The following is a 72,089-nucleotide window of genomic DNA, read 5'->3' as shown; positions in this document are numbered from 1 at the left end:
AGTCCCCTATCTGATTTAGGATTAGTAAAGATACATTCCCAATCTGTTGGTGGCCTCTTTGTCCTATTCACAGTGTCTTTTGCCTTACAGAAGCTTTACAATTTTATGAGTTCCCATTTGTTGATTCTCAATCTTACAGCACAAGCCACTGGTGTTCTCTTCAGGAATATTTCCCCTTTGCCCATATCTTAGATGCTTTCCCCCACTTTCTCCTCTATACATTTTAGTGTCAATGTTTTTTGGTGGCATTCCTTGATCCACTTAGACTTGAGCTTATTAAAAGTAGATAAGAATGGATCAATTTGCATTTTTCTACATGATAACCGCCAGTTGTGCCAGCACTATTTTTTAAAAATGCTGTCTTTTGCTGGCATATGCAATAGTGTCTGGGTTTGGTGGCTGATTATGGGAAGGATCCCCAGTTGGGTTAGTCTCTGGAGGTATGACAGCCAAATTTGCTGAAAGGACCCTGATATAGCTGTCTTGAGTGAGGCTATGCCAGTGCCTGGCAAATATAATAGTGGATGGTCACAGTCATCTATTGGTTGGAACAAATGGCCCCCAATGAAGGATCTAGAGAAAGTACCCAAGGAGCTGAAGGGGACTGCAATCGGAAAGGTGGAACAACAATATGAACTAACCAGTACCCCCAGATCTCATGTCTCTAGCTGCATATGTAGTAGATCACCTCGTTGGTCATCATTGGGAAGAGAGGCCCCTTAGTCTTGCAAAAATTATATGCCCTAGTACAGTGGAACACTAGAGCCAAGAAGTGGGAGTGGGTGGGTAGAGGAGCAGGGCGGGGTGAGGGTACATTGAACTTTTGGGATAACATTTGAAAAGTAAATAAAGAAAATATCTAATAAAAAAATTCTGTCCTTTTTCCACTGGATGGTTTTAGAACCTTTGACATAGATCAATTGACCATTGGTGTTTGGGCTCATTTAGGTCTACAATTCTATTCCATTGATCTACTTCTCTGTTGGAATTTTGATGGGGATTGCATTGAACGGGTAGATAGCTTTGGGCAAATTATTATATTAATTCTGCCAATCCATGAGCATGGGATATCTTTCTGTCTTCTGAGATCTTCTATGATTTCTTTCTTCAGATACTTGAAGTTCTTATCATACAGATCTTTTACTTCCTTAGTTAGAGTCACACCAAGGTAGTTTATATTATTTGTGACTATTGTGAAGGGTGTTGTTTCCCTAAATTCTTTCTCAGCCTGTTCATCCTTTGTGTAGAGAAAGGCCACTGATTTGTTTGAGTTATCTTATATCCTGCTATTGCCCTGAAGCCGCTTATCTGGTTTAGGAGTTCTCTGGTGGAATTTTTGGGGTTACTTATATATACTATCATATCATCTGCAAATAGTGATTTTTGACTTCTTCCTTTCCAATTTGTATCCCCTTCATCCCCTTTGTTGTCTAATTGCTGTGGCTAGAATTTCAAGTACTATATTGAATAGGTAGGGAAAAAGTGGCAGCCTTATCTAGCCTTGCACTGAAATGTAAGCTGTTGAGACCCAGGAGTGTTTGTACATTTTGCTCAGCTGCTCCAATATACTTTCCCATCAAAAAACTTTCTGCATGACACTCTGATTAAGAGTCTAGAGTGTTCCAGGAAATGAGGGCAAGCTCCACAGAGAAGTGTACAGGTAGCCAGGTACTGACCATCAGGTGGCATGGCTGTCCTAAAGGTTTGTCTTTTTCAGAGAGTCTTCAGATGACTCCGTGCAGTAGGGTTGGGAACCAGGCTCCAGTCTACTGAGCTCTAAACATCACTACATTAGTTCTAAACCCGCATTTCAAGAAAAGCAAAAGAGACCCATTAAAAAAATCGCTGGAATGTATGAATTCATAGATCTTGTGTACATCAGTGAGAATTTGAGCTTATGAAAGCCACCACAACCCCTTGTTAGCACTGTGGAATCTATAAGACTTGGAATCTCTTTTTCTATTACTAGAGTTAAACTAGGAGCTTAAAGTGTCTTAAGGAGGTGAGGAATTAACATGGAAGCATCATCATATATGCATGTTAAATTTGGTGAGTGGTTGTTAAGAACTGGAAGGTTAGGGTCTCTAGGTCCTTCTGCAGGCCACTATGTTTGGTTCAGGTTTCAGGCACCTGTACCGGTGGCATGAGATGGTGTAGTGACTGATGATACTGTCTGTGGGACCTGATCCCTCTTGCTTTATCTCTATGTGTCACAGTATATCTGGTCATGTAAGGAACATTAGCCACAAGTTCCAACAGGTTAGCATCAGTCGAGAAAGGTAGATAAAGGTATCTTAAGATACCTACACCTAGATATCTGAAGATATACCTGAATACCTGAGCACATGTTATGTGTATGTGTGTGTCGGTGTGTGTTTAAAGTCACTCCTCTATATATCAAATCCAACTTCCACAGATATGCACAGATACTTCACATGATGTATATATCTGGGTGAGACTTCCTGCTTTGCTTTTTGTCTTAGAGACTTTGACTGCTCTGAATAGACACACCAAAGAAACACTTTCAAATGTTGCCATAAGGACAACATTTGATTGTGGCTGGCTTACAGGCCATCAAGGCAGGAACATGGCAACATTCAGGCTGGCAACGTGCAGGAGGATCTCAGAGTTGTACAGCTTCATCTGAGGCTGCTAGCAGAATATTGACTTCCAGACAGGTTGGATGAGGGTCTTAAGGCCCACACCCAAAGTGACACACTTCCTTAAATTGCCACTCCCTGGACTGAACCTATACAAACCATCACACTTCCTATTTGGTGTCTTTTTTATTTAATGGTACTTACAGTATTTTTTTGTAGAGCTGACACACATATTCATTCAAGTCCAGACATATGATCTTGTCATGCTCTGCTTGTCAAATCCTAACATTTAGAATGTGGACATTGGTTTCTGTAGAAAGTTAGGTCATTGTGACAATGTAAAAATGAAGATAACCATGTTGCCTAACTCCCGTATGGCTGATGGCTTTGGTAGTGGTTCAGATCTAAATGGGCTGTGTTATAAAGTGATAGATTAGGATGCTTACAACAGCACAGGCCTTTCTCATTATCTATCAGGAGCCTGTGTGATGAAACCTTGACACTCCTACAGGCCAAAGCCAAGTTTTTTTGTTTTTTGTTTTTTGGTTTTTGCTTTTTCCAGACGAGGTTTCTCTCTATAGCCCTGGCTGTCCTGGAACTCACTTTGTAAACCAGGCTGGCCAAATCTGCCTGCCTCTGACTCCTGAGTGCCAAGTATTTCTTCCTTGCATTCTGTTACTTGGTTCTCAGAGTCTTGCTTGGGACAATAATCAAGCATTCACACAGAGAATTTGCTGTAAAAACTTTATTTGCATAGAAAGGAAGAGGGAGGTCTAGTGCATAACACCTGACAAATAACAGTCTTTTTTGAAATCTCAAGTCACATGACAAATATATTCTTCATGTTCCTAGTGCTAAGGGGCAACAGAGTTGGAAGGTGTGGCCTTGGTAAGTGCTGGCTCCAGAACAACAATTGTTGTTGTCCAAAACAACAATCTGTGAGTCTACAATCACAGATCAAGTCTGACTTCACATCTGGGGATACAGAGATCATATGAAGTACTTAGTACTTGGATCAGCAGGACAGAAGAGGTCTGGGCAAGATATGTGCTGGGTGAAATGGCTTCTCCACATTGATAATTACTGACAGCAGCATGAGCAATCAGGATCAATATAAATAAATAAGCATGGTAAGCATAAAACTAAAGACTAAGCCCCACTTGTCTTCATTTTTGTGAGCTTGCCATTACATAAATATCTAAACACACATCTCCATTTTCTAAAATATAATAGACATAATTAAATAGTCCAAGACTAGCCATTTAGATCTTGAAGAAAACACTAGCTACTAATTCTCTTTATTTATTTGTTCCCATGTTAGTTACAAACAAATCTTTGCAGAAAGAAATTGATCTGTATAGTTCTTGCTGTTCAATGAGGAAAATAAAGAAGTAATAAAGTTATCCCGTCCCGCGGGATTCAGTTATTCGTAGTTTCGAGGAGGACTGAAAACCTGGAAGGAAATGGGAGGAAGGGAAGGAGAGGCAGGAGACCAAGAAGATGGTACCTATCAAGGTCTCCTTTATTATGCTGCAGTGCCTTCTTTTAAAGCATACATCACAGGGAATAGGGGAGGGGTCGAGGGGGAAATTTACAAAGAACAAATCAGCAGGCATCTACTGACATGGGGGCTGAAGTCAGGTGCCAGGCAGCGGGCACTCTGCATCTTATCTCTAGAACATAGGTCCTCCTTGACAGCCTTAGGTGTCAGGCTGGGCTCAGGTGTAACTCATGTCCTTGAATGGCATGGAAGTTCAGGAAGAGATAGGGAAGAGGGGACTATAATTGAGCTTTTACAGATTCAGGTACCAGGAAGGGAATAGGAAGGAGGGAGTGATAACCAGCTCCTAGAAGGAGGACATTTGGCCTGTTAGGGAGATTGTGAAGGGCTCGCTTTCTCACAGGATGGTCTCTGACATCTCCCCCATCTGAATTAAATTTAATAAGGCCACACATAATTGAGGTGATCATATAATCTTTCTCATTCTTGAATGAGTGGGCATTACCATGGCTGGGGGGGACATTGACCCGATTCCTCCCATGGGTGCTGTCACTGACCCACACTTGTGGCTCTTGGTATCTTTTGGGGAGGGGAAGCAGAGCCTTAGAAAAATTCACTTGCAACTGAAACTAGATACCAACCTCCATCCAAACCGGGTTTGTCTCTCAGGTAACTCAGAAAAGGTCTATATGGACCTTCCCCTGCAATTCTTAGCTTGCACCTATGCTGGGCCCATTCCGGATTCATATTTATCAAGAACCAGCATGCACAGTTCTGAGTTCTGTGCAGCTCCCATAGGAGAATTGTCAACCTCAGACTCAGTAAGGCCTCTACAAGAATTATGCCAATTGTAACACCACAATTTGTGACTCTTAAGCTATATTAGGAGCTGGAGGTCAAGCTTCCTCATCCCTATTGTCTTCAAAGCCTGAGGAACCAAGGGGACCTCGCATTAGCAGCAAAGGTGGAAAATTGGAGACCAGTTGCTCTTTTTGCCTCAGTGGGAGGAGGATCCTCTTAGTCTGAGTCTTGGATATCCAGCTGATGGTAGTGGACTGCAACCGGGTTACTTAAAGCAGCTTCAATCTGTGACTTAACAAAACTGGTTAATTTTCTAAAGGCCCAGGGGCCAAGAGAAAAAGCAGCAAAATACCCATGAAAGATCCCGAAATGCTGGGAAGTAAGGTGGTGACTCAAGGAGAAGTAGAAAACCAATTTTTATACCAATATTCTTGTTTCTCTCTGTTGTGTTTTCTCTCTTCTAAACTAGCTCTAACTTTGTCTATGCTATCTTTTTTTTATGATATATATATTGGGTATTTATTTCATTTACATTTCCAATGCTATCCCAAAAGTCCCCCACATGCTCCCCCACCCACTCCCCTACCCACCCACTCCCATTTCTTGGCCCTGGCATTCCCCTGTACTGAGGCATATAAAGTTTGCAAGACCAATGGGCCTCTTTTTCCACTGATGGCCGACTAGGCCATCTTCTGATTCATATGCAGCTAGAGACATAAGGTCTGGGGGGTACTGGTTAGTTCATATTGTTGTTCCACCTATAGGATTGCAGATCCCTTCAGCTCCTTGGGTACTTTCTCTAGCTCCTCCATTGGGGGCCCTGTGAAACATCCAATAGCTGACTGTAAGCATACACTTCAGTGTTTGCCAGGCCCCGGCATAGTCTCACAAGAGACAGACATATCTGGGTCCTTTCAGCAAAATCTTGCTAGTGTATGCAATGGTGTCAGCATTTGGAAGCTGATTATGGGATGGATCCCCAGATATGGCAGTCTCCAGATGGTCCATCCTTTCGTCTCAGGTCCAAACTTTGTCTCTGTAACTACTTCCATCGTTGTTTTGTTCCCATTTCTAAGAAGGGGCAAAGTGTCCACATTTCATGCGTTTAGCAAATTGTATCTTATATCTTGGGTATCCTGAATTTCTGGGCTAGTAACCACTTATCAGTGAATACATATTTTGTGAGTTCTTTTGTGATTGGGTTACCTCACTCAGGATGATGCCCTCCAGGTCCATCCATTTGCCTAGGAATTTCATAAATTCAATCATTTTAATAGCTGAGTAGTACTCCATTGTGTAAATGTACCACATTTTCTGTATCCATTCCTCTGTTGAGGGTCATCTGAGTTCTTTCCAGCTTCTGGCTATTATAAATAAGACTGCTATGAACATAGTGGAGCATGTGTCCTTCATACCATTTGGGACATCTTCTGGATAGATGCCCATGAGTGGTATTGCTGGATCCTCCAGTAGTACTATGTCCAATTTTCGAAGGAACCACCAGACTGATTTCCAGAGTGGTTGTACAAGCTTGCAATCCCACCAACAATGGAGGAGTGTTCCTCTTTCTCCACATCTTTGCCACCATCTTCTGTCACCTGAATTTTTGATCTTAGCCATTCTGACTGGTGTGAGGTGGAATCTCAGGGTTGTTGTTATGTTACTGTTAAGAATATAAAAGGAATTAAAATAGAGTTGCTAAGGGAGCCACATTACTCTACCAGGATTCTAGGCCTCATCTTCATCCCAATCTCAGGAGACTGCAAGTGTCCATCACACTGGGCACCAGTACTGACATTCTTTTTGAAGATCAGAGCCTTCAGGGTTTCCAAAGGAGACAGACACAGCCTGGTCCTCTTCCCCTGGCTGCACCTCAGTATTAGTCTCTTCATCTGTTTTTTGGATAGGATCAGCCTGGACCTGGAAGGCCAGCAGGGCAAGGGAAGAGAGGAGGACAAGTGACTTCATGGCTGGGTGTCACCTGGGGGATTGGGGAGCAGGAGGCCAATGTGTGGAGTGTGATTAGTCAGCCCATATGTATATGGCAGAGAAGAGTCCACACTTAGAGAAGACATTCTTTGATGGGAACTGGTAGAGGCTGTTACCCTCAAGTTCCCCTTGATGTTCCTCTGTCCTCAAGGCTACCATCATCATGTTGCTTTGTGTGTTCAGTGACACCACCCCTCCCACTGATAATGATGAAGGGGCCTTGCTATCTTACCCTGTTTCCCATCTGCTTGAGTATTTACCTCTCAGTGGTTATGGAAGAAAGGAGTTGGGCACTGCCTAATTTAATAAGCTCATGGAACAAAGCATTTTTATGTTCTGGACTTGAAGCCTGTACTTCTCAGAAAGTCTGGATCAGACCTTGACCAGGTAGACTGGAGAGTTAGTTCTTTGCATGATTCAAGTATTATCAATCCTCCTCATGAGGGATAACTTTGTGAATCCCCTACTTGGGGCCATTATAGAGAAAGTAAGATGGCCTTATTGTGCCCCTAGTGAATTGAATTTAAGTGATAGTTTGTCTGATTGAAGCTAGAGTGAGTTGGTCTGTAGAAGCCAAAGTGGCAGCACACATCACACAAGAGTGCGGTCCAGGAGAGTCTCCATACTTGGGACCCTCAAGTCATGTGTCATTTCACATGTCTGAGATTCTGCAATGTTTTTACTTTCAGAAAATGAGTACTGATCTACAAGAGATGACATCCACAATGTAGAGAGAGTCATAAGCTAGTACCCAATCTTAAGAAGTGTCATCACATCATACATGACCTCTGTTTTCTATGAGTTTCATCCCCTTTCTCACAGTACATACACACCAAAAGGTACAGAACTTCCTGCTGTTCTCAGTCACTGTATGGAGTCACCCTGTCACAAGTGCCAGCTCACATTTATGTGTTAATTATTATTATTCATTTGTCAAAATATTTTTATATACAGTTTTGTACAATAGTTAGCTAAGCAGCGAGAATAGTATTTTACACACATATAAAATTTCACACACATACATATATATAGAGAGATAGATAGATATCTATTTATATCTAAATATATACATGTATAATGGGACATGAACTCTTGAATACATCTGTAAACTTTGATTTATGAGTTAAGAAGCACACCTTGCCAGTCATGGTGGAACATGTCTTTAATCCCAGCACTCAGGAGGCAGAGGCAGGCAGATTTCCGTGTTTGAGTCCAGCCTGGTCTACAAAGTGAGTTCCTCGACAGTCAGGGCTATACAGAGAAACCCTGTTTCAAAACACACACACACACACACACACACACACACACACACACACACAAAGGAAGCATACCTTATATTTCAGACACATTATTCTTTAATTTCTTTCTTCAGAGACTTGAAGTTCTTGTCATACAGATCTTTCACTTCCTTAGTTAGAGTCACACCAAGGTATTTTATATTATTTGTGACTATTGTTGAAGGGTGTTGTTTCCCTATTTCTGTCTCAGCCTGTTTATCCTTTGTGTAGAGAAAGGCCATTGACTTGTTTGAGTTAATTTTGTATCCACCTACTTCACTGAAACTGTTTATCAGGTTTTGGAGTTCTCTGGTGGAATTTTTAGGTTCACTTATATGTACTATCTTATCATCTGCAAATAGTGATATTTTGACTTCTTCCTTTCCAATGTGTATCCCCTGCATCTCCTTTTGTTGTCGAGTTGCTCTGGCTAGGACTTCAAATACTATATTGAATAGGTAGGGAGAAAGTGGGCAGCCTTGTCTAGTCCCTGATTTTAGTCTGATTGCTTCCATCTTCTCTCCATTTATTTTGATGTTGGCTACTGGTTTGCTGTAGATTGTTTTTATTACATTTAGGTATGGGCCTTGAATTCCTGATCGTTCCAAGTCTTTTATCATGAATGGGTGTTGGATTTTGTCAAATGCTTTCTCAGCATCTAACAGGATGATCATGTGGATTTTTTCTTTGAGTTTCTTTATATAGTGGATTTCATTGATGGATTTCCATATATTAAACCATCCCTGCATCCCTGGAATGAAGCCTACTTGGTCATGATAGATTATTGTTTTGATGTGTTCTAGGATTCCTTAGCGAGAATTTTATTGAGTATTTTTACATCAATATTCATAGGGGAATTGTTCTGAAGTTCTCTATCTTTGTTGGGTCTTTATGTGGTTTAGGTATCAGAGTAATTGTGGCTTCATAGAATGAATTGGGTAGAGTACCCTCTGTTTCTATTTTCTGGAATAGTTTGAGAAGAACTGGCATTAGATATTCCTTGAATATCTGATAGAACTCTGCACTAAAGCCATCTTGTCCTGTGCTTTTATTTTTGGTTAGGAGGCCATTAATGACTGCTTCACGTTCTTTAGGGGATATAAGAATTTTTAGGTCATTAATCTGATCTTGATTTAACTTTGGTACCTGGCATCTGTCTAGAAATTTGTCCATTTCATCCATGTTTTCCAGTTTTGTTGAGTATATCCTTTTGTAGAAGGATCTGATGGTATTTTGGATTTCTTCAGGATCTGTTGCTATGTCTCTCTTTTCATTTCTGATTTTGTTAATTAGGATGCTGTCCCTGTGCCCTCTAGTGAGTCTCTCTAAGGGTTTATCTATCTTGTTGATTTTCTCAAAGAACTAGCTCCTCGTTTGGTTGATTCTTTGAATAGTTCTTTTTGTTTCCACTTGGTTGATTTTGCCCTTGAGTTTGATTATTTCCTTTGGTCCTCTCCTCTTGGGTGAATATGCTTCCTTTTGTTCTAGAGCTTTTAGGTTTGTTGTCAAGCTGCTAGTATGTGCTCTCTCTTGTTTCTTTTTGGAGGCACTCAGAGCTATGAGTTTTCCTCTTAGGAATGCTTTCATTGTGTTCCATAATTTTGGTTATGTTGTGGCTTAATTTTCTTTAAACTCTAAAAAGTCTCTAATTTCTTTATTTCTTCCTTGACCAAGGTATCATTGAGAAGAGTGTAGTTCAGTTTCCATGTGAATGTTGGCTTTGTATTATTAATTTGTTATTGAAGATCAGTCTTAGTCCATGGTGATCTGATAGGATGTATGGGACAATTTCAATATATTTTTGTATCTGTTGAGGCCTGTTTTGTAACCAATTATATAGTCAATTTTGGAGAAGGTACCATGATATGCTGAGAAGAAGGTATATCCTTTTGTTTTAGCATAAAAGTTCTGTAGATATCTGTTAAATCCATTTGTTTCATAACTTCTGTTAGTTTCACTGTGTCTCTGTTTAGTTTATGTTTCCAGGATCTGTCCATTAAGAGAGTGGGGTGTTGAAGTCTCCCATTATTATTGTGTGATGTGAAATGTGTGCTTTGAACTGTACAAAAGTTTCCTTATTGAATGTGGCTGCCCTTGGTTTTGGAGCATAGATATTCAGAAATGAGAGTTCATCTTGGTACATTTTATCTTTGTTGAGTATCAAGTGCCTCTCCTTGTCTTTTTTGATAACTTTGGGTTGGAAGTCGATTTTATTCAATGTTAGAATCCCTACTCCATCTTGTTTCTTCAGATCATTTGCTTGGAAAATTGTTTCCCAGCCATTTCACTCTAAGGTAGTGTCTGTCTTTTTCCCTGAGATGGGTTTCCTGTAACCAGCAAAATATTGGGTCCTGTTTGTGTAGCGAGTCTGTTAGTCTATGTCTTTTTATTTGGGAATTGAGTCCAATGATATTAAGATATATTAAAGAAAAGTAATTTTTGCTTCCTGTTTTTTGTTGTTATAGTTGGGATTCTGTTCTTGTGGCTGTCTTCTTTTAGGTTCGTTGAAGGATTACTTTCTTGCCTTTTCTACTGTGTAGTTTCCATCATTTTATTGTTTTTTTTTTTTTTTTTCTGTTTTTCCTTTGAAGGGCTGGATTCGTGGAAAGATATTGGGTAAATTTATTTTTGTCATGGAATACTTTCATTTCTCCATCAATGGTAATTGAGAGTTTGGCTGGGTATAGTAGCCTGGGCTGGCATTTGTGTTCTCTTGGTGTCTACATAACATCTGCCCAGGATCTGTTGGCTTTCATAGTCTCTGGTGAAAAGTCTGGTGTAATTCTGATAGGCCTGCCTTTATATGTTACTTGACCTTTTTCCCTTACTGCTTTTAATATTCTATGTTTATTTAGTGCATTTGTTGTTCTGATTATTATGTGTCGGGAGGAATTTCTTTTCTGGTCCAGTCTATTTGGGGTTCTGTAGGCTTCTCGTATGTTCATGGGCATCTCTTTCTTTAGGTTTGAGAAGTTTTCTTCTATAATTTTGTTGAATATATTTGCTGGCCCTTTAAGTTGAAAATCTTCATTCTCATCTACTCCTATTATCCGTAGGTTTGGTCTTCTCATTGTGTCCTGGATTTCCTGGATGCTTTGAGTTAGGATGTTTTTGCATTTTGTATTTTCTTTGATTTTTGTGCTGATGTTCTCTATGGAATCTTCTGCACCTGAGATTCTCTCTTCCATCTCTTGTGTTATGTTGCTGATGCTTGCATCTGTGGTTCCAGATTTCTTTCCTAGGTTTTCTATCTCCAGCGTTGCCTCACTTTGGGATTTCTTTATTGTGTCTACTTCCCTTTTTAGGTCTTGGATTTTTTTTTTCCATTTTTTATTAGGTATTTAGCTCATTTACATTTCCAATGCTATACCAAAAGTCCCCCATACCCACCCACCCCCACTCCCCTACCCAACCACTTCCCCTTTTTGGCCCTGGCGTTCCCCTGTACTGGGGCATATAAAATTTGCGTGTCCAATGGGCCTCTCTTTCCAGTGATGGCCAACTAGGCCATCTTTTGATACATATGCAGCTAGAGTCAAGAGCTCCGGGGTACTGGTTAGTTCATAATGTTGTTCCACCTATAGGGTTGCAGATCCCTTTAGCTCCTTGGATACTTTCTCTAGCTCCTCCATTGGGAGCCCTGTGATCCATCCATTAGCTGACTCTGAGCATCCACTTCTCTGTTTGCTAGGCCCCGGCATAGTCTCACAATAGACAGCTACATCTGGGTCCTTTCGATAAAATCTTGCTAGTGTATGCAATGGTGTCAGCATTTGGATGCTGATTATGGGGTGGATCCCTGGATATGGCAGTCTCTACATGGTCCATTCTTTCATCTCAGTTCCAAACTTTGTCTCTGTAACTCCTTCCATGGGTGTTTTGTTCCCACTTCTAAGGAGGGGCATAGTGTCCACACTTCAGTCTTCATTTTTCTTGAGTTTCATGTGTTTAGGAAATTGTATCTTATATTTTGGGTATCCTAGGTTTTGGGCTAATATCCACTTATCAGTGAGTACATATTGTGTGAGTTCCTTTGTGAATGTGTTACCTCACTCAGGATGATGCCCTCCAGGTCCATCCATTTGCCTAGGAATTTCATAAATTCATTCTTTTTAATAGCTGAGTAGTACTCCATTGTGTAGATGTACCACATTTTCTGTATCCATTCCTCTGTTGAGGGGCATCTAGGTTCTTTCCAGCTTCTGGCTATTATAAATAAGGCTGCTATGAACATAGTGGAGCATGTGTCCTTCTTACCAGTTGGGGCATCTTCTGGATATATGCCCAGGAGAGGTATTGCTGGATCCTCCGGTAGTACTATGTCCAATTTTCTGAGGAACCGCCAGACTGATTTCCAGAGAGGTTGTACAAGCCTGCAATCCCACCAACAATGGAGGAGTGTTCCTCTTTCTCCACATCCACGCCAGCATCTGCTGTCACCTGAATTTTTGATCTTAGCCATTCTGATTGGTGTGAGGTGGAATCTCATGGTTGTTTTGAATTGCATTTCCCTAATGATTAAGGTTGTTGAACATTTTTTCAGGTGCTTCTGTGCCATTCAGTATTCCTCAGGTGAGAATTCTTTGTTCAGTTCTGAGCCCCATTTTTTAATGGGGTTATTTGATTTTCTGAAGTCCACCTTCTTAAGTTCTTTATATATGTTGGATATTAGTCCCCTATCTGATTTAGGATAGGTAAAGATCCTTTCCCAATCTGTTGGTGGTCTTTTTGTCTTATTGACGGTGTCTTTTGCCTTGCAGAAACTTTGGAGTTTAATTAGGTCCTATTTGTCAATTCTCGATCTTACAGCACAAGCCATTGCTGTTCTGTTCAGGAATTTTTCCCCTGTGCCCATATCTTCAAGGCTTTTCCCCACTTTCTCCTCTATAAGTTTCAGTGTCTCTGGTTTTATGTGAAGTTCATTGATCCACTTAGATTTGACCTTAGTACAAGGAGATAAGTATGGATCCATTCGCATTCTTCTACACGATAACAACCAGTTGTTCCAGCACCAATTGTTGAAAATGCTGTCTTTCTTCCACTGGATGGTTTTAGCTCCCTTGTCGAAGATCAAGTGACCATAGGTGTGTGGGTTCATTTCTGGGTCTTCAATTCTGTTCCATTGGTCTACTTGTCTGTCTCTATACCAGTACCATGCAGTTTTTATCACAATTGCTCTGTAGTAAAGCTTTAGGTCAGGCATGGTGATTCCACCAGAGGTTCTTTTATCCTTGAGAAGAGTTTTTGCTATTTTAGGTTTTTTGTTATTCCAGATGAATTTGCAGATTGCTCCTTCTAATTCATTGAAGAATTGAGTTGGAATTTTGATGGGGATTGCATTGAATCTGTAGTTTGCTTTTGGAAGGATAGCCATTTTTACAATGTTGATCCTGCCAATCCATGAGTATGGGTGATCTTTCCATCTTCTGAGATCTTCTTTAATTTCTTTCTTCAGAGACTTGAAGTTTTTATCATACAGATCTTTCACTTCCTTAGTTAGAGTCACGCCGAGATATTTTATATTATTTGTGACTATTGAGAAGGGTGTTGTTTCCCTAATTTCTTTCTCAGCCTGTTTATTCTTTGTGTAGAGAAAGGCCATTGACTTGTTTGAGTTAATTTTATATCCAGCTACTTCACTGAAGCTGTTTATCAGGTTTAGGAGTTCTCTGGTGGAATTTTTAGGGTCGCTTATATATACTATCATATCATCTGCAAAAAGTGATATTTTGACTTCCTCTTTTCCAATTTGTATCCCCTTGATCTCCTTTTGTTGTCAAATTGCTCTGGCTAGGACTTCAAGTACAATGTTGAAAAGGTAGGGAGAAAGTGGGCAGCCTTGTCTAGTCCCTGATTTTAGTGGGATTGCTTCAAGCTTCTCTCCATTTACTTTGATGTTGGCTACTGGTTTGCTGTAGATTGCTTTTATCATGTTTAGGTATGGGCCTTGAATTCCTGATCTTTCCAAGACTTTGATCATGAATGGGTGTTGGATCTTGTCAAATACTTTTTCTGCATCTAACGAGATGATCATGTGGTTTTTGTCTTTGAGTTTGTTTATATAATGGATTACATTGATGGATTTTCGTATATTAAACCATCCCTGCATACCTGGAATAAAACCTACTTGGTCAGGATGGATGATTGCTTTAATGTGTTCTTGGATTCGGTTAGCGAGAATTTTATTGAGGATTTTTGCATCGATATTCATAAGAGAAATTGGTCTGAAGTTCTCTATCTTTGTTGGATCTTTCTGTGGTTTAGGTATCAGAGTAATAGTGGCTTCATAAAATGAGTTGGGTAGAGTACCTTCTACTTCTATTTTGTTAAATAGTTTGTGCAGAACTGGAATTAGATCTTCTTTGAAGGTCTGATAGAACTCTGTACTAAACCCGTCTGGTCCTGGGCTTTTTTTGGCTGGGAGACTATTAATAACTGCTTCTATTTCTTTAGGTGATATGGGACTGTTTAGATGGTCAACTTGATCCTGATTCAACTTTGGTACCTGGTATCTGTCCACAAATTTGTCCATTTCATCCAGGTTTTCCAGTTTTGTTGAGTATAGCCTTTTGTAGAAGGATCTGATGGTGTTTTGGATTTCTTCAGGATCTGTTGTTATGTCTCCCTTTTCATTTCTGATTTTGTTAATTAGGATTTTGTCCCTGTGCCCTCTAGTGCTTCTAGCTAAGGTTTTATCTATTTTGTTGATTTTCTCAAAGAACCAACTCCTCGTTTGGTTAATTCTTTGAATAGTTCTTCTTGTTTCCACTTGGTTGATTTCACCCCTGAGTTTGATTATTTCCTGCCGTCTACTCCTCTTGGGTGAATTTGCTTCCTTTTTTCTAGAGCTTTTAGATGTGTTGTCAAGCTGCTAGTATGTGCTCTCTCATTTCTTCTTGGAGGCACTCAGAGCTATGAGTTTCCCTCTTAGAAATGCTTTCATTGTGTCCCATAGGCTTGGGTACGTTGTGGTTTCATTTTCATTAAAGTCTAAAGTCTTTAATTTCTTTCTTTATTCCTTCCTTGACCAAGGTATCATTGAGAAGAGTGTTGTTCAGTTTCCACGTGAATGTTGGCTTTCCATTATTTATGTTGTTATTGAAGATCAGTCTTAGGTCATGGTGGTCTGATAGGATACATGGGACAATTTCAATATTTTTGTATCTGTTGAGGCCTGTTTTGTGACCAATTATATGGTCAATTTTGGAGAAGGTCCCGTGAGGTGCTGAGAAGAAGGTATATCCTTTTGTTTTAGGATAAAATGTTCCGTAGATATCTGTCAGGTCCATTTGTTTCATAACTTCTGTTAGTTTCACTGTGTCCCTGTTTAGTTTCTGTTTCCACAATTTGTCCATTGATGAAAGTGGTGTGTTGAAGTCTCCCACTATTATTGTGTGAGGTGCAATGTGTGCTTTGAGATTTACTAAAGTTTGTTTAATGAATGTGGCTGCCCTTGCATTTGGAGCGTAGATATTCAGAATTGAGAGTTCCTCTTGGAGGATTTTACCTTTGATGAGTATGAAGTGTCCCTCCTTGTCTTTTTTGATAATTTTGGGTTTATAAGTCGATTTTATCCAATATTAGAATGGCTACTCCAGCTTGTTTCTTCAGACCATTTGCTTGGAAAATTGTTTTCCAGCCTTTCACTCTGAGGTAGTGTCTGTCTTTTTCCCTGAGATGGGTTTCCTGTAAGCAGCAGAATGTTGGGTCCTGTTTGTGTAGCCAGTCTGTTAGTCTATGTCTTTTTATTGGGGAATTGAGTCCATTGATATTAAGAGATATTAAGGAAAGTAATTGTTGCTTCTTTTTATTTTTGTTGTTAGGGTTGGCATTCTGTTCTTGTGGCTGTCTTCTTTTTGGTTTGTTGAGGGATTACTTTCTTGCTTGTTCTAGGGCATGATTTCCGTCCTTGTATTGCTTCTTTTCTGTTATTATCCTTTGAAGGGCTGGATTCGTGGAAAGATATTGTGTGAATTTGGTTTTGTCGTGGAATACTTTGGTTTCTCCATTTATGATAATTGAGAGTTTGGCCGGGTATAGTAGCCTGGGGTGTCATTTGTGTTCTCTTAGTGTCTGTATAACATCTGTCCAGGCTCTTCTGGCTTTCATAGTCTCTGGTGAAAAGTCTGGTGTAATTCTGATAGGCCTTCCTTTATATGTTACTTGACCTTTCTCCCTTACTGCTTTTAATATTCTATCTTTATTTACTGCATATGTTGTTCTGATTATTATGTGTTGGGAGGAATTTCTTTTCTGGTCCAGTCTATTTGGAGTTCTGTAGGCTTCTTGTATGATCATGGGCATTTCTTTCTTTATGTTTGGGAAGTTTTCTTCTATTATTTTGTTGAAGATATTTGCTGGTCCTTTAAGTTGAAAATCTTCATTTTCATCAATTCCTATTATCCGTAGGTTTGGTCTTCTCATTGTGTCCTGGATTTCCTGGATGTTTTGAGTTAGGATCCTTTTGCATTTTGTATTTTCTTTGACTGTTGTGTCGATGTTCTCTATGGAATCTTCTGCACCTGAGATTCTCTCTTCCAGTTCTTGTATTCTGTTGCTGATGCTCGCATCTATGGTTCCGGATCTCTTTCCTAGGGTTTCTATCTCCAGCGTTGCCTCACTTTGGGTTTTCTTTATTGTGTCTACTTCCCCTTTTAGTTCTAATACGGTTTTGTTCATTTCCATCACCTGTTTGGATGTGTTTTCCTGTTTTTCTTTAAGGACTTCTACCTGTTTGGTTGTGTTTTCCTGCTTTTCTTTAAGGGCCTGTAACTCTTTAGCAGTGCTCTCCTGTAATTCTTTAAGTGACTTATGAAAGTCCTTCTTGATGTCCTCTATCATCATCATGAGAAATGTTTTTAAATCTGGGTCTAGATTTTCGGTTGTGTTGGGGTGCCCAGGACTAGGTGGGGTGGGAGTGCTGCGTTCTGACGATGGTGAGTGGTCTTGATTTCTGTTAGTAGGATTCTTACATTTGCCTTTTGCCATCTGGTAATCTCTGAAGCTAGCTGTTATAGTTGTCACTGTTAAGAGCTTGCTCTTCAGGTGACTCTGTTAGCCTCTATAAGCAGACCTGGGAGGGTAGCTCTCTCCTTAGTTTCAGTGGGCAGAGTATTCTCTGCAGGCAAGCTCTCTTCTTGCAGGGAGGGTACCCAGATATCTGGTGTTCGAACCAGACTCCTGGCAGAAGTTGTGTTCCACTCACTAGTGGTCTTAGGATCCCGTGTGGAATCCTGTGTGAGCCCTTGCGGGTGTCAGGCGACTCCGCTGGCAAGGTACCCTGGGGCTCGAGTGAAGCGGAAGGGGCTTGTTCCCCAGGTCAGGCCCCGGGTAGCCTGCTTCCCTATTTCCCATGGTCTCAGGTTCTGTGCGATTGGATCGGGGCAGGCGCTGTGTTCCACTCACCAGAGGCTTAGGATCCCGTGGGGAATCCTGTGTGGGCCCGTGTGGGTGTCGGGCGAGTCCGCTGGCAAGGTACCCTCGGGCTCGAGTGGAGCGGAAGGGTTGGATGGTTTTATTCAATTCCATCACCTGTTTGGTCGTGTTTTCCTGCCATTCTTTAAGGGATTTTTATGCTTCCTCTTTAAGGTCTTCTACCTGTTTAGCAGTGTTCTCCTGTATTTCTTTTAGTGAGTTATTAAAGTCCTTCTTTATGTCCTCTACCATCATCATGAGATATGCTTTTAAATCAGGGACTATCTTTTCGGGTGTGTTGGGGTGGCCAGGACTGGGTGGGGTGGGAGTGCTGGGTTCTGATGATGTTGAGTGGTCTTGGTTTCTGTTAGTAAGATTCTTAAGTTTGCCTTTTGCCATCTGGTAATCTCTGGAGTTAGTTGTTGTAGTTGTCTCTGGCTAGATCTTGTTCCTAAGATGTTTATGTTAGCCTCCATCAGCAGACCTGGGAGACTAGCTCTCTCCTGCGTTTCAGTGTTTAGAGTACTCTCTGTAGGCAAGCTCTCCTCTTGCAGGGAAGGTGCCCAGATATCTGTTGTTCGAACTTGCTCCTGGCAGAAGTTGTGATCCACTCACAGAGGTCTTAAGATCCTGTGGAGGGTCCTGTGTATACCTTGTGTGTGTCCACAAAGTCCAAGCCCTAGGTAACCCGGTGCTGGCGTGAACCGGAAGGGTCTTGTGCCCCTGATCACGCTGGGTTTTTTGTTTCCCTAATTCCACATTTTAATTCTTATAGTTATACTAATAGCTATATATTCTTTATAATTCTCATAATAAAACTAAAACATTTACACATTAAGTTGAAAACAAAAATATAAAATCAATAAAACATGAATTACTTCTATTTACCACAAGAAATAACTGTTTTGCACAAATAAAAAAATGTTTTAAAGAAATAAAACTCAATTTGGTTTAATAACAAACAGCTGTTGCTTCTTAAGCTGTTTGAACACATTTTCTGTTTGTGTGTACCTTGGCTCTCCTGGAACTTGCACTGTAGACCAGTCTGGCCTAGAGCTCACAGATATCCAACTCTCTGTGTCTGAGTACTGAGATTAAAGGTGCACACCACCACCCTGTGGCCAGAATACATTTTCTTTAGCTTGTTACATATGCATCTTGCCACCTCTTGCTCTTAGGACATTAAGTGCAAGTCCTCCAACATTTTACAAGGTGAGAACCCTAATACTGACAAAGGTCAAACTGCCTTTGCTAAAGTCTGCAAGAATGGCTACACTCTTGCAAATTGCTTTTATGTTTAGAACAGGAACATTTTTTACTATTTGTTTGCTGTTAGACATATTGCTAATGAACTCCTGTAAGGTCCTCTTTCACAGTGTATGGTACAAAATTTTTATGACAGTGTCTGGGTAATGCAGACACTGTCATAAGTAGAGCAGACAGGACATTATGTGTACAATAGTTGCACACAATTTTCCCCACCTTTTGTAGCCTCATTGGTTTTATTTTCCAAGTCAGACTTTAATTTTGAATACTTAACACTATTGTTGATGTGCATTTCACTTTCGTCATGTTTACTAAGAAGATGTGACAGATAATGCCAATCTTTGCACCCATTCTCATTTCTCAGCTGATTTTTTCATTCCCCAAAGAGTCTGCAATATAGACAAAACACAGAGTCTTTCGAGGCTGAGAAGAGGAGCCAGGGTCTGGTGCCCTTTTCACCATTTGGAAGAATTCGGGTATAATATGTTTCTGAAAACTTCTTGCCTGCACTGTCTTTTGGAAAATTAAAATTTCTTATTTGAGGTGGATTGTTTTTGAAAAAGAAATTCACTTTGTTTCATATTCAAAATTCGGGGCCATGAACCTGGATTCAAAGAGGGTACAATGGACATATTAAACTCCTCTGAATTTTTATCTCCTAGTTGCTCTTTAAATGTATGAGGTATTACTGCCACAGAACAAGGTAAATTCACATTTTATTCCTCTGATGATGTATCTAGGCTAGTCTGCTGTGACTTTTATTATCTCTGAAGATTTTTCCTTTTTTTCGGGTATATCTCCTGTGGTTCCTGAAAGTGTAACTGATGATTCATGTAATCATTTTTCACTTTCTTCTCTGATAGCATTCTTTTATCTATTTTGTAAAAGCAGTATTTTTGATTTTGCTTCCATTATCTCTTTATATTCATCAGCACAATTCTGGCAGCAGAATCTCTTTTGCTGACCTGTTATCAGAATGCTGTGCCCAGTACTCTTGGGCATATACTTGCTACACTGTTCACAGCAGTTCATTATTAGACCATTCGTCAATCTGTATTCATTAAAGCAATTATTACTGCACCGTTTATGTGTTATACTGTTAACACTGATTTCATGGCGAACCTCTCCTAATTAATTACAGATTATACATCTGGACTTAGTAAAAACTTCTTTCCTAAGACTCTGGCAGTTTTCATAGGGAAATGGTGATGCATCCTTGTAAGGACTTGCTTGGTTCCACTGGAGGAACAATACTTGTGGTTCTCACAGGAGAATCTTTTTTACACATTACATTCTGTGTCCTTTGAGTCCACTTCTGGGAGAAAGAAGAAAGGCAGGTGGTTGAACAAAAGAGGTGAGCTGATCCTTTTCATTGATGAGCTGTCTGCCCCTTCTGTAAAGGATTTTTGCAGTTTGCACAAGTAATTTTATTAGCAGGTTTAGTAAGATGTTGTTGGTTTGACGGCTGGAAATTCTGTTTAGGAAGTGAGGGCACTGGTGATGAAGAATCCACCTTTTGTTGTTTCTGGTTATGAGGAAATGATGGTGACTGGGAGATATAAGAATCAGGATTGTGATGAACTGCAAATCTTCCATTCTGAAATGCATCTGTGACATCAATCCTACCAGGATTAAATGGTCCTACTGCAGCCTTGGTCTTGCTTCTTGATAGACTGGCAATGGGGAAATCCACATGTTTGGTACTATATTTATTTCCATTCAGTCCCCATTCAATAAAGTCGGTAGGATTTTTCTCCTCCCCTCTATTTGTGTCTGTGTCTCCTTCATCATCAACTACAATTGTTTCACATATATCTCCTTTCTGAGAAGTCAAATCTCTCCAAGAAGGGGAAATTGTGGAATCAGTTCCTCGTGGATTTTCATATTTTGAGGAAGCAAATACAAAGTTTCTTTTATTAGGTATTGCTGGAGCACATATTGGAGGATGTACTGATTCAATAAATACAACATTATCATCTTCCACATGTGTGTTTCTAGATTAACTGGCTAAAGAACTAGTTGGACCCCCACATGATTCCATATCTGTGAGATGAGCTTCCATGTCCAAGTCCAATGTACAGTCAACTAGTCTTCCCACTGATGAATTTTCTCCAAATAAACAATAGATCAACTAAACGACAGCAGTCCAAGCTCAATATGTTCTTTCCAGTTTCAGAATTATTAGTAGAGCACGCAGCTGAGTCGAAGAGTAAACACATCCTCGAAGCCAGAAAGGGATTCATATTTCTCCTTAGTTATAACACTCAAGTACCAATCCGAAGCAAAGCAGGAGAGGTTCAACAATTGGGTCCCATTTGCCGCAAGCACTTGATTAGGACCTAACTCCTCAGTAGCCCGAGATAGGCACCAGGTCAGCCATTAGAAACTGGCCCAAATAAGCCTAAAAGCTGCGACAGACCGACCAAAAGAGAAAATGCCACGGGGCTTAAGCGGACGCCCCTTAACACAGAAAACTTGGGGTCTCTGTTAAGGTGGGAGTTTGGCTCCCAGGCGGGAGGGCCAAAGGGCCCCTCCACAGTCTGCCCACAGGCTCACAGCACAGAAAGAAAAATACTCGAGTTAGGATCTTTTTGCATTTGCTTTTTTTTGATTGTTGTGTCCATGTTCCCTATGGAATCTTCGCCACCTGAGATTCTCTCTTCCATTTCTTGTATTCTGTTACTGATGCTCATATCTGTAGTTCCTGACTTCTTTCCTAGGGTTTCTATGTCCAGAGTTGTCTCCCTTTAGGTTTTCTTTATTGTTTCTACTTCCATTTTTAGATCCTGGATGGTTTTGTTCAATTCCATCACCTGTTTAGTAGTGTTTTCCTGTAACTCTCTAAGGGATTTTTGTGTTTCCTCTTTAAAGGCTTCTAGCTGTTTACCTGTGTTTTCCTGTATTTCTTAAAGTCCTCCATCATGATCATAAGAAGTGACTTTAGATCCATGTCTTGCTTTTCTGGTGTGATTGTGTATCCAGGACTTGCTACGGTGGGAGAGTTTGGTTCTGATAATGCCAAGTAACCTTGGTTTCTGTTGCTTCTGTTCATATGCTTGCCTCCTGCCATCTGATTATCTCAAGTATTTGCTGTCCTCAATATATCTGATTGGAGCCTTTCCTTCCTATAATCCCTGTTGATTCAGGACTCCTCGGAATCCAGCTTTCTCTGTGATCCTTTGATTGTGGGCTCCTGTGAACCTGAGATTCTGAGTGTGTCAGAGTCGTTTAAAGATTCCTCTTGGGACCCTGGGGGTGCCTGCCAACTCTAGGCCAAGGTGACCTGGTGCGGGTGCCAACTAGAAGGGACTCGTGCACTGGTCAGGCCGGTTTTCTGTTTTCCTAATGCTGTCTCAGGTCCTGGGTGATTGGATTGGAACAGAAGTTGTGTTCCACACACCAGTGGTCCTAAGATCTCATGGAGAGTCCTCTAGGGACCCTAGGGGTGTCCAAAGACTCCATGCCCAAGGTGACCCGGTGCTGGTGTCGACCAGAAGGGACTTGTGCCCTGGTGAGGTTTTCTTCTTCTCTAATGCTGTCTCAGGTCCCACGCTGTTGTATTGGAACAGAAGTTGTGTTTCACTCACCAGTAGTCCTAAAATCGTGCGGAGAGTCCTCTAGGGACCATGGGGGTGACCGCTGGCTCTGCACCCAAGGTGACACAGTGTTGCATTTAAATGATTTATCCAATATGAAATGTTTCTATTTATTAAACTAATGGGGAATGTTTCAAATATCTCAAGAATTTTATGAAATTCATCTGCTTGTTAAAGAGATATCACACCAAATAAGCAGTTTTACAAATTATGTAAAAGATGTTACATAAGGATATATGAGACTGGAATGAACTGAGAACTGATGTAGTACCTTCCAGATATTAATGATGATGAGAAGAAAACCAGTAAAGGTCTGACAGTGTAATGTGCAGGTATTTCTCACCAGAAGACTATGATGAAGAGTGGTTGATGGGAAGTGGGATGAGCTTACTGGGCTGAGGAACATACTCAGACAATGAAGACAAGTATTCTTTCTTTTAAAGATGCACATTTAGGGACTAATGAAGTCTAGTGCAATTCTAATCATGAAAATTGTACACACTTTCATCTATGTTTCCATGCTCTCCACAGAGTGTGCAGAGTCCCAGTCAGAAGCTGTCACATGGGCCTGTCACAGAATTGGCTGCTATGAGCCAGTAGGCATGTGTCATCTATTTGAAGTTTCTGTGATCAGTGGGATAATTTCAAAAGTACTTGGGCATCTATAGTGTATTTTTTTCATGATATCACAGGTTGTTCATTGCAATTTCTTCAGAGGTCCTCTGTAGCGATAAGTGATGTCCTCTAGCTCCTGGGGTGGAACTTGTGGAAAATACCCTGTTGATGGTGTGATGTGATTTCAATCGGGACATGTCTTCTGAGCATCACAAACTACAGCAATTATCAGTTATTATACAAACTGGCAATTCCTCAATGTTTGTCCAAGGCCAAGAAAAATGAATTGCTTGAGACTCTTTGGGATTAGGCTAACCTAGGGGACCTTTCTTTGGACAAAACCATGCTTTCTGTAATTAAATCAGGGGCTGTCTGTCTTGTGAAGGTTATTATTTTCTTAAAATTCATTTTAAATTTATTCCCTTATTATATATGTAGGGAGCACTCATGTTCCACAGAACTAATGTGGAGGTCAGAGGACAGCTAGTGGCAGGCTGTTTGCTCTTTCCACTCTGTAGTGCCTGAGACTTGAACTCTGTTTTATCAGGCTTGTTCGTAGACTCTCACCTACTAAGTCCTCTTGTTTTTTGTTTGTTTCATTTCAGTTACTGGCTTTCCTTGTGCTCAGTTTCTTGCTCTTGTTGTTCTGACATTTTATCTTTTGAACAGCCTTTCTCTTTGACTTTTACTTTATTTCTCATTGCATGGACTCATTGCTATTCCTTCTTGAAGTGTCTTGTGATTCTCTGAATGAGATTGCTTCAGAAGAATATATGACCTTATCACATGAGAGATGTCTTTGTGAGTGCATCCATATAAACTAGGGCTATAATAAGTGAAGAGTGTGGACCAGGGCAGCATCATCATTTGAGCTTCTTCATTTTACTTTGCATCTGGAAATTGTGCTCATCTTTGCATTTGCTACTACCTGGTGTCAGGGTTGTGTTTAAAACAGTTTGATTTAGGAGTCTGACACTTGCATTCCAGAGACTCTTGACTAATCCTCACAGCACCATGGGTAAATGGCATGTAATTTCCAGGTCTCAAGGTGAACAGTAATTTTAATTTCTCTTCATTCTTGGTGCTCTGAATTATCAGCTTGTATCACACCTTAGATATAAACAAAAGTGTAGGAGTCAATCATGAAAATTGTAGGACTATTCCAACAATGGCTGGACAAGTCTTGGTTAGGCATCAAGATGCAGAATGAGCATAAAGGAATCGTCAGTGAGTAACATCTTGTAAAGAAATAGAGGAATCAATGATATTTGTCATAGAGACTTCATGACAGTGAGCAGCATGATCTAGTAATCATGTCACAAGTAGGGTGTGCATGGTTGTTGCAAAAGAAAAGCAAAGTTACTGTTGCTTTTAAGCTCTGTGGGATCTGTATAAGTATTTTATGCATATAGCCATATAATGATAGACACTAGGATTTTCCTAGGTATTAGAAGAGTTCAAAAACAACTAAATTCAAACAATTGGAAGAGGACTTTGGTTTTTTAAAATAGACTCAGAGATAGCAATACCATGAATAATTTAAGGAAGGAGAAAAAAATTGATGTAGTTTTTAAATTTTTTTATTTTTCCTGATCTCCTTTTCCAAAAGAAAAAAGTTCCTATAAGATCTCATATAGGAATCTAGACATGTCACTGGATGGTTCCCAGGAGTGAAGAGGCACCCAGAGCACACTCTTATGATATATGTTCTGTCACTGTGACTTCTTCAGAACAACCCATTCTAGCTTCCCTCTGACAAACTCTGTCTTGAATTCAATTCACTGGTGACATAAGGCCATATTAGTTTCGTGGCCCCATAGGAAAAGATTCACAAAATCTTCCTTCCTGAGGGTGATTTCCCTAAATCATGCAAAGAACTGACTGTCCAGTTCACCTGGTCAAGGTCTGGTCCAGGCTCCAAGTTCAAAAGCCAATAATCCTTTGATTAATCTATTTATTAAATTAGGCAATGAACAGCTCTTTTCTTCCCCGACCACTGAGAGATAAATACCCAAGCAGATGGGAAACAGGGTAAGATAGCAAGGCCTACTTCATCATTATCAGTGGGAGGGGTGGGAGGCACTGAACACACAGAGCAATATCATGTTGGAAGCCATGAGGACAAAAGACGGAACTTGAGGGTTACAGACTCTCCCAGTTCCCATCAATGAGTGCCTTCTCTCAGTGGAGATGCTTCTCTGCCCTATAAATGCAGGCTGGCTACTCATTCTCCACACATTGAGCTCCTGCTCACTAATCTTCCAGGTGACTCCCAGTCATGAAGACACTTGTCCTCCTCTCTGCCCTTGCCCTGCTGGCCTTCCAGGTCCAGGCTGATCCTATCAAAAACACAGATGAAGAGACTAAAACTGGGGAGCAGCCAGAGGAAGAGGACCAGGCTGTTTCTGTCTCCTTTGGAGGCACAGAAGGCTCTGCTCTTCAATATGTAGGTGAGTGCTCAAACCCTGTGATGGAGGCTTGGTGTCTCTTGAGGCAGGACTGAAGATGAGCCTGGAATCATGTCTATAACAGCTTGGTTCATGTAGTTGTCCCTTGATACTCTAAGAACTTTTCTGTCTTATTAATAGAAGTAACAGTGAGAGTCAACCCAGTGTTAAGTTTTTTCATTTAAAAATTTATCTGCCTGTGACTCCTGAGCTCTGTTCCCCATGCTAGGTTCAGGGATAAATGGAGTTACAGACATCAAGAAAAAAAAATTACCCATGAGAAACCTTCAAAATATAGAACATATTGATAATTCCTCATATACATGAGTAATAAATTTGTTAAGAAAGAAGAATCTGTTTTGCTTTTAAAAAATTGACTTAGAAACCAAATGCCATTGCATGAATGTGTTGTCAGGAAAACACAGAAATTGTGAAGAAATATGGTGTGGGTGACATGTCCTGTACATGATCAATACTTGTTAAATGTCTCCTGTCCTTGGTGCTGACTATGATGTCACCAGTAGAACAAACCTACTCTGTACCATGTACAGTATATCTTCATAGGATTGTTTACTAACACATGCTGGCCTCCTTACTTAATACGTGATGATTTGTTTGTGTCCTCAGCCCAAAGAAGGTTTCCGTGGTGCCGGAAGTGCCCAGTGTGCCAGAAGTGCCAAGTGTGCCAGAAGTGCCCTGTGTGCCCGACATGCCCCCAGTGCCCGAAGCTGCCATTGTGCAAAGAAAGGCAAAATAAAAGTGCAATCACCACCCAAGCTCCAAATACACAGCATAAAGGCTGTTGAGCTGAATGTGGAATCTGGTTTGAGATGACCATTTGCTTTTGGTCCTCACAATCCCATTGTGCTTAGCCTCAATTGCAATTCCTTCTCTCATAAACTCCTTGCTGAAAAATCATCTGTGTTTATGTTTCTTTGATGTTTTCTAGGTATCTTCGAAAGGTCTCTTCTAATCCCTGTAGTAGAATCCTCAGGAAATCCCTTATAAAGGAAGTCTTGGTTACATTTAGCAGTCATATCAAGGATGCTCAGCAGGTTAGATAAAAAGGGACAGGCATTCTGCTCTAGTTTCTTCTCTATCAACTCTTTGTCTTTGTCTCTGTCTCTACCTCTCTCTCTCTCATCAAACCCTTTCTCTCTTTTTCTTTCCCTCCTCAACTCCCCCTCACTTTACCCATGGTGACTTCCTAGCCTTGGTCCTTGTGTCCAGCGACCTATCCCACTCAGGGGGATTTTCCCAATAAACTTGCCTTTAATATATTCTAATCTCGTTTGAATTAGCTCACTCCACCCCTAGTGGAGAGGTTATAAATATACACAGTAACACACACACACACACACACACACACACACACACACACACATAGAACAAATCACATGTGTCCTCCATGGGTCTTGCCTTAGTAGGAGCTCTGTCTCAGCTGAAATTACTCTGCCATAATAATAAACATAAATATATGAATAATAAATATTAATATACATATATCGTTAGATTATTTATATCTCATCGGTGATTTCAAGCATGAGAATGAAATGTGTATAGGAGATTTCCTTCTGCCATGAACTTTTGATTCCAAGATATGTTTGACATGTGCTAACTATAAGTTAGAGGAGAGCAATCTGTGAGTAGTTCATATTATAGTTCAATATTTAAGCTTAATGACAGAGTCTATTTCACTCTACCTCTTAGAAGAGTCTAGACACATTGGAGAAGTGTATGAGTGTGTATAAGCATATGGGCAGTATGGAGGGGCATTCCAGGAACACCTACAAGAAAAGGCAGTAAGAAAAATCCTAACATCTTTGGAGGAAAAATATGTCCTCTGATTGTTGCCACCAAAGTAGTTCCAGCTGCTTGCTCTGATGTATCCAGCACAGCAAACCCATCCATCTAAGCATGGGGCTTCTCTCAGATCCTCTGCTCCTTTGTAGTAGGTCTAAATTTAGTGCCTAATGTCCTCTGTGTCTCTAGATCCAACAATGGTACATATTTTCATGAAAAGAAGTCCACCAGAAGACATTGACTTAAGACTTGTATTACAGGATGAAGCTCATCTCTATGTTTTGTAAAGGAAGCAGACCAAATGTAAACTCATAATCTGCTTTCTTATTACACAGGCATTATTAATACCACCATGTGCATTCAATGTACTTTCTTCTCAATTTCCCCCATAACTTTATTTTTTTCCAACCCTTATTTTTCATGATGGTTCTTAAATGTGTTAAGCTCCCTTTTAGCTCACCACCCACCTGAGGTAGTAGATAAGAAAGAATACTTTGGAAGTGGAGCAACTCCTATGTGTGTTGTCTTGAAATTCACAGTTCAGTTCACAAGGTCAGCAGTGAACCACTCAATCCACTTGCAAGCACATCAAGGATGCTTCAGTAGTCCAGTTTGATAAAGACAGGATAGTAAACAGGAATCAGCAGTAGTGGTACTACCTAGCACAGACATGCAGGCCTCATCCACTTCAGGAGTCAGCAGGAAGCACTAGCTGGAATGCCAGGAGTTCTCAGGTCTCAGGGAAATGAAGATCTCTAAGCATTGAGACCAAGAAGAGTTGCACAACTAGCTCTACAAGCAAGCCTAGCTCAGCCCCCATCACTGTCCATCGAGTCTTATTTATACCCTCCAAATACCATGTTTCCTCCATGGGTCTTGCCTGAACACATGCTGAACACTTGCTGACATCACTCTGCTGATTATCCCCAGTCCACTGAAGCTGCAAAATAGTCAGAGCACACCACCAGATATTTTTTGGTCCATTTCCCTCATGGAGTCCTGAAAAATGGAGGTCAACTATGGCATGTAAGGTGAACCAATACATGTGTGTTTTTAGTGAAGAATCCTTCACCACATGTCCTTTTACATGCTTGCTTTAGCAGAACATCCTTTCTCCTGTGTCTGCTTCAGGAAAATGTTCCTTCAAGAGTCTTCCTCGGTGTTTTACCTGTGTTTGCCCCAGCAAAACAGCTTCCAACAAAACTGATTTTCCAAAGAACCATCAAGTTTTCACTTCAGTCCCCTGTAGAAAATCCATACTATATGTACTTCATTAACATTTGGTTTTAGCATCAGAAGCTGTTTACAGCTAGCCCATGAATCCAGTGATGGTGCCATCCCCAGTCAACAAGGACCCTACTGTGTCTGTTGTCATGGCAAACACTGCACATTCCCTCTGCATGTCTCACCTGCATTACCTGTGGATGTGATTACCTGGGTCACCTACTTCAAGGCCAGGATAAAAGACCGAGTTTCCAACTGATCTTTTTCTTTCTGGTCTTCATTCCTTCCACATTTTCAATAATGGACCTCTTTCATGGGAACTGTTCTGGTTCATCGTGATTTATACAGGAACAAGACAGCTTAAAATTAATATGTGATGTATGCCTTTGTGAAGACTCTTGGATTAAAAAATGAGGATGATATTATTTAAAAACTTTTGTTTTATAAAAATCCTAGCTCCCAGTGTTATAAACTCAGAAAACGCTGAAAGAACATGGACTAAATTTAAATTGTAATAATTTTATAAATCAGAAAATGGGACATCACCAGAGTAAATCTTTTCACACTTTCATCTGACCCCAGACTTCATAGAACCAGAACTATAGGAAATTGGTACCAACTGCTATGCAAAATGCAATTATTATATGACTTGTTATGTGCTGTCCTGCTATATAAGAGAAAAAGAACTAAGGCATATGTTCACACTGGAACACAAATGCCCTACTTTGAGGAACTCTGAATCTTTCCAGGGGAACAACAGGGAAAGAACTGAAGACCCTAAGAGTGGTATAATGGAAATTGTTATCAGTACCTTTTTTGGGGAAAATATTTTGGTTTCTAATGTTTACAAACATCCTTCATCAAAACCCATTCTACTTCAGGCAGGTTCATAATGATCCCTCTCTACTTAGCTAGGATAGTTGGATGTCCTCTGCACACCTGTTCTCAGCTCTTGGCTTCTTCCTGACACCAGTACTGACTAGGCAACCATGCTGGAGAGGTTTTCTGTAATAAACTCTCTAAATCCTAGAGATCCACTCATCTCTGTGCCAATTTTACTGAACAATGTTCAAATAGAAATTATGAGTTAGAACGCATTTATGTGTGTTGTTTGAAATCCATTTCTTTTGGTAATGATATCTTACAGGGCAGTAGGAGAGCAGAGCATGTTCATGTACATACACAGTGAATGTTTGACTTGTGTGGATTATTTTGAATATCAACCTTTGCTTTGTCAATGCATTGATGAAGTCTGGACTTCATCTTAAAGACTCTGAAAACATGTCCTAGATCAGTGACATAGGTTCTGTACTATGTGGGGGCTTTGATGAACAACTTCTCATTCTTTGTATATCCAGTTTTCTACAATGGATATGCAGGATTAGTGTGCAACCCAAGTGGGGTTCAGTTCTCTGTCCATGGGAAGGGATGCAGTGGGGTGGGCTGTATGGCCTTTGTGATTGCTAGAACATGAGAAAACTAAGAAGTGTTTGTTATTTTTCTAGGATTATCAACTACAAATCAGTTCTAGAACTGCCCTTTATTCCATTTGCCATTATATGAGAGCTTTGAGTAATAGAAGGAGAAACAAAAGCCAGGGCAACACTTTATTTTCTGAACCAAGCAGTTTTTCTAATCAAAATTCCTCTTTATGGTTCTCAAGAATTTGTGTGAAAATACTGAGGCAGGGGTGTTTTCTGAACCTGAATTCAACACTCTAATTAACATGCGTGTGGTGTGTGATCATTGCTAACAAAGAGCATCTGTCATGAAAATGTTGGGTACAAGTGTTCTGGGTATACCATGTGTATCATTGTTCTCAGCTGACTCTCAAGCACAGCTTTATTGAGGGAACTTCTCAAAGACCCAAGGTCTTCCACATCAGGAGGCAGGAAGGCAGATGAATAGGTTACAAACCAGGAGAGTTAGATTAACACCCAAACTGAGGAGAATCTAGGCATTGGCAAGTGTGTGGGCATGTGGCCATTGGCTGGATAGTTGAAGAGAGTGAGGAGAGGGTCACTGTCAGCTAAGGTGTCCAAGTATTAAGAAGATGGGAAGGAGACTATCTGGGCAACATTAGACTGGAGAATGTTTTCCTCTAACCTGAAAGTTTATTAAATGAGCTGAGGAACTTTGAGTGTCAAAGGAAAGTTGGTAAAGCAAAGAAAAATATGTTCTCTTAATCCCTTGTATTCTGTTTCTTGTTGTAGAAAGGGTTCAGAAAACCAAACTTTCAAATAGAAATAAACTCTTTATGCTGCAGAGATATATTTGTGTATAATATATCTCTCAATATTGTACATTATTGCCAAGAGATATCCATCAGTATGTGAGGTGATAAAGAGAAGGTGGTACACATATATAAACTCTCTCTCTCTCTCTCTCTCTCTCTCTCTCTCTCTCTCTGTGTGTGTGTGTGTGTGTGTGTGTGTATGTGTGTGTGTGTGGGGGGGTTTATGTGGACATCGTGGAATAGTACTCAACCATAGAAAGAAAGAATTTGCAATAACTGAGATGGTACCTGAGGACACTTACTGTGTATTATCCAGACACACAAAGTGCAGGACAACATGTTCTCACGTATCCAAGATAAAAAGCAATGTGATGGCTGGTGAGAATACAGTACTTGGTACTAGATTTTGGCAACATGAAGTAATGTTGAGGGGATTTTGGTCAATAGGTGCAGAATTACATTTAGGAAGGAGCAATGAGTTCTAGTTGATTATTACACAACAATATGGTTATAAAAATTAATGGATTATGTATTTCAAAACAATTAGTACCGTAGAATTTAGGTGTTTCACCATAACAAAATTATAAATACCTGTGGTTACAGATATGATACTTTTTGAACTTAATCATTTCACAATGTGCACATACCTACAGAAACCCTTTCCAATAAGCATCTAGAATTTTCACCACTAGAATAGGTCAGGTTAAAAAAAAGCATTTACATTACATGCATTTTACAAGAAAATTTCTACCCAAATTGTAAAAAGGGAAGGAAGAATACATGATCTTATAGCATCCAGGGTCAAGAATTTGCAACAGGGATATGTGTTGAATAAACTCTGAAGACAAAGAAAAGAGAGAGTTTTAGCTATGTAAAATAGAGGAGAGGCCTTGAAGAACATTAGTAGAGAGGTTGACCAATGTGACTGTGTCATGTGTTTGCTGATTGACACTTACTGGAGTTATGCTAACTGTTTCTGGAAATAGAGGACCTATATCCTCAGATAATTACATTTAAGAAGGATGGGCCATATTGATGTAATTGTTCAATTTATTTTGCTCAGTTCACCAGTGACTTATTTAAAGACAAATGTCTTGTGGACTATGATAACTGCATTCTGTTTGCAATCTTCTAACTGGAATTCTGTAATATTTGATGTGAAAGAGTTGTATTGGCTTTCTCTTCTAGCTCAATCAGTGGAGCTAGTCTCTGTCATGGTTGCCATAACTGACCAAGTAAGATGCCTCTAGCATCTTTTCTTCCTCAAAGTGTGAAAGGGTATTCAATTTACCTAGCATGGTTCCATCACTATTGAATGCCCACAACTATGTTTTCTGTGAACCCACACCATCTGTGGTACTAGAACCTGTAATCTGGAGGCCACTACAACTGCTGTTCTTTCATTTAGGACATGGTTTTTCCTGAAGGAGTATGAGTATGATGACTTATAGTCTGACTCTTAGCACCCTGTACATCACTGGAGTCCCCTGCTTCAACAACTGCCTACCGACTTCTTTTTTATCTTGCATATCTCTTCCATGCTGAATTAAGCCCTTAAAAGCTGTAGGGTAAGTCACTTGAGTGTGCCTTGTAGAGCACACTGCAGTCATTAGACATGTATACTTTCTGTATATAAAGACGTTTTCTGTATAAAAACTGTATTTTGTCCTATACGACTGTGGACACTGCAGATTAATGCAGATCATAGTGTGGGATGCACTGCTTTTTATCCTATCCATTCTGTCTCTGACTAACTTTTTCTAATGTTGAGAAAAGTTGTCTCCACAGAGCCAAATGTAACCCACAGTTAGAAGCCAGAGGCATAATTCAGGTCTGGTTCATTAAAACTTAAACACTTTTTAAGGACACTGTAGTTTCTTTTAAAAAATATCATTTTAGAACTCTGTAACCTTAAACCCAAAGTGTCAGTTGTTCTTAACATATAGGCAATGTCTTTTGAGAGTGAGTAAAGACTACCTAAAGGCAGAGTCAAAAGTCAGGAGCAGCATATGTGAGGATCATGAGAATTCTGAGCTTTCTATACATTTTGTGTCTGAACCTGGAGTCTTTTAAAATTGATATTAATTGGAGCTGGTATCTTGAAGTAAAAAATTATAGTATTCATTCATCTTCAAAGGTTTCCTAGAAGGTCCTGGTACTTTATATACAGAGCCTTTACTGAGCCTTGTAGCATACTTTGAAAGAATGTAAACACACAGGAAGCATATTGTGAACAATTTATTGAGAAGTGGTCATCAGGCACCAGCATCAGTGGCCTCAGTACTCATGGCTGTCTTGTCCTCTGTGGTCTCCATGTTCAGCAGCAGCAGAGCATGTACATTAAATGACCCTTTCTGTAGGTCCCATTCAGGCGTTCTCTTCTTTTGCAGCCTCTTGTTCTACAATATCATATCAGATCTCTCAATGCTGGAGACACAAAAAGAATCAGGCATTAAGATTTGAGGTTGGCAGCATGTAATAATATGTGATCCTATGGAGATATGTGATACAGCATGAATGTGCTGTGTTGGCCACAATACAGACTTCAGCAAGGACATCTCAACCAATAACACACTTCAGGGGTGTTGGTCATGCACTTGAGAGCCATTCTGAGGTGTCTTTAATTTCTGTGTTCCTTTTGTCACCATGTAGACACTTTTGTATACTTTGAAATTGATTCAATTTTCCTTTACACAAAGAAAAATTTCTACTAATACCCAAGACTAATCCTGTTCTATAAGCATTTAATCAGAGTATTGGAGTACTGTGAGTATTGAAATTCCCATGTATATCTTTTTACAGTAAACGCCTTATGAGAAAGATATTCAATTAGAGTTACTTTTCTCTCGCTGTTACTGTTATGAATATAAAAGGAATTAAATTAGTGTTGCCAGAGAGCAAAATTACTCTACCAGGATTCTAGGGCTCATCTTCATCCCTCCCTCAGGAGAATGCAAGCATCCATCACACTGGGCACCAGTACTCACATTCCTCTTGAAGAGAAGAGCCTTCTGGGTCTCCAAAGGAGACAGAAACAGCTTGGTCTTCTTTCCCTGGCTGCTCCTCAGTATTAGTCTCTTCATCTGTGTTTTGGATAGGATCAGCCTGGACTTGGAAGGCCAGCAGGGCAAGGGCAGAGAGGAGGACTAGTGTCTTCATGGCTGGGAGTCACCTGGAGGATTGGTGAGCAGGAGCTCAATGTGTGGAATTGGGAGAGGCTGTTACCCTCAAGTTCCCTTTGATGTTCCTCTGTCCTCAAGGCTACCATCATCATGTTGCACTGCGTGTTCAGTAACAAAAACCCTGCCACCGATAATCATGAAGAGGCCCTGCAATCTTCTCCCATTTCCCATCTGCTTGAGTATTTACCTCTCATTTGTAAGAGAAGAAACAGCTGGGCACTGCCTAATTTAATAAGCTCAAGGAACAAAGGATTTTTATATTCTGGACTTGAAGCCTGTACTTCTCAGAACATCTGGATTCGACCTTGATCAGGTAGACTGGAGAGTCAGTTCTTTTCATGATTCAGGTATTATCAATCATCCTCATGAGTGGTCACAATGTGAATCCCCTACTTGAGGCCATTATAGAGAAAGCAAGATGGCCTCATTGTGGCACAGTGAATTGAGTTTAAGAGACAGAGTTTGTAAGAATGCAGCTAGAGTGAGTTGTTCTGTAGAAGCCAAAGTGTCTGAACACATGGCACAATAGTTTGGTCCAGGAGCATCTCCATACTTGGGACCCTCAAGCTAGGTGTCATTCCACATGTTTCAGATTCTGCAATGTTTTTACTTTCAGAAAATGAGTACTGGGGCTTTGCCTGAGCATTGGCGGGAGACATCTTGGTTCCAGGACTCCACCGAGACTAGTCTGCACAGGTGAGAGTGTGGACTACAGAAGCTAATAGCTTCTGGGACAGGTGGGAGCAACAGAGCTTCTGAGGCAGCCCCCTTTTCGGGCTCCAGACAACCCAGCAGCTTCCCTGCCAGACTAGAGGTGTCTGCCTGGCCTGGGAGGGCTTTGAGGAGCACCTAGGGGAGCCATCTTGGTTCCCAGATCCATTTGAGGCTAGTCTGTGCAGGTCAGAGTGTGGACTACAGAAGCTAACAGCTTCGGTGACAGGCCGAAGCAGCACAACTTCTAGGACAGGTCCTGTTTTGGGCCTTCATCTATGCTCAAAATACAAGGGCAGCCACAATTATTAAAGAAACTTTAGTAAAGCTCAAAGCACACATTGCACCTCACACATTAATAGTGGGAGACTTCAACACACCACTTTTACCAATGGACAGATCCTGGAAACAGAAACTAATCAGGGACACAGTGAAACTAACAGAAGTTATGAAACAAATGGATCTAACAGATATCTACAGAACATTTTATCCTAAAACAAAAGGATATACCTTCTTCTCAGCACCTCATGGAACATTCTCCAAAACTGACCACATAATTGGTCACAAAACAAGCCTCAACATATGCAAAAATATTGAAATTTTCCCATGCATCCCATCAGATCACCATGGACTAAATAATAGAAAGCCAACATTCATGTGGAAAATGAACAACACTCTTCTCAATGATACCTTGCTCAAGGAAGGAATAAAGAAAAAAATTAAGGACTTTTTGGAGTTTAATGAAAATGAAGCCACAACATACCCAAACTTAAGGGACACAATGAAAGGATTTCTAAGAGGAAAACTCATAGCTCTGAGTGCCTCCAAAAAGAAACTAGAGAAAGCACACATTAGCAGCTTGACAACACACCTAAAAGCTCTAGAACAAAAGGAAGCAAATTGACCCAAGAGGATTAGACCGGAGGAAATAATCAAACTCAGTGGCAAAACCAACCAAGTGGAAACAAGAAGGAATATTCAAAGAATCAACCAAAGGAGGAGCTGGTTCTCTTAGAAAATCAATAAGATAGATAAACCCTTAGCCAGACTCACCTGAGGGCACAGGGAAAGCATCCTAATTTTAAAAAATCAGAAATGAAAAGGGAGGCATAACAACAGTCCCTGAAGAAATCCAAAACACCATCAGATCCTTCTACAAAAGGCTATACTCAACAAAACTGGAGAACCTGGATGAAATGGACAAGTTTCTAGACAGATACCAGGTACCAAAGTTAAATCAAGATCAGATTAATTATCTAAACAGCCCTATATCCCCTAAAGAAATAGAAGCAGTCATTAATAGTCTGCCAACCAAAAAAGCCCAGGATCAGATGGGTTTAGTGCAGAGTTCTATCAGACCTTCAGAGAAGATCTAATCCCAGTTCTTCACAAACTATTCCACAAAATAGAAACAGAAGGTACTCTACCCAACTCATTCAATGATGCCACAATTACTCTGATACCTAAACCACAAAAAGACCCAACAAAGTAAGAGAACTTCAGAACAAATTCCCTTATGAATATAGATGCAAAATTTGTCAATAAAGTTCGCGCTAATGAAATCCAAGAACAAATGAAAACAATCATCCATCCTGACCAAGGAGGTTTCATCCCAGGGATGCAGGGATGATTCAATATATGGAAATATATCAACGTAATCCTGTATATAAACAAACTCAAAGACAAAAACCACATGATCATCTCATCAGATGCAGAGAAAGCATTTCACAAAATCCAACACCCATTCATGATAAAAGTCTTGGAAAGATCATAAATTCAAGGCCCATACCTAAACATGATAAAAGCAATCTACAGCAAACCAGTAGCCAACATCAAAATAAATGGTGAGAAGCTGGAAGCAATCCCACTAAAATCGAGGACTAGACAAGGCTGCCCACTCTCTCCCTACCTATTCAACATTGTACTTGAAGTCCTAGCCAGAGCAATTAGACAACAAAAGGAGATCAAGGGTATACAAATTAGAAAAGAAGAAGTCAAAATATCACTTTATGCAGATGATATGATAGTATATATAAGTGACCCTAAAAATCCCACCACAAAACTCCTAAACCTGATAAACAGCTTCGGTGAAGTAGCTGGATGTAAAATTAAATCAAACAAGTCAATGGCCCTTCTCTACACAAAGAATAAACATGCTAAGAAAGAAATTAGGGAAACAACACCCTTCTTAATATTCACAAATAATATAAAATACCTTGGCGTGACTCTAACTAAGGAAGTGAAAGATCTGTATGACAAGAACTTCAAGTCTCTGAAGAAAGAACTTAAAGAAGATCTCAGAAGATGGAATGACCTCCCATGCTCATGGATTGGCAGGATCAATATAGTAAAAATGACTATCTTGCCAAAAGCAATCTACAGATTCAATGCAATCCCCATCAAAATTCCAACTCAATTCTTCAACAAATTAGAAAGGGCAATCTGCAAATTCATCTGGAATAACAAAAAACCTAGGATAGCAAAAAATCTTCTCAAGGATAAAAGAACCTCTGGTGGAATCACCATGCCTGACATAAAGCTGTACTACAGACAAATTGTGATAAAAGCTGCATGGTACTTGTATAGTTACAGACAAGTAGACCAATGGAATAGAATTGAAGACTCAGAAATGAACCCACAAACCTATGGTCACTTGATCTTTGACAAGGGAGTAAAAACCATCCAGTGGAAAAAAGACAGTGGTCACTTGTATATATTATCATATCATCTGCAAATAGTGATTTTTGACTTCTTTCTTTCCAGTTTGAATTCCTTGATCTCGTTTTGTTGTCTAATTGCTGTGGCTAGAATATCAAGTACTATATTGAATAGGTAGGGAGAAAGTGGGCAGCCTTGTCTAGCCTTGCATGAAATGTAAGCTGTTGAGACCCAGGGGTGTTTGCACATTTTGCTCAGCTGCTCCCATGTATTTTCACATCAAAAAAACTTTCCGCATGACACTCTGATTAAGAGTCCAGAGCGTTCCAGGAAAGGAGGGCAAGCTCCACAGAGAAGTGGACAGATACCCTGCACTGACCATCAGGTGGCATGGCTGTGCTAAAGGTTTGTCTTTTTACAGAGAGTCTTCAGAGGACTCAGTCCAGTAGGGTTGGGCAACAGGCTCCAGTCTACTGAGCTCTAAATATTACTACACTTGTTCCAAAGCCCGCATTCCAAGAAAAGCAAAAAAGACCTTGTAAAAGAGGCTGGGATCTACGCATTAATAGATCTTTTGCACATCAGTGAGAATTTGAGCTCATCAAAGCCACCACAACCCTTTGTTAGCACTTTGGAATTTGGAAGACTTGGAAATCTCTTCTGCTATTACTAGAGTTAAACTAGGACCTTAAAGTGTCTTAAGGGGGTGAGGAATTAACATAGAAGCATCCTCATATATGCCTGTTGAATTTGGTGGGTGGTTGCTAAGAACTGGAAGCTTAGGGTTTCCAGGTCCCTCTGCAGGCCACTATGTTTGGTTCAGGTTTCAGGCACCTGTACGGGTGGCATGAGCTGGTATAGTGACTGAGGATACTCTCTCTGGGTCTTGATCACTCTTGCTGTATCTCTGTGTCACAGGATATCTGGTCATATAAGTAACATAAGTCACATTTTCTAACAGCTCATCATCAGTTGAGAAAGGTAGATAAAGGTATCTTAAGGTACCTACACGTAGATCTCTGAAGATATATCTGAATACCTGAGCACATGGTATGTGTTTGTGTGTGTGTGTGTGTGTGTGTTTAAAGTCACACCTCTATATATCAAATCCAGCTTCCACAAATATGTACAGATACTTCTTCACATGTTGTATATATCTTGTTGAGACTTCCTGCTTTGCTTCTTGTCTTAGAGACTTTGACTGTTCTGAATAGACACACCAAGGAAACTCTCTCTCAAATGTTGCCATAAGGACAACATTTGACTGTGGTTGGCTTACAGGCCATCAAGTCAGGGACATGGCAATATTCAGGCTGGCCATGCAGAGGATGATCTCAGAGTTGTACAGCTTCATCTGAGGCTGCTAGCAGAATATTGACTTCCAGACAGGTTGGATGAGGGTCTTAAGGCCAGAACCCACAGTGACACACCTACTCCAACAAGCCCACACTTCCCTAAAGTGCCACTCCCTGGACTGAGCATATACAAACCATCATACTTCTTATTTGGTGCCTTTCTACTTAATACTTCTTACAGTATTGTTTTTAGAGCTGACACACTTATAGAAATTCAAAGCCAGACATATGATCTTGTCCTGCCCTGCTTGTCAAATCCTAATATTTAGAATGTTGAGATAGGTTTCTCTAAAATGTTAGGTCATTGTGACAATGTAAAAGTGAAGATAACCATGTTGCCTACCTCCCACACGGCTGATGGCTTTGATAGTGGTTCAGATCTAAATGGGCTGTGTTATAAAGTGATAGATTAGGATACTTGCAACAGCATTGGCCTTTCGTATTATGCATCAGGATCCTGTGTGAGAATGATAACCTTGACACTCCTACAGGCCAAAGATAAGTTTTTTATGTGTTTTGGTTTTTCCAGACAGGGTTTCTCTGTATAGTCCTGGCTGTCCTGGAACTCACTTTGTAGATCAGGCTGGCCTTGAACTCAGAAATCTGCTTGCCTCTGCCTCCTGAGTGCCAAGTATTTCTAGCATTCTGTTACTTGGTTCTCAGAGTCTTGCTTGGGACAATAATCAAGCACACACAGAGAGAATTGCTGTAAAAACTTTATTTGCATAGAAAGGAAGAGGGAGGTCTAGAGCATAACACCTGACAAATAACAGTGCTTTTCAAAATCTCAAGTCATATGACAAATATAATCTTCTTGTTCCTAGTGCTCAGCAGCAACAGGGTTGGAAGGTGTGGCCCTGGTAAGTGTTGGCCCCAGAAAACCATTCTCCAAAACCACAATCTGTGAGTCTACAATCACAGATCCAGTCTGACTTCATATCTGGGAATAGACATCATATGAAGTACTTAGTTCCTGAATCAGCAGGGCAGAAGAGGTCTGGGCAAGATATGTGCTGGGTGAAATGGGTTCTCCTTATTGATCATTACTGCAGCAACATGAGTTATCAGGATCAATATAAATAAATATTCATGGTAAGCACAAAACTAAAGACTAAGCCCTACTTGTTTGTTTTTGTTTTTGTGCACCTGCCATTACTTAAATATGTAAAAACACATCTCCAAACTAAAATATAATAGACACAGTTAAATAGTTCAAGACTAACCATTTAGATCTTGAAGAAAACACTATCTATTAATTCTCTTTATTTATTTATTAATTCTCATGTTTTTCACAAACAATTCGTTGCAGAAAGAAATTGATCTGTTTTGTTCTTGCTGTTCAGTGAGGAAAATAATGAAGTAATAAAGTAACCTGGGTGACCCAATTTTAGAGATTATTTGTACTCCTCTCTATTCCATGTCTCTAGCATAATGAGGTCTCTCCCCTGCATCTTGGAGAGTACTGCATTTATCCCCTCCAAATGATGTGGAAATATCCTGGTCCTCCTTGACCAACTATTCCTGGTCTGGAGCCTCCTCAGAACTTCCTTGGGGAGAACCTGCCTGCATGTGCAGGGTTAGCCGGAGAAGGGTGGTGAGCAGAGTGAACATCATCATGGCAGTGGGTTTTCTAGGAGATTAAAACAACAACAACAACAACAACAACAACAACAACAACAACAACAAAAAAACAAAAACAAAAAACCAAACTACCAGGATCTGTTGAGGTAAATCTCCTCCCAAATATGCCCCAATGAAAACACAACATAGTTAATATTATAACATGCTGTGCACCTAAATTTGGCACATCTATCACTATCTTACCATCTTCCACAGCTTATGAGACCCCTTAGATCTTGCAGTTTCTCCAGGCAATGTGCTTTTGCTCTGCTTTTCTTTTTCCTCCTAGTCTGGCTCCTCTTCCTCTTCCATTTTCTCCTTCCTGTCTCTCTCCCCCCTATCTGCTCCACCTTCCCTTTTACTTGCCCTATCATTAGCTCTCCTTTATTTTACAAATTAAGATGGGAAGCAGGTTTACAGGAAATCACCTGAGCCTTGACTCATTCCTGGTTCACAACCATTTACAGCAGAACATAATTAACATCAAATAAAATTAGCCGCAAGGCTATCCACAAGATTTCCCCCTTTCTGTCCAATTAAAAGACTATTTTATCTCAGATATAAATGAACATAACTATTACTATTTTGTAATTTATAAAGTACAAGAGATCTAACACCCAGTCCATCATGTTTGTTAATTAAACAGAACCTCTGTCATTTATCCTTACTTAAAAGACTTATAATTCTGTATCTGGCTATGTCTTGCCATCTAAAAACCATCCCCTGAAAACTGTTCTCAAAATAAAAAGCCTGGGTTGGATAGGAGACTATGTAGTTTTTCAACCCCATCAGAAGTCCAAGAATGACTGATATATAACTGAAAATATATAGGAAAACCTAAAACAGATTCCAAAACTTAGCCAGTCCATAGAGACCTCTGATCACCTGGTCAGTCCCTTACTTCAATATGTTGGAGCATCAATCTTCAGCCTACTGGCCACAGTCCTCTGAAAGACTTAGAGAAACAGGAATATTAAGGACTAGTTTACTCTGTCTCGGCAGAATCCAGCTGTCCTTTTCTGTAATTGTGTCCTTTCTTTGGACAATATTATGTCAATAAATGAAATGAGGCAATTCTTGCTTAGTGGCTGTTTTGCCACAACTGGAGTAACTCAAAGATGCTCAGTTTCTTCTTTGAATCCAAGACAGAGAAGGCTGTCAGGAGCACACTGGTCTCAACAACAAATGAATTAATAACATTAAAGGTCACATTCTGTGGATTTCTGTTTTTGAAAACCAACTATGTATTGTAACCTTGACTGTTGTCTGTTAACTACTGTCAGTCACTAATTAAAAATCTGAAAACAGTCTAAAGATAAAGTCAGAGTCATGAATTTCCTATTTGGCCCTTAACTCACAGGCTTACACATCTCAGATCTGTTTATAATAACAGCCATAGAAGGACTTAGTCTAAGCCCTGTACTTCAAATTTGTCAGTACCAAAGACAACCTATAATAACCACTCCCAGCCCTAAAGCTTAGGGAACTGGGGCGACAACTCTTCATAACTTCTTGAAGCTGAATATGGGTGTCGAGATATTTTTGAAGGGAGGGGGAATGGTAGGGAAATGAGGGAGTTAGTTGGCCTTAAGAAGGCCACACCAATGATTGTATTAGTCTCTGATGTCTGTGTGCTGACTGGATCCAGATGAAAAACCAAGCCATCAGGTTTTCAGGCAGGTCAGTTCAGTATGTCTGATGATGAAATTAAACAAGACTCTATATTCTGTAATATATAAATCTCAAATGAAATTTTAGTATCATTAAGATAACCTTTTTGTTTGATTCTCTGGAATCTAGTTCTCATGGGTGGTCTCCCTCTATCAAATCTGATCCATATAACTATGGAAGGTATAAATAACTTAATCATCATTTACAAAAACACAAAGACAAAACATTTTTCCTCAAATCAGATATCCTTCAGCTGGTAATCAGGAAAACCTGTAGCTTGCCCTCTGTTCTAGAGGAACAATAAAATAACCACAACACTCAAAATCACACACATTTTAGAAATTTAGGCCTTTCTAATTTGTCATGTTAGGATTTAAACTCAAAATTCCCATGCAGCCCTCATTAGACAGAATATGAGTCTCCTGCAGACTTTATTATACCATTTTAAAAACAATAAATTCACACTTCTATTTTCCTTTCCTTTCCTCTTTCCTTGCCTCTTTCCTTGCCTCTTTCTTTGCCTCTTTCCTTGCTTTTTTCTTTCCTCTTTCCTTTCTTCTTTCCTTTCCTCTTTTCTCTTTCCTGTCTACATCTGCCTATAAGGAGCAGCTTGTCAAACCAGGATAAAACCCAAAATTCCTGTGGAGCCAATATTAGACAGAATATGAGTATCCTGTAAGACTTATTAGGGTGTTCTCTACCTTGAACCACAGACATAAATTAACCCCCATTATAATAGCTATTTGTTATGCTCTCTACCTGGAGCCACAGACTTCTATTAATTAATTAATACCTGTTCATAGCAGGTAATTATCACTGCTCTCTCTACTTGGAGTCATTGACTAACATTTCCTATCTAATTCTGAACATGAAATTTCTCATAATTAATAAGCTCTCTGCCTAGAGCAGTCATCCTGTTTGAGGTGTTCTCTACCAGGAGCCACAGGCATTTATTTATACCTTCTATCTTTTGTTTTCTCTACCAGGAGCCACAGATATTTATTTAATTAATACCTATTATTTAATTATTACCTATTATAATATCTATCTCTTATGGTCTTTACCTAGAGCCACAGACTTCTATTAATTGATACCTATATTGATAGCAGGTGAATCGACTAAAGGGGACCTCATGAAATTGCATAGGTTTTGTAAGAAAAAAGACACTGTCAATAAGACAAAAAGACCACCAACAGGTTGGGATGGATTTTTACCAAACCTATATCTGATAGGGGACTAATATCCAATACAAACAACACCATTAAAGAATGGAGTACAGAGCTAAGCAAAGTATTCTCAACTGAGGAATACCAAATGGCTGAAAAGCACCTTAAAAATGTTCAACATCATTAATCATCAAAACTTCACGTGACAGCAGATGCTGGCAAGAATGTGGAGAAAGAGGAACACTCCTCCATTGCTGTTGGGTTTGCAAGCTGGTACATACACTCTGGAAATCAGTTTGCTGGCTCCTCAGAATATTGGACATAGTAATACCCAAAGATCAAGCAATACCACTTCTAGGCATATACCCAGAAGATGTTCCAACTGGTAATAAGGACACATGCTCCACTATGTTCATAGCAGCCTTATGTATAATAGCCAGAAGCTAGAAAGAACTCAGATGTCCCTCAACAGAGGAATGGATACAGAAAATGTGGTACATTTTCACAACAGAGTACCACTCAGCTATTAAAAACAATTGATTTATGAAATTCTTAGGTAAATGGATGGATCTGGAGGATATCATACTGAGTGAGGTAACCCAATCATAAAAGTACTCACATGATATGAACTCACTGTTAAGTGCATATTAGCCCAGCAACTTAGAATGCCCAAGAAACAATTTGCAAAATACATGAAAATCAAGAAGATGGAAGACCAAAGTGTGGACACTTCATTGCTCCTTAGAATAGGGAACAAAACACCCATGAATGGAAGGAGTTAAAGAGACAAAGTTTGGAGCTGCAATGGAAGGATGGACCATTCAGAGACTGCCCCACCCAGGGATCCATCTCATAATCAGCCAGCAAATGCAAACTCTATTGCATATGGCAGCAAGATGTTACTGACAGGACTCTGATATAGCTGTCTCTTGTGAGGCTTTGCCAATGCCTGGCAAGTATAGAAGTGGATGCTCACAGTCATCTATTGGATGGAACACAGAGCCCCCAATGGAGGATCTAGAGAAATTACCCAATTAACTGAAGGGGTCTGAAACCCTATAGGAGAAACAACCATATAAACTAACCAGTACCCCCAGAGCCTGTGCCTCTAGGAGCATATATACCAGGTGATGGCCTTGTTGGCCATCAAAGGAAAGAGAGGCCCTTTGGTCTTGCAAACTTTATATGCCTAAGTGCAGGGGAAAGCCAGGGCCAAGAAGCAGGAGTGGGTGGGTCATGGGGCAGGGCAGGGGTAGGGTATAGGGGAATTTCACAATAGCATGTGAAATGTGAATGAAGAAAATATCTAATAAAAATTGTGTAAAACAGAGCTTCTGAGGCAGCGCCATCTTTGGCTCCAGACAACCGGCCACCTTCCTGGCCAAAGCAACACAGCTTCTGGGAAAGATCCTGTTTTGGGCCTTCATCTTCAGCCAGGAGGAGGTCCAAACACCAGATAACTATGCACCTTGCCTGAAAGAGGAGAGCTTGCCTGCAGAGACTGCTCTGACCACTGAAACTCAGAGGAGAGAGCTAGTCTTCCACATCTGCTGATAGAGGGTAACAAAATCAACAGAAGAACAATCTCTAAACAAAGACAACTATAACAACTAACTCCAGAGATTGCCAGATGGCGAAAGGTAAACGTAAGAATCCTACTAACAGAAACCAAGACCACTCACCATCATCAGAACCCAGAACGCCCACTTTGCCCAGTCCAGGGCACCCTAACACACCTGAAAAGGTAGACCTGGATTTAAAAGCATATCTCATGATGATGGTAGAGGACATAAAGAAGGAATTTAATAACTCACTTAAAGAAATACAGGAGAACACTGCTAAAGAGTTACAAGTCCTTAAAGAAAAACAGGAAAACACAACCAAACAGGTAGAAGTCCTTATAGAAAAACAGGAAAAGACAACCAAACAGGTGATGGAAATGAACAAAACCATACTAGACCTAAAAAGGGAAGTAGACACAATAAAGAAAACCCAAAGTGAGGCAACGCTGGAGATAGAAACCCTAGGAAAGAAATCTGGAACCATAGATGCCAGCATCAGCAACAGAATACAAGAGATGGAAGAGAGAATCTCAGGTGCAGAAGATTCCATAGAGAACATCGGCACAACAATCAAAGAAAATGGAAAATGCAAAAAGATCCTAACTCAAAACATCCAGGAAATCTAGGACACAATGAGAAGACCAAACCTACGGATAATAAGAGTGGATGAGAATGAAGATTTTCAACTCAAAGGACCAGCAAACATCTTCAACAAAATTATTGAAGAAAACTTCCCAAATCTAAAGAAAGAGATGCCCATGAACATACAAGAAGCCTACAGAACTCCAAATAGACTGGACCAGAAAAGAAATTCCTCCTGACACATAATAATCAGAACATCAAATGCACTAAATAAAGATAGAATATTAAAAGCAGTAAGGGAAAAAGGTCAAGTAACATATAAAGGCAAGCCTATCAGAATTACACCAGATTTTTTCACCAGAGACTATGAAAGCCAGAAGAGCCTGGACAGATGTTATACAGACACTAAGAGAACACAAATGCCAGCCCAGGCTACTATACCCAGCCAAACTCTCAATTACCATAGATGGAGAAACCAAAGTATTCCACTACAAAACTAAATTCAACCATTATCTCTCCACGAATCCAGCCCTTCAAAGAATAATAACGGAAAAAACCAATACAAGGATGGGAACTATGCCCTAGAAAAAATAAGAAGATAATCCCTCAACAAAACTAAAAGAAGACAGCCACAAGAACAGAATGCCAACTTTAACAACAAAAATAACAGGAAGCAACTATTACTTTTCCTTAATATCTCTTAATATCAATGGTCTCAACTCCCCAATAAAAAGACATAGACTAACAAACTGGCTACACAAACAAGACCCAACATTTTGCTGCTTACAGGAAACTCATCTCAGAGAAAAAGATAGACACTACCTCAGAATGAAAGGCTGGAAAACAATTTTCCAAGCAAATGGTATGAAGAAAAAAGCTGGAGTAGCCATCCTAATATCTGATAAGATTGACTTCCAACCCAAAGTCATCAAAAAAGACAAGGAGGGGCACTTCATACTCATCAAAGGTAAAATCCTCCAAGAGGAACTCTCAATTCTGAATATCTATGCTACAAATACAAGGGCAGCCACATTCATTAAAGACACTTTAGTAAAGCTCAAAGCACACATTGCACCTCACACATTAATAGTGGGAGACTTCAACACACCACTTTTACCAATGGACAGATCATGGAAACAGAAACTAAACAGGGACACAGTGAAACTAACAGAAGTTATGAAACAAATGGATCTAACAGATATCTACAGAACATTTTATCCTAAAACAAAAGGATATACCTTCTTCTCAGCACCTCATGGTACCTTCTCTAAAATTGACCACATAATTGGTCACAAAACAAGCCTCAACATATACAAAAATATTGAAAATGTCCCATGCATCCTATCAGATCACCATGGACTAAGGCTGATCTTCAATGACAAAATTAATAATAGAAAGCCAACATTCAAGTGAAAACTGAACAACACTCTTCTCAATGATACCTTGGTCAAGGAAGGAATAAGGAAAGAAATTAAGGACTTTTTGGAGTTTAATGAAAATGAAGCCACAACATACCCAAACTTATGGGACACAATGAAAGCATTCCTAAGAGGAAAACTCATAGCTCTGAGTGCCTCCAAAAAGAAACTAGAGAGAGCACACATTAGCAGCTTGACAACACACCTAAAAGGTCTAGAAGAAAAGGAAGCAAATTCACCCAAGCAGAGTAGAAGGCAGGAAATAATCAAACTCAGGGGTGAAATCAACCAAGTGGAAACAAGAAGAACTATTCAAAGAATTAACCAAACGAGGAGTTGGTTCTTTGAGAAAATCAACAAGATAGATAAACCCTTAGCTAGGCTCACTAGAGGGCACAGGGACAAAATGCTAATTAACAAAATCAGAAATGAAAAGGGAGACATAACAACTTATCCTGAAGAAATCCAAAACACCATCAGATCCTTCTACAAAAGGCTATACTCAACAAAACTGGAAAACCTGGACGAAATGGACACATTTCTGGACAGATTACCAGGTACCAAAGTTGAGTCAGGATCAAGTTGACCATCTAAACAGTCCCATATCCCCTAAAGAATTAGAAGCAGTTTTTAATAGTCTCCCAGCCAAAAAAAGCCCAGGACCAGATGGGTTTAGTGCAGAGTTCTATCAGACCTTCAAAGAAGACCTAATTCCAGTTCTTCACAAACTATTCCACAAACTAGAAACGGAAGGCACTCTACCCAACTCATTCTATGAAGCCACAATTACTCTGATACCTAAACCACAAAAAGACCCAACAAAGATAGAGAACTTCAGATCAATTTCCATTATGAATATCGATGCAAAAATCCTCAATAAAGTTCTTGCTAACCGAATCCAAGAACACATCAAAACAATCATCCATCCTGACCAAGTAGGTTTCATCGCAGGGATGCAGGGATGGTTTAATATATGGAAATCCATCAATGTAATCCAGTATATAAACAAACTCAAAGACAAAAACCACATGATCATCTCGTTAGATGCTGAGAAACCATTTGACAAAATCCAACACCCATTCATGATAAAAGTCTTGGAAAGGTCAGGAATTCAAGGCCCATACCTAAACATGATACAAGCAATCTACAGCAAACCAATAGCCAACATCAAAGTAAATGGTGAGAAGCTGGAAGCAATCCCACTAAAATCAGGGACTAGACAAGGCTGTCCACTCTCGCCCTATCTATTCAACATTGTACTTGAAGTCCTAGCCAGAGCAATTAGACAACAAAAGGAGATCAAGGGGATACAAATTGGAAAGGAAGAAGTGAAAATATCACTTTTTGCAGATGATATGATAGTATATATAAATGACCCTAAAAATTCCACCAGAGAACTCGTAAGCCTGATAAACAGCTTCAAAGAGGTAGCTGGATATAAAATTAACTCACACAAGTCAATGGCCTTTCTGTATACAAAGGATAAACAGGCTGAGAAAGAAATTAGGGAAACAACACCCTCTCAATAGTCACAAATAATAAAAAATACCTTGGTGTGACTCTAACTAAGGAAGTGAAAGATCTGTATGATAAGAACTTCAAGTCTCTAAAGAAAGAAATTAAAGAAGATCTCAGAAGATGGAAAGATCTCCCATGCTCATGGATTGGCAGGATCAACATTGTAAAAATGGCTATCTTGCCAAAAGCAATCTACAGATTCAATGCAATCCCCATCAAAATTCCAACTCAATTCTTCAAGGAATTAGAAAGGGCAATAGGCAGATTCATCTGGAATAACAAAAAAACGAGAATAGCAAAAACTCTTCTCAAGGATAAAAGAACCTCTGGTGGAATCACCATGCCGGACCTAAAACTGTACAACAGAGCAATTGTGATCAAACTGCATGGTACTGGTATAGTGACAGACAAGTAGACCAATGGAACAGAATTGAAGACCCAGAGATGAACCCACACACCTACGGTCACTTGATCTTTGACAAGGGATGTAAAACCATCCAGTGGAAAAAAGACAGCATTTTCAACAAATGGTGCTGGCACAACTGGCGGTTATCATGTAGAAGAATATGAATTGATCCATTTCTATCTTCTTGTACTAAGGTCAAATCTAAGTGGATTAAGGAACTCCACATAAAACCAGAGACACTGAAACTTATAGAGGAGAAAGTAGGGGAAAGCCTTGAAGATATGGGTACAGGGGAAAAATTCCTGAATAGAACAGCAATGGCTTGTGCTGTAAGATCAAGAATCGATAAATGGGACCTCATAAAATTGCAAAGCTTCTGCAAAGCAAAAGACACCGTCAATAAGACAAAAAGGCCACCAATAGATTGGGAAAGGATGTTTACCTATCCCAAATAGCATAGGGGACTAATATCCAATATATATAAAGAACTCAAGAAGGTGGACTCCAGAAAATCAAATAACCCCATTAAAAAATGGGGCTCAGAGCTGAACAAAGAATTCTCACCTGAGGAATACCGAATGTCAGAGAAACACCTGAAAAAATGTTCAACATCCTTAATCATCAGGGAAATGCAAATCAAAACAACACTGAGATTCCACTTCACTCCAGTCAGAACGGCTAAGATCAAAAACTCAGGTGACAGCAGATGTTGGCGAGGATGTGGAGAAAGGGGAACACTCCTCCATTGTTGGTGGGATTGCAAGCTTGTACAACCACTCTGGAAATCAGTCTGGTGGTTCCTCAGAAAACTGGACATAGTACTACCGGAGGATCCCGCAATACCTCTCCTGGGCATATATCAAGAAGATGTTCCAACCGGTAAGAAGAACACATGCTCCACTATGTTCCTAGCAGCCTTGTTTATAATAGCCAGAAGCTGGAAAGAACCCAGATGCCCCTCAACAGAGGAATGGATACAGAAAATGTGGTACATTTACACAATGGAATACTACTCAGCTATTTTAAAAAATGAATTTATGAAATTCCTAGGCAAATGGATGGACCTGGAGGGTATCATCCTGAGTGAAGTAACCCAATCACAAAGGAACTCGCACAATGTGTACTCACTGGTAAGTGGATAATAGCCCAGAAACTTAGGATACCCAAGATATAAAATACAACTTGCCAAACGCATGAAATTCAAGAAGAACGAAGACCAAAGTGTGGACACTTTACCCTTTCTTAGAAATGGGAACAAAACACCCATAGAAGGAGTTACAGAGACAAAATTTGGAGCTGTGACGAAAGGATGGACTATCTAGTGACTGCCATATGCAGGGATCCATCCCATAATCAGCTTCCACATGCTAACACCATTGCATACACTAGCAAGATTTTGCTGAAAGGACCCAGTTATAGCTCTCTCTTGTGAGACTATGCCGGGGCCTAGCAAACACAGAAGTGGATGATCACAGTCAGCTATTGGATTGGTCACACGGCCCCTAATGGAGGAGCTAGAGAAATTACCCAAGGAGCTATAGGGAACTGCAACCCTATAGGTGGAACAACAATATGAACTAACCAGTACCCGGGAGCTCTTGTCTTTAGCTGCATATGTATCAAAAGATGGCCTCTGCAAAGAGAGGCCCATTGGACTTGCAAACTTTATATGCCCCAGTACAGGGGAACGCCAGGGCCAAAAAGGGGGAGTGGGTGGGTAGGGGATTGTGGGGGTGGGTATGGAAAACCTTTGGGATAGCATTGAAAATGTAAATGAGGAAAATACCTAATAAAAAAAATAAAATTTTTTTAAAAAAAATTGTGTAAAAAAAAATTTTATGAATTTATCATTGTTAATAGCTGAGTAGTAATCCAGTGTGTAATTGTACCAAATTTTTGTATCCATTCCTCTGTTAAAGGACATCTGGGTTCTTTCCAGCACTCGGCTATTATAAATAAGGCTGCTATGATCATAGTGGAGCATGTGTCCTTATTACATGTTAGAGCATATTCTGGGTATATGTGTGACCCATCCAGCAGGTCCAGTTATTCGAGGGTCTCGAGGGGACCTCCTCCTAATAACCAAATGGGGGGGGGGTAGAGAGAGACGAGGACCTTGTGCGGTCCTCCACAGGGAAACTGTTCTGGAATGTGTCAAAGCCCCAAATGTATTGAGAAAGGCCCAAGGCTTAAATGCACAAGCAAAAGGGGAAGTACAGACACTTATCAGCGGGAGGGGTGGGACAATACAAGCAAAAGGAGAAGTACTTATCAGTGGGAGGGGGGCAATAGAAATTCTTTCTTTTGGCCACTACAAGTGGAAGCAGGAACTTGGTGGTATAAGGGTGTGGTCACTTGGCAATGATTTAGGGCTGCAAAATCCCGTGGTTTTCGGGATCGATGCGTCAGTGGCCCACTTTTGACCCCCTTTTCTTCTCGGGGGAGAGGTCCAATTCAGAGATCAAGAGTTGTCTTAATAGCACCCAACATATGTGCAGAAGTGGTATAGCTGGATATTCAGGCTGTACCATGTCCAACTTTCTGAGGAACCACAAAACTGATTTCCAGAGAGGTTTTATCAGCTTGCCATCCCACCAGTAATGGAAAAGTATTCCTCTTTCTCCACATCCTTGCCAGGATATATTGCCAACTGAATTTTTGATTTTAGCCATTCTGACTGGTGTGTGGTGAATTCAGGGTTGTTTTGTTTTGTATTTCCTGATGACTAAGGATGTTGAACATTTCTTTAGGTGCTTCTCAGCCATTAGAGTTTCCTCAGTTGAAAATTCTTTGTTCAGATCTATACCCCATTTTTAAAGTATGGTTATTTGATGTTCTGGAGTCTAACTACTTGAGGTATATATATATATATATATATATATGTTATTAGTTCCCTTTCAGATGTAGGATTGGTACAGACCTTTTGCCAATCTGTTTGCTGTCATTTTGTCCTATTGACAAATTGTCCTTTGCCTTACAGAAGCTTTGCAATTTTTGAGGTCACATTTGTCTATTGTTGATCTTACAGCATAAAACATTTGTGCTCTGTTCAGGAATTTTCCCCCGGGCCCATCTGTTTGAAGCTCTTCCCCACTTTCTTCTCTATAAATTTCAGTGTATCTGTTTTCTTGTGGAGGTCATTGATCCACTTGGTCTTGAGCTTTGAACAGGGAGATAAAAATGGGTTGATTTGCATTTCTTTATATGCTGACTGCAGGATGAACCAAACTTTTTAAGAATTATATTACTAACCAGTCTGTGTTTTGGCAATGCTTGTGTGATTTTCCCATTAACCAGTAATTTCTCTCCTTCACAGATAGTTGAGGTCTAGACAGAAGAATCTTATAAAGGTGTCTCATCATGTGGGTTCCTTCACTGTAGCCTTGCCTTAAGTGTGTCCTTTGCAGCTAGGCCTCAATGATATATGTAAAAAGTGACTTTCATTAATTAAAGATCGTTGTGGTATGCCTGGAGAACATAGCAAGAGATACAGCACTCTTCTGTCCAGACCATGGGAAACAAGAGCAGCTGAAACATCTTGGACAGATTTCTACTATTTATGAGTTACTTGTGGCGTCTTAATTTTTTGTGGGCTAATTTTTATTGGTTCCTTCAATCACTTGTGGTTCAAGGACAGCTAAGAAATGTGGAAAAGCTGGGGGCAAAGGGGTGCTTCTCAGAACGACTTCTTATTTATCTTGTCTATCTCTAAATCACCCATTTGCCCATATCTGCTCACTCTGAGGAGATTGTACTGCATAGCTCTGTGTCTGAAACTTAATCATTGGAATGAGAAAGTATGAAAGAGTACATGGGAAATGTATAGCCTACAAATCAGGGTTTATGCTTTGTAGAGATGACTAGGATACATACTAAATAAACATGTATAAAAGGATTTAAAAATTAGGGCTCAGTGAGCCTCTCCAGGGCCTAAGTTACTGTTGGGAGCCGCCCCCACATTCGCCGTTACAAGATGGCGCTGACATCCTGTGTTCTATGTGGTAAACAAATAATCTGCGCATGTGCCAAGGGTATCTTATGACTACTTGTGCTCTGCCTTCCCCGTGACGTCAACTCGGCCGATGGGCTGCAGCCAATCAGGGAGTGACACGTCCGAGGCGAAGGAGAATGCTCCTTAAGAGGGACGGGGTTTCGTTTTTTCTCTCTCTTGCTTTTCTCTCTTTCTTGCTTTTTCGCTCTCTTGCTTTTCTCTCTTTCTTGCTTTTTCGCTCTCTTGCTTTTCTCTCTCTCTTGCTTCTTGCTCTCTCTTGCTTCTTGCACTCTGTTCCTGAAGATGTAAGAATAAAGCTTTGCCGCAGAAGATTCTGGTCTGTGGTGTTCTTCCTGGCCGGTCGTGAGAACGCGTCTAATAACAATTGGTGCCGAATTCCGGGACGAGAAAAAAACTCGGGACTGGCGCAAGGAGGATCCCTCATTCCGGAACCAGAACTGCGGATCACGTTTATAAAGGTTCCCGTAACACAGACTGTTGAGAAGGATTCAACTGCCGAATTCAGAACTCATCAGCTGGGGAACGACGGTGATAAAGTGTTCCCATAAAACAGACTGTTGAGAAGGATTCAACTGCCGAATTCAGAACTCATCAGCTGGGGAACGACGGTGATAAAGGTTCCCGTAAAGCAGACTGTTAAGAAGGATTCAACTGTATGAATTCAGAACTTTTCAGCTGGGGAACGAGAGTACCAGTGAGTACAGCTTTACGAGGTAAGCCCGGCCTTGAACTTTCTAACGAAATTCAAGACAGTCTATCAGAAGTAAAGTGGAATATGTTTGGCCTTGAATTTTTTCTGGTGTTAGGAGCCCTTTTGTTCCTTTTCACATGTTATATAGTGGTTAAGGCAGGGCTGAAAATTCTGGATGAAATTCAGGGCAGTCTATCAGAAGTAAAGCGGGGAGAGAGAGTAGGAGCAAGGAGAAACGGTAAGTATACAGGCCTTTCCAAGGGTCTTGAACCCGAGGAAAAGTTTAGGTCAGGTAAGAATACCTGGAGAGAGATTAGAAGAAAAAGAGGAAAAAGGGAAAAGAAGAAAGATCAATTAGCGGAGGTCTCTAGGAGAAGGAGCCTGTGCTCTGAAGAAACAGACTGGGAGAAAAAAGCGGCTCATTATGAAAGAAAAGGATACCAGCCGCCAAGTAAAGTGCTAACTAGTCATTTAAGGAAAAAGCCAAAAGCGGCTGGCGAAGGCCAGTTTGCTAATTGGCCTCAGGGCAATCGGCTACCAGGTGCACTCCCGCCCTATGCGGAGTCCCCGCCCTGCGTAGTGCGTCAGCAATGCGCAGAGAGGCAGTGCGCAGAGAGGCAGTGCGCAGATTCATTCATTCCCAGAGAGGAACAAAGGAAAATAGAACAGGCATTTCCAGTCTTTGAAGGAGCCGAGGGTGGGCGTGTCCACGCTCCGGTAGAATATTTACAAATTAAAGAAATTGCCGAGTCGGTCCGTAAATATGGAATCAATGCTAATTTTACCTTGGTGCAGTTAGACAGGCTTGCCGGCATGGCACTAACTCCTGCCGACTGGCAAATGATTGCAAAAGCCGCTCTCCCTAATATGGGCAAATATTTGGAATGGAGATCTCTGTGGCGAGAGGCTGCACAGGCGCAGGACCGAGCAAACGCTGCTGCTTTAACTCCAGAGCAGAGAGATTGGACTTTTGACTTGTTAACGGGTCAGAGAGCTTATTCTGCTAAACCTGATAAGAGGTATCAATGGAAGGTCTTACCACAGGGAATGTCCAATAGTCCTACTATGTGTCAACTTTATGTGCAAGAAGCTCTTTTGCCAGTGAGGGAACAATTCCCCTCTTTAATTTTGCTCCTTTACATGGATGACATCCTCCTGTGCCATAAAGACCTTACCATGCTACAAAAGGCATATCCTTTTCTACTTAAAACTTTAAGTCAGTGGGGTTTACAGATAGCCACAGAAAAGGTCCAAATTTCTGATACAGGACAATTCTTGGGCTCTGTGGTGTCCCCAGATAAGATTGTGCCCCAAAAGGTAGAGATAAGAAGAGATCACCTCCATACCTTAAATGATTTTCAAAAGCTGTTGGGAGATATTAATTGGCTTAGACCTTTTTTAAAGATTCCTTCCGCTGAGTTAAGGCCTTTGTTTAGTATTTTAGAAGGAGATCCTCATATCTCCTCCCCTAGGACTCTTACTCTAGCTGCTAACCAGGCCTTACAAAAGGTGGAAAAAGCCTTACAGAATGCACAATTACAACGTATTGAGGATTCGCAACCTTTCAGTTTGTGTGTCTTTAAGACAGCACAATTGCCAACTGCAGTTTTGTGGCAGAATGGGCCATTGTTGTGGATCCATCCAAACGTATCCCCAGCTAAAATAATAGATTGGTATCCTGATGCAATTGCACAGCTTGCCCTTAAAGGCCTAAAAGCAGCAATCACCCACTTTGGGCAAAGTCCATATCTTTTAATTGTACCTTATACCGCTGCACAGGTTCAAACCTTGGCAGCCACATCTAATGATTGGGCAGTTTTAGTTACCTCCTTTTCAGGAAAAATAGATAACCATTATCCAAAACATCCAATCTTACAGTTTGCCCAAAATCAATCTGTTGTGTTTCCACAAATAACAGTAAGAAACCCACTTAAAAAGGGGATTGTGGTATATACTGATGGATCAAAAACTGGCATAGGTGCCTATGTGGCTAATGGTAAAGTGGTATCCAAACAATATAATGAAAATTCACCTCAAGTGGTAGAATGTTCAGTGGTCTTAGAAGTTTTAAAAACCTTTTTAGAACCCCTTAATATTGTGTCAGATTCCTGTTATGTGGTAAATGCAGTAAATCTTTTAGAAGTGGCTGGAGTGATTAAGCCTTCCAGTAGAGTTGCCAATATTTTTCAGCAGATACAATTAGTTTTGTTATCTAGAAGATCTCCTGTTTATATTACTCATGTTAGAGCCCATTCAGGCCTACCTGGCCCCATGGCTCTGGGAAATGATTTGGCAGATAAGGCCACTAAAGTGGTGGCTGCTGCCCTATCATCCCCGGTAGAGGCTGCAAGAAATTTTCATAACAATTTTCATGTGACGGCTGAAACATTACGCAGTCGTTTCTCCTTGACAAGAAAAGAAGCCCGTGACATTGTTACTCAATGTCAAAGCTGCTGTGAGTTCTTGCCAGTTCCTCATGTGGGAATTAACCCACGCGGTATTCGACCTCTACAGGTCTGGCAAATGGATGTTACACATGTTTCTTCCTTTGGAAAACTTCAATATCTCCATGTGTCCATTGACACATGTTCTGGCATCATGTTTGCCTCTCCGTTAACCGGAGAAAAAGCCTCACATGTGATTCAACATTGTCTTGAGGCATGGAGTGCTTGGGGGAAACCCAGACTCCTTAAGACTGATAATGGACCAGCTTATACGTCTCAAAAATTCCAACAGTTCTGCCGTCAGATGGACGTAACCCACCTGACTGGACTTCCATACAACCCTCAAGGACAGGGTATTGTTGAGCGTGCGCATCGCACCCTCAAAGCCTATCTTATAAAACAGAAGAGGGGAACTTTTGAGGAGACTGTACCCCGAGCACCAAGAGTGTCGGTGTCTTTGGCACTCTTTACACTCAATTTTTTAAATATTGATGCTCATGGCCATACTGCGGCTGAACGTCATTGTACAGAGCCAGATAGGCCCAATGAGATGGTTAAATGGAAAAATGTCCTTGATAATAAATGGTATGGCCCGGATCCTATCTTGATAAGATCCAGGGGAGCTATCTGTGTTTTCCCACAGAATGAAAACAACCCATTTTGGATACCAGAAAGACTCACCCGAAAAATCCAGACTGACCAAGGGAATACTAATGTCCCTCGTCTTGGTGATGTCCAGAGCGTCAATAATAAAGAGAGAGCAGCGTTGGGGGATAATGTCGACATTTCCACTCCCAATGACGGTGATGTATAATGCTCAAGTATTCTCCTGCTTTTTTACCACTAACTAGGAACTGGGTTTGGCCTTAATTCAGACAGCCTTGGCTCTGTCTGGACAGGTCCAGATGACTGGCACCATTAACACTTTGTCAGCCTCAGTGACTACAGTCATAGATGAACAGGCCTCAGCTAATGTCAAGATACAGAGAGGTCTCATGCTGGTTAATCAACTCATAGATCTTGTCCAGATACAACTAGATGTATTATGACAAATAACTCAGCAGGGTTGTGAACAAAAGTTTCCGGGATTGTGTGTTATTTCCATTCAGTATGTTAAATTTACTAGGGCAGCTAATTTGTCAAAAAGTCTTTTTCAGTATATGTTACAGAATTGGATGGCTGAATTTGAACAGATCCTTCGGGAATTGAGACTTCAGGTCAACTCCACGCGCTTGGACCTGTCGCTGACCAAAGGATTACCCAATTGGATCTCCTCAGCATTTTCTTTCTTTAAAAAATGGGTGGGATTAATATTATTTGGAGATACACTTTGCTGTGGATTAGTGTTGCTTCTTTGATTGGTCTGTAAGCTTAAGGCCCAAACTAGGAGAGACAAGGTGGTTATTGCCCAGGCGCTTGCAGGACTAGAACATGGAGCTTCCCCTGATATATGATATATCTATGCTTAGGCAATAGGTCGCTGGCCACTCAGCTCTTATATCCCATGAGGCTAGACTCATTGCACGGGATAGAGTGAGTGTGCTTCAGCAGCCCGAGAGAGTTGCAAGGCTAAGCACTGCAATGGAAAGGCTCTGCGGCATATATGAGCCTATTCTAGGGAGACATGTCATCTTTCAAGAAGGTTCAGTGTCCTAGTTCCCTTCCCCCAGGCAAAACGACACGGGAGCAGGTCAGGGTTGCTCTGGGTAAAAGCTTGTGAGCCTAAGAGCTAATCCTGTACATGGCTCCTTTACCTACACACTGGGGATTTGACCTCTATCTCCACTCTCATTAATATGGGTGGCCTATTTGCTCTTATTAAAAGAAAAAGGGGGAGATGTTGGGAGCCGCCCCCACATTCGCCGTTACAAGATGGCGCTGACATCCTGTGTTCTATGTGGTAAACAAATAATCTGCGCATGTGCCAAGGGTATCTTATGACTACTTGTGCTCTGCCTTCCCCGTGACGTCAACTCGGCCGATGGGCTGCAGCCAATCAGGGAGTGACACGTCCGAGGCGAAGGAGAATGCTCCTTAAGAGGGACGGGGTTTCGTTTTTTCTCTCTCTTGCTTTTCTCTCTTTCTTGCTTTTTCGCTCTCTTGCTTTTCTCTCTTTCTTGCTTTTTCGCTCTCTTGCTTTTCTCTCTCTCTTGCTTCTTGCTCTCTCTTGCTTCTTGCACTCTGTTCCTGAAGATGTAAGAATAAAGCTTTGCCGCAGAAGATTCTGGTCTGTGGTGTTCTTCCTGGCCGGTCGTGAGAACGCGTCTAATAACAAGTTACAACTGTTAGGACGAGTTGAGCCATTCAGCAGAGTAAGGACATTGCTGAGATTGTATATTAGTTCTGCTGTGAGACTGTGCAGGTTCTAATGGTTTCTCCCATGTGATTGATGTATATTTATCAAGTCATTCTCTGAAAGGACAGCATGCAATGTTTTTTGGAGACTGAGTACAGCTAAACAGTTCTCTAGAGCCATGTGGGCAAAACAATCATGACATTGTTCCTTGAAACTTAATGTCTTCTGAATGTAGCACTGGCTGGCAGATGGCAGAGAGATTGGAACTAGCTAGTCTTACCTAGTGATTCATTCTCAGAAGTATTGTTCCAACACCAGTATTGGCCATGTATAAAGACAATGTTAGACCCAGAATGATCAGAATGGTCATTCCATTTTGGAGATGCACTGACTTTCCACTATACAGTCCCTAAGAATAAAGACAGTACTTTGAGATGACCTCAAATCCTCTGACACTGCTATCAAAATGCAGACTTGTCCCATCTTCCGTTGAGCATAAAATTGGTCATGTCTTGAGCAGTGGCAAAATCTCATACTTGTCAACATGCTGTATTTGTCTCCAAGATTCAAAGTGTTAATATTTCATTTTTTTCCTTCTTAGATAATGCTGTGACCAGAATGCTTAAGTCCTACTAAAATTAATATATGGCAATCATACTCCCAAAGCTTATGACATTCACAAGAGGAGTCTTCTGTAAGGGGATTGTGGTAAAAGAAGAGAAGCCCCAGGGATAGCTTACTTCTCTTATAAAAGAGATTCAGAAAACTACCGTGTCACTTTTTCCATGTGCTGACTTCTGAAATTTTCATTTATAAACTAGAAAAATGGGACATCACAACAGAGTGAAGTTTTTCACACATTCACCTGACTCAGACTTCATGGATTCCAGAACTGCAGGAAATTAATACCATCTGCTATGCAAAATACAATTATTATATGACTTGTTATGTGCTGTCCTGCTATATAAGACAAAATGAACTAAGGCAGATGTTCACACTGGAACCCATCTGCCATACTTTGAGGAACTCTGAATCTTGTGGGGGGAACCACAGGGAAAGAACTGAGGGCCCTTATCGTGGTAGAATAGTAGTTGTTATGTGTACCTTTATTGGGAAAATATTTTGGATTATAATGTTTGCAAACATAATTCATCAAAAACCCACTCTACTTCCCACAGGTTGATGATGATCCCTCCCCATTGAGCCAGGATGGATGGGTGTCCTCTCCACACCTGTTCTCAGCTCTTGGCTCCTTCCTAACACCTGTACCCCAGTATAGACTAGCTAAACATGATGGAGAATTTTTCAGGAACAGACACTCTAAATCCTAGAGGACCACTCATCTCTGGGCCCATGGACTGACCAATGTCCAAATAGAAAATATTAGTTAGAACACATGTGTGTGTTGCTTGAAAACCATTTCTTCTTGTAATGATATCTTACACAGCAGTAGGATAGGAGAGCATGTTCATTTACGTTCAAAATGATAAAACGTGTGACTTGTGTGGATTATTTTGAATATCAACCTTTGTTTTGTCGATGCATTGATGAAGTGGAGACTTCATCTTTTCACCTAGTTTCTGAAGATTAACTCTGAAAGCACATGCTAGATAAGTGGCATATGGTCCTGTCCTATTTGGGGTGCTTTGGTGAACAACTTCTTATTCTTTGTATATCCAGTTTTCTATAATGGGGATGCAAGATAAGTGTGCAACCCATGTGTGGTTCAGGTCTCTGTCCATGGGAAGGGATTTAGTGGTGTTGGCTGTATGGTCTTTGTGATTGCTAGAACATGAGAAAAACTAGCAAGTGTTTGTCATTTTTCTAGAATTTCAGACTACAAAGCCTTTCTAGAACTACCCTACATTCTTTGTGCAACCATATAAGATCCATCAGGAAAAAAAAAAAAAAGGTAGGGCAACACTTTTATTTTCTGAATCAACCAATTTTTCTAATCAGAATTCCTCCTTATGGTTCTCATGTATTTGTGTGAAAATACTGAAGCAGGGGTGTTTCCAGAAACTGAATTCAATACTCTAATTAATACACAAGGGATATGTGATCATTGCTAACAAAGAGCATCTGACATGAAAATGCTGGGTACATGTGTTCTTTGTCTACCCTTTACATCATTGTTCTGAGCTGAATCTCAAACACAGCTTTACTGAGGGAAATTCTCATAGAACCAGGGTCTTCTACATATTGGATCACTACTCAACCTTAGAAAGATGGAATTTTCAATATGTGCGATGGTACATGAGAATACTTTCTGTGTAATATCCAGACACACTAAGAGCACGATATCCAGACCTCACATATCCAAGATATAAAGCAATGTAATGGCAGGCAAGGATAGTATACTTGCTACTTCATTCTGGCAAGGTTGGTCACTGGGTACAAAATTACATTTAGTTAGGAGTAATGAGTTTGGTGAATTATTACACAACAACATGTTGTAAATATTAATGGATTATGTATTTCAAAACACTTAGTACAGTATAATTTAGGTGTTTCACCATAACAAAATTATAAACACCTGAGGAGACAGATATGATTCTTTCCCAACCTAATCATTTCACAATGTCCACATACATTCATAAATTCTTACCAATAAGCATCTAGAATTTTCACCACTGATATAGGTCAGGTTAAAAACATTGAAACCTTGCATTTTACAAGAAAAATTCTCCCCACATTGTAAAGGGGGAAGGAAGAATACATGAGCTTATTGCATCCAGGTTCAAGAATTTGCAACCGGGAGAGGTGTTAGAATCAAATCTGGAGAGAAAGACGAGAGAGACTTTTAGCTATGTAGAATAGAGGTATTGGAGAACAATAGTAGAGAGGTTGACCAATGTGACTGTGTCATGTGTTTGCTGATTGACAGTTACTGGAGTTATGCGAACTGTTCCAGGAAACAGAGAACTTATATCCTCAGATAATTACATTCAGAAGGATGACACACATTGAGTTAATTATTAAATTTATTTTGTCCAGGTCACGAGTGACTTATTTAAAGACTGAAATGTCTTGTGGGACTATGATAACTGCCTTTTGTTTGCCATCCTATAATTGGAATTCTCTAATATTTGAGGCTAAATGAGTTGTAATGGCTAGAGTTAGACTTTCTCTCCTAGCTCACTCGGTGGATCTAGTCTTTGTCATGGTTGCTATAATCTACCAAGTAAGATGCTTCTGGCATCCTTTTTTCCTCAAAGTGTGATAGGGTATTCAATTCTCCTAGCAGCTTCAATCACTATTGAGAGTCCACAACTATGTCTTTTGGGAACCCACACCATCTGTGCTACTAGAACCTGCAATCTAGAGGTCACCAGCACTGCTGTCCTTTCATCAGGACATGGTTTTCCCTGAAGGAATGTGTGATGATTTATAGCCAGACTCTTCATACCCTGTAAGGTCACTGGAATCCCTGCTTCAAGACTGCCTACCAACATCTTTATTTATCTTGGATATCTCTGCCAAGCTGCATTAGGCCCTTGAAAGCTGCAGGGTAAGTCACTTGAGTGTACCTTGTAGAGCACACTGCAGTCATTAGACATGCACACTTTCTCTATCGAAACTGTATTTTGTCCTATACTACTGTAGACACTGCAGATTACATGCAGGCTATCATGTGGGATGCCCTTCTTTTCATCCTACCCATTCTGTCTCTGACTAACTTTTTCTAATATTGATAAAAGTTGTCTCCACATAGCCAAAAATAACCCACGGTTTAGAAGCCAGAGGAATGATTCAGGCCTGGTTCATAAAAACTCCAACAATTTTTAAGGATACTGTAGCTTCCTAAAAAATATCATTTTAGAACTCTGTACACCTGAAACCCAAAGTGGTACTTGTTCTTAACATATAGGCAATGTGTTTGATAGTGAGGCAAGACTGCCTAAAGACAGGTAAAAGTCACGAGTGGCATATGTGAGGATCATGAACATTCTGAGCTTTCTATACATCTTGTGTCTAAACCTGGAGTCATCCTTAAATTGATAGTATTTAGAGCCAGTGTTTTCCAAGTTAAAAATTAAAGTATTCATTCATTGCAAAGGTTTCCTTGAAGGTTCTGATAGTTTATATACAGAGTCTTGACTGAGACTTTTAGCAAACATTGAAAGAATGTAAACTCACAGGAAGCATATTGCAAACAATTTATTGAGAAGTGATCATCAGGCCCCAGCATCAGTGGCCTCAGAGCCGATGGTTGTCATATCTTTGTCATCTGCATATTCAGCTGCAGCAGAATACGAAAGTTAAAAAAAGATTTCTGCAGGTCCCAAAAACGCGTTCTCTTCTTTTGCAGCCTCTTATTCTACAATAGCATATCAGCTTTTTTGACACTGGAGACACAAAAAGAATCCGGCAATAAGTTTTGCGGTTGGCAGCATGTAATAGTATGTGATCCTATGGGGATATGTGATACAGCATGAATGTGCTATGTTCGACACAGTACAGCCTTCAGCATGGACATCTCAACCAATAACACACTTCATGGGTGTTGGTCATGTACTTGAGAGCCATTCTGATGTGTCTTTATTTTCTGTGTTCCTTTTGTCACAGTGTAGACACTAGGGTATACTCATAAATTGATTCAAAGTTCCTTTACAGAAAGAAAAATTTTTACTAAAACCCAAGTCTAGTCCTGATCTAGAAGTATCTACTCAGAGTATTGGAGCACTCTTATTGTTGAAATTCCCATGTGTATCTTTTTACATTAAAAGCCTTATGAGAAAATAATTCAATTAAAATTACTTTCCTCTCATTACTACTGTTATGAATATAAAAGGAATCAAAATAGAGTTGCCAAGGGAGCCACATTACTCTACCAGTATTCTAGAGCTCATCTTCATCCCTCTCTCAGGAGACTGCAAGCATCCATCACACTGGGTACCACTACTCACATTCTTCATGAAGAGCAGACCCTTCTTGGCCTCCAAAGGAGATAGACACAGCCTGGTCCTCTTCCCCTGGCTGCTCCTCAGTATTAGTCTCTTCATCTGTTTTTTGGATAGGATCAGCCTGGACTTGGAAGGCCAGCAGGACAAGGGCAGAGAGGAGGACAATTGTCTTCATGGCTGGGGGTCACCTGGAGAATTGTTGAGCAGGAGCCCAATGTGTGGAGAGTGAGTAGCCAACTTGCATTTATAGGGCAGAGAAAGGTCTACACTTAGAGAAGGCACTCTTTGATGGGAACTGGGAGAGTCTGTTATCATCAAGATCCCTTTGATGTTCCTCTGTTCTGAAGGCTACTATCATGATGTTGCAGTGTGTGTTCAGTGACATCAGCCCTCCCATTATTAATTATGAAGGGGCCTTGCTATCTTCCCATGTTTCCCATCTGCTTGAGTATTTACCGCTCAGTGGTCAGGGAAGTAAAGAGCTAGGCACTTTGTAATTTATAAAGCTCATGGAACAAAGGATTTTTATGTTTTGAATTTGCAGGACGTTCTCCTCAGGTAGTCTGGAGCAGAGTTTGACTAGGTGGACTGGAGAGTCAGTTCTTTGCATGATTCAGGTATTATCAATCATCCTCCTGTGAGGTAACATTGTGAACTCCCTACTCAGAGCCATTATAGAGAAAGTAAGATGGCCTCATTGTGCCCCTAGTGAATTGAGTTTAAGAGACAGAGTTTGTAAGAATGTAGCTAGAGTGAGATGTTCTGTAGAAGCCAAAGTGTCTGAACACATCTCACAAGAGTGTGGTCCAGGAGCATCTCCATACTTGGGACTCTCAAGCCATGCTTCATTCCACATGTCTGAGATTCTGCAATGTTTTTACTTTCAGAAAATGAGTACTGATCTACAAGAGATGTAATGTAGAGAGGGCCATAAGCTAGTACCCAATCTTAAAAAGTGTCATCACGCCATACATGACCACTGTTCTCTATGTGTTTCATCCCATTTCTCACACTACATACACAACAAAAGGTACAGAACTTCCTGATGTTTTCATTCTCTGTATGGCGTCCCCCTGTCATACATAGCACATCATATTTATGTGTTAATTAATACTATTCATTTGTTAAAATGATTTTATATAGAGGTCTCAAAAAGAATTAGCTAAGCAGCGAGAATACTATTTTACATGCATATTAACCTCCACACCACACACACACCCATATATATGTGCGCGTGTGTGTATGTATGTATATATATATACATACTTATGTAATTGTTTAATGACCTCTTGAATACATCTGTAGACTTTGATTTGAGTTAAGAAGTCCACCTTATATTTCAGACACATTGTTATCTTTCCTGCTCATCACAGAATTGATCTAAGTAGCACTTTCTAAAATATGCATGCTCAAAAGGCCACCATGCTCATGTGAAAGTTTTCTACTATGTAATTTCACATTGTACCCTTCCTACCAGTGTCCGGTACAGAACTGGCTATTGAAGTCTTAGAGACTCCTGAACCACAGAATATATCCTTAGAGAATTTTGCCCTTTTTAAGTACAGCAAAATTTGTTCTGCACCCTCTTTTCATTTTCTTATTGCTTTGTGTTCTCTTTTTTTGTTTCTTACCAAGCCCTGGTAGCATCAGATATCTCAATTGAGGAAAGACATCTACTCATGGACACCAGAGAATGTAGAAACCAGATTCCTCTGTCTGAGGAATTGCATGCAGTCATTTACATACTACTAGGTTTATTGAGCCTTGGGGGAAAGCAGTTTTTTGCTTTGTGAATTTCCAGCTTTGTTGGCTGGAACTTTATGGTTTTACTGCAGATTGATAAAAGTACTATAATGTTTTTCTTATATTCCTCATCCAATCTGATAGACAAAATTGATATTTCAGTATTATAACAGTTCATCTTTATCATGCTTTGACACCAGAAGTGCGTGTACTTGTGTTTTGTCAAATGTTCCATTGAGAGGTTAGTTGGCACATTCTTTCTACATTTGTAAAAAAGATGTACTTATTTTTGTTTTAGAAGTGATTTGGCAGACTGTACGTGTGTGTGTGTGTGTGGCTATTGTCTGTGGAGAGCAGAGTAGAGAGCCCAGTCCTCAAGAACTGGAGTTCCAGAATGCTGTGAGCTGCTATGTGGGTGTGAGAACTGAACCTAGGTCTTTTACAAGAGCACCTAGTATTCTTTACCTCAGAGCCATTCTTCCAGGCCCACATTTCCTCTAATGAATCTTTACCTACTGTTCAAAAAGTCTGGAAATTGTTTCTTTGTAGCATATCTTAAAAATCTTCTTAAGATAAACATTTTTCTTCCTCCAGTTTTTTTTTTTTTATTCCAAACAGCCTGGCATTTAAATCTCTTAATAATATTTCTCAGTTATTTTTCTTTCAATTTAAATCTGTAAGAGTCAAGCTTTGTGTTCTAGTGGCATTAGCAAAATTCCTACCACATCCTGTGTTTAAGTCAGTTACACTTCTTACACACCCTCTGCCACAAGGTAGGAAGTTCCCCCTTCTCATGTAGAGTGTTGAGCATCTTCAGTTTTCCAAGGTATTATATCACATGTGAATGCCAAATGAGATGTTGGGAAGTAGGGTAGTGGTTGGTTCAGGTGGGCCACAGACACTGAAATGATGTTGGAAAACTGAAGGAGCTCTTTGTAGTCCATTGCTATGTCTTCTTGTAGTGAATCTTGTCCAAACATCATCATGTATTCAACTATGTTCTGCAAAGAATATATGTTAACCCCCAGTGGAATCTGAAGTCTCTGGTCTTGCACATGCCCCACTTAGGCACATGGGAGGGCTAGCCCTCTTCCTGTCTCACAGGCATCAGGGCTCTGGTTACCCACAGGAGGTTCTTGGCAAGATGGTTCTCAGCTTGAGAACTTGCATCTTCTTATGCTCTCCTGTACTGCATCCTGGACTCTGAGACAGTGGGGGTGTTCTGTTCTGCACATGTTTTCCATCACAAGCCAGAGTGTAAAAACTCAACAGAACTCGAATTTATCCTCAATAATTTACTCTATTTCTGTAGTAGGGATCACATATATGAGCTATTACTTCTGATAACTGTCAAAAAACACCCTCATTTCTTCGTATATTTCTAATGAATATGGGTTATTTATTGGTGGTTTAACATCAAATCTCAAAGGAGATAATTAGTAGAGGCAGAGATCAAGGAGAAGAAGTAGAGAGACCATCTGTCAAGAGATGTCTTTCAACCTTGGGCTCCTATCAGGCTCTAAAGAAGGAAAACAAATAATCTTAATAAATGACAGAAGGCATCACTCTAAAACACAGGAGTTAAGGTGGAATATGGGATAGCGGTAAAATGTAAGAGTTCTGGCCACAGCCTGTTGCCTAATCTTTAGTGTCTTCTGAGTATGGCAATTAACCTCTTTAAAGTTCCTTTACAAACCCACAAAATATCAGTCAATGAACTTGACTATTTTAATTGGTTATTCTGAAAACCTCTTATCCAAGGAGAAAAAAAGATCTTAGCAATTAGTAAGTATCAGCTAATAGAAATACACTGCACATATTATATACTTTGAGAATGCTGCCTGGCTTATCACAATTTTCAAATTATCATTTTTTCTATAAAGTTACAACACAAAGCTGTTTCATCTCTACCATAAATAAAAGTTTAGTATTCTTACTTTAGGTAAGAAGTTGTCAAAATCCATAGCATTTAAATTTTGTATTCAATATAGAATGTTTCTATTCATTAAACTAATGGGGAACATATCTTCTCATTTCAAATACCTCAAGAACTTTATAGCTTTCATCTGTTTGTTAAAGAGATATCCCACCAAATAAGCACTTTTACACATTAGATAAAAGATGTTACATGCAAGGATATATGAGCCTTGGTTGAGCAGAGAATGATAGAGAACCTTTCAGATATGAATGATGGTGAGAAGAATAAAACTAGTAAAGGTCTGACAGTATAGCGTGCAGGTATTTCTCACCAGAAGACTATGATGAAGGCTATTGATTGGAAGAGGGCTGAGCTTCATATTTGGCTGAGGAACGTCCTCAGAGCATGGAGACAAACATCCTTCTTTTAAAGATGCACATTTAGGAACTAAAGATTCCTAGTGCAATTCTCATTATGAAAAAGTGTACACACTTTTTCTCTGTGATCTACACACAGGGTGCAGAGTCCTATTCAGAAGCTATAATATGGGCTTGTCATAGAGCAGGCTGGTATGTGCCATTAATATTTGTTGTTCATTTGAATTTTCTGTGATCAGCAGGTTATTTTAAAAAGATCTTGGGCATCTATAGGGTATGTTTTCATGATATCATAGGTTGGTCACTGAAATTTCTTTAGAGTTCTATGTAGCAAAAAGTTTTGGCTTTGGCCTGTTTCAGCAAATTTCTCCAACCCAGTTATGACCTGGCAATGAAAGCACAACACACTTAACATGATTCCATGCTGTGCACATCTATTGGGCAGATCTACTCATTCACTACCATCTTCCACATCTATAAGACCCCTTAGAACTTTCAGTTTCTCCTGGCCTATGCTTCTGCTCTCTTCCTCTTCCTCTTCCTCTTCCTCTTCCTCTTCCTCTTCCTCTTTTTCTTCCTCTTCTCCTACTCCTCTCTCTCCTTCCCCACTCCTCCTCCTCTTCCTTCCCCTTCCTTTGTGTCCTCTCTCTCCCTCTTCCATTTTCTCCTTCTTCCCTCTCCCCCATCCTGCTCCACCTTCCCTGTTATCTGCCTAGTCATCAGCTCTCCTTTATTTTACAAATAAAGTTGGGAAGCAGGTTTTCAGGAATTCACCTGAGTGCTGACTCATTCCTTGTTTGCAACCCCTCACAGGAGAACAGATTTAACATAAAATAGAATTAGGCCCAGGGCTATTCACGACATTGGCCCACATGGTAGAACATGTGGACAATACCATGTTGATGGAGAAGATGTGATTTCAATTGGGACATGTCTTCTGAGCATCACAACCTACAGCAACTCTCAGTTATTATAAAAACTGGCAGTTCCTCAATGTTTGTTCAAGTCCAAGTGAAATGGGATGTTTGAGACTCTTTGGAGTTAGGCTAAACTAGAGGACCTTTTTTTTTAGGACAAAAGTATGCTTTCTGTAACTACACTCAGGGAAGTCTGTCATGTGAACATTACCATTTTCTTAAAATTTGTTTTGTATTTATTTATACACTTATTGTATGTACAGAGAGAACTCATGTGCCATAGAACTCATGTGGAGGTCAGAGGACAGCTACTGGTAGCCTGTTTGTTGCTTCTACAATGTGGTGTCTGAGATTTGAACTCAGGTTGCCAGGCATAGTACATGATGCATTTTTTTTGTGCATCAAGGGTGAGCAGGAGGTTAGATACAAAGAGATAAACCACTCTGCTCTGGCTACTTCTCTCTCTATCAACTTGTCTGTTCATTAGATAAGAGTCTCTAGCTGCATATCTATCAGTAGATGGCTTAGTGGGCCATCAGTAGAAAGAGAGGCTGATTGGTCTTGCAAACATTATATGCCTCAGTATAGGGGAACACCAGGGCCAAGAAGTGGGAATGTGTGGGTAGGAGAGTGGGGGGCGGGGAGGACATGGGGGTGTCTTGGGATAGCACTGGAAATGTAAATGAAGAAAATACCTAATTAAAAAAATAAAAATAGATAAAATCATATAGTACAATAAAAAAAAAAAGAAAGATTCACCCTCAAAAATGAGTCCCACTTTTTCATGATCCATTTTTCAGTTGAAGGACATTATGTCTTTTCCTTTCTATAGGTGCTGAAAACTCAGATGCAATAGAAATTGTTGAGCCAGTAACTGTAAGGTAGGATCCTGAGTCCTGGGCATTTGCTAAGGAGTGGTACAGCTGTGCCATGGAGATTTCCCTGTAGTTTTGTAAGAATTCTCCACACTGACTTCCTTGGTTCCTGTGCCAGCTTGCAATCCCAGCAACAGTGCCTGAGGGTTCCCCTTTCCCTAGACCCTCTCTCCCACTTGTGGACAATTGTTTTCTTGATCTTAATCATTCTGACTAGGCATAGATGAAACCTCTGAGAACTTTAAATTTCCATTTCTCTGATAAGAATGTTGAACATTTTAAAGCATAATTCTTGGCTAGTATTATTAGTTCTTTGTAAATTTCCAACAACTGGTTATCCTATTTGGATAATACTCACCACTGAGCAAACTCTTACCATATCCACCCCTTTCCCTATCCACCCATGTTCATTTCCTTTTTTATTTTTTTAATTTTTGTTTTTAAATCCATTTGGGTCAATTTGTACTGCCAATATGTTTTTATACTTTCTACTGGAACATGATCAATTCACCAGAAGATACACTGAGAAAGAACTGTCGCTCACCTAGCAGCTAACAATTGGCAATACCTCCAGGGCAAGTGGTGGAGTTTTTGTATCCAACTCCCAGGTCCCTGCTAGGATATGCTTTGCCTTGGACTTGCACAGTACAGTCATGGCATGTCAAACATTCTTGATCTCATTTCAGTCACTTTATTTCTTCTTTTCCAAAATTCTCTGTTCAGACCCATATATGATATTTAATTAGGTTGTTTCACTAACTGTCTTCATTTAATTCCCTAGTTTTTTGTATATTTTGGATGACAACCCATACATTTATGTAGCTTGCAAAGGGTCTGTACCACACTGTGAGCTTCCTCTTTACTGGACTGATTATTTCCTTTGCTATAGGGAAGGTTTTGTTTCATAAGGTCCTATTCTCAGTTATAGGCCCCAATCCTGAATGGTTAGCCATAGACACATGGACATATGAGCAATGTTAAATAGACTCTATTATACATACATATTTGCATATGTATCCATTAAAATTTTATGAATATGCATATACATGTAACAATTATAATTTAAAATGAGAGAGTACATAGCTCTTCATATATATAATATTGGCACTGTTGTGCATGATTTACAGAATCTCTGAAAGCTTATAATATTCTGTGGCATTAGGTTTATAGTTTTTATGTCCTCTGTCATTCATACTCTGTCTTTTGTACCATAAACACATACCTTCTATGTCCTCTTCCTGAGTCTTTCTCTTGAAGGAAGGCACTCATGAACCTTGTCATTCTGACAGAAAGAGTAAATTCACATCAAGCAGGACAGCAGATGGCACTACCAAGTCAATAGACAGCAAAGTGATTCTGTTGACTTCTTCCTATCCTATTCTTAATTTTCTATCCTTCTGAATGCAATCTTTTTTCCATGGTGAGCCAACGCACATATTTTAATCGAAGATCCAGAGTGGATCCTGCACTGTTACCTCTAGCCTTGAGCCTGACACGTTTTAGCTAGAGTGGAACCCCCTAATTAGAACGATGACTTGGGTGTGAAAGCCCTTGCCCTAAGAGTGTAAAGTTCTCACACCTGGCTTCTAAGACTATAGCTGACCATAGATAGAGCTGACTTTGTCTCAGTTGTTTTATTGCCCAGTTTCTGCCAGTCTTTGTGTTTACATTCCTCTGTTTAGTGTAAAAGTCATTAAGCATCTGGTAACCTCATTTGTACCTTGCTGCTATGTGACTTAACTTCCCTATTTTCTTCTGTATAAAAAGCTTGATGCTCAATTTGACAAACTACATTCAGATTCTACACAATCTCGAGTGTTGGTCTATCTGTCATTCCCTACAACTCCTTGCCCACCTGTGACCAGAGACCCATTCCAAGCAGACAAAGGGACCCAGAGGATCTGCAGCATGAAACCTTGCATTTAAAAGAAAAATTCTCCCCAAATTGTAAATGGGCAAGAAAGAATACATGATCTTATTGCATCCAGGGTCAAGAATTTGCAACAGGGAGAAGTGTTGAATAAACTCTGGAGACAAAGAAAAGAGTGACTTTTAGCCAAGTGAACTAGAGGAGAGTCCTTGGAAAACTTTAGTAGAGAGGTTGACCAATGTGATTTTGTCATGTGTTTGCTGATTGACACTTACTGGAGTTATGCTCACTGTTCCTAGAAACAGAGGACCTATACCCTCAGATAATTACATTTCAGAGGGATGACCCATATTGACTTAACTGTTAAATTTATTTTGCTCAGGTTACCAGTGACTTATTTAAAGGCTAAAATGTCTTGTGGACTATGATAACTGCCTTCTGCTTTGAATCTTCTAATTGGAATTCTGTAATATTTGAGGCGAAAAGAGTTGTAATGGCTTTCTCTTCTAGCTCAATCAGTGGTTCTAGTCTCTGCCATGGTTGCTATAATTGACCAAGTATGATGCTTCTAGCATGCTTTCTTCCTCAAAGTGTGAAAGGGTATCATATTCGCCTAGCATGGTTCCATCACTATTGAATGCCCACAACTATATTTTATGTGAATCCACAACATCTGTGCTACTAGAACCTGCAATTTGGAGGTCACCATAACTGTTGTCCTTTCATTTAGGACATGGTTTTCCCTGAAGGAATGTGTGATGATTTAGAATCTGACTCTTAGCACCCTGTACCATGACTGGAGGCCCCTGCTTCAACAACTGCCTACCAAATTCTTTATTTATCTTGCATATCTCTTCCATGCTGCATTAAACCCTTCAAAGCTGCAGGGTAAGTCACTTGAGTGTATCTTGTAGAGCACACTGCAGTCATTAGACATGTACACTTTTTGTATATAAAGACATTTTCTGTATAGAAACTGTATTTTGTCCTATACGACTTTGGACACTACAGATTACATGCAGATCATAGTGTGGGATGCCCTGATTTTCATCCTACCCATTCTGCCCTGACTAACTTTTTTAATATTGATAAAATTTGTCTCCACAGAGCCAAATGTAACCCTCAGTTTATAAGCCATAATTCAGGTCTGGTTCATTAAAATTTACACACTTTTTAAGGACACTGTAGCTTTCAAAAAAATCATTTTAGTACTCTGTAAACCTGAAAGCCAAAGTGTTAGTTTTTCTTAACATATAGGCAATGTCTTTTGAGAGTGAGTCAAGAGTACCCAAAGGCAGAGTCAAAAATCAGGAGCAGCATATGTGAGGATCATGAGCATTCTGAACTTTCTATTCATTTTATTTCTGAACCTGGAGTCATCCCTAAATTGATATTAATTGGAGCCAGTATCTTGCAAGTAA

General features: G+C 40.2%; 2 protein-coding genes, 1 non-coding gene and 3 pseudogenes across 4 annotated transcripts; 2 read left to right on the top strand and 4 right to left on the bottom strand.

Annotated features, from left to right (window-relative positions):
- On the bottom strand, window positions 6,699–6,883 carry Defa-ps10 (defensin, alpha, pseudogene 10; annotated as a pseudogene).
- Gm7869 (predicted gene 7869) lies at window positions 18,335–21,074 on the bottom strand (annotated as a pseudogene).
- Defa39 (defensin, alpha, 39) lies at window positions 25,293–26,416 on the top strand. Its single transcript, NM_001007582.3, has 2 exons — window positions 25,293–25,509; window positions 26,134–26,416. The coding sequence occupies exons 1-2, from the start codon at window positions 25,338–25,340 to the stop codon at window positions 26,310–26,312; spliced, it is 351 nt and encodes a 116-aa protein (NP_001007583.1). The 5' UTR covers window positions 25,293–25,337; the 3' UTR covers window positions 26,313–26,416.
- Window positions 25,674–25,765, top strand: Gm22447. The gene has a single exon (XR_003947679.1). It is a non-coding gene; the product is annotated as a small nucleolar RNA SNORA5 (small nucleolar RNA).
- A 6,670-nt stretch (window positions 26,417–33,086) lies between the features above and the next one.
- On the bottom strand, window positions 33,087–33,928 carry Defa-ps1 (defensin, alpha, pseudogene 1; annotated as a pseudogene). Its single transcript, NR_003146.1, has 2 exons — window positions 33,757–33,928; window positions 33,087–33,196 (listed from the first exon to the last, which is right to left on the bottom strand). The product of NR_003146.1 is annotated as a defensin, alpha, pseudogene 1 (transcript).
- A 28,278-nt stretch (window positions 33,929–62,206) lies between these two features.
- Defa34 (defensin, alpha, 34) lies at window positions 62,207–63,143 on the bottom strand. The gene is made up of 2 exons (NM_001177528.1): window positions 62,972–63,143; window positions 62,207–62,410 (listed from the first exon to the last, which is right to left on the bottom strand). Exons 1-2 carry the CDS (start codon window positions 63,141–63,143, stop codon window positions 62,301–62,303), a joined length of 282 nt encoding a protein of 93 aa, NP_001170999.1. The 3' UTR covers window positions 62,207–62,300.
- Between the last annotated feature and the right edge of the window lie 8,946 nt (window positions 63,144–72,089).

The sequence above is a fragment of the Mus musculus genome, chromosome 8, assembly GCF_000001635.26.
Source record: "Mus musculus strain C57BL/6J chromosome 8, GRCm38.p6 C57BL/6J".
Lineage (NCBI taxonomy): Eukaryota > Metazoa > Chordata > Mammalia > Rodentia > Muridae > Mus > Mus musculus.
This window is presented reverse-complemented; position numbering and strand designations above follow the sequence as displayed.

Excerpts from the sequence above, each read along its gene's own strand:
- Defa39 (NM_001007582.3), top strand. The coding sequence starts at position 25,338 with ATGAAGACACTTGTCCTCCTCTCTGCCCTTGCCCTGCTGGCCTTCCAG. Across the intron at positions 25,510-26,133 it reads CTCTGCTCTTCAATATGTAG|CCCAAAGAAGGTTTCCGTGG; the intron begins GTGAGTGCTCAA and ends TTGTGTCCTCAG.
- Defa34 (NM_001177528.1), bottom strand. The coding sequence starts at position 63,143 with ATGAAGACAATTGTCCTCCTCTCTGCCCTTGTCCTGCTGGCCTTCCAA. Across the intron at positions 62,411-62,971 it reads GTCTGCTCTTCATGAAGAAT|TGTCAAAAAAGCTGATATGC; the intron begins GTGAGTAGTGGT and ends TTGTGTCTCCAG.